The 72089-nt window shown below is 38.4% G+C and overlaps 4 protein-coding genes across 6 annotated transcripts; 3 read left to right on the top strand and 1 right to left on the bottom strand.

Annotated features, from left to right (window-relative positions):
* Window positions 1-11459: 11459 nt before the first annotated feature.
* LOC141644813 (putative mitochondrial protein AtMg00310) lies at window positions 11460-11840 on the top strand. The gene has a single exon (XM_074453969.1). The coding sequence runs from the start codon at window positions 11460-11462 to the stop codon at window positions 11838-11840; it is 381 nt and encodes a 126-aa protein (XP_074310070.1).
* A 29662-nt stretch (window positions 11841-41502) lies between these two features.
* On the top strand, window positions 41503-45961 carry LOC141604516 (caffeoylshikimate esterase). Its single transcript, XM_074422972.1, has 8 exons — window positions 41503-41835; window positions 42929-42958; window positions 43070-43196; window positions 43295-43441; window positions 43931-44061; window positions 44280-44411; window positions 44634-44732; window positions 45433-45961. The coding sequence occupies exons 1-8, from the start codon at window positions 41689-41691 to the stop codon at window positions 45661-45663; spliced, it is 1044 nt and encodes a 347-aa protein (XP_074279073.1). The 5' UTR covers window positions 41503-41688; the 3' UTR covers window positions 45664-45961.
* Window positions 45962-59896: 13935 nt separating this feature from the next.
* Window positions 59897-62938, top strand: LOC141604479 (protein ABA DEFICIENT 4, chloroplastic-like). 3 transcript variants are annotated; one of them, XM_074422968.1, is made up of 6 exons: window positions 59897-60160; window positions 61225-61450; window positions 61765-61865; window positions 62045-62173; window positions 62357-62445; window positions 62592-62938. In XM_074422968.1, the coding sequence occupies exons 1-6, from the start codon at window positions 60116-60118 to the stop codon at window positions 62746-62748; spliced, it is 747 nt and encodes a 248-aa protein (XP_074279069.1). In that variant the 5' UTR covers window positions 59897-60115; the 3' UTR covers window positions 62749-62938. The 3 variants fall into 3 exon arrangements, with proteins under 3 accessions (XP_074279069.1, XP_074279070.1, XP_074279071.1); XM_074422969.1 differs by having other exon boundaries at window positions 61184-61450; XM_074422970.1 differs by having other exon boundaries at window positions 60081-60160; window positions 61213-61450.
* LOC141604463 (uncharacterized) lies at window positions 62766-68261 on the bottom strand. The gene is made up of 11 exons (XM_074422967.1): window positions 67995-68261; window positions 66540-66732; window positions 66374-66459; window positions 65951-66035; window positions 65437-65515; window positions 65156-65286; window positions 64988-65074; window positions 64719-64831; window positions 64230-64360; window positions 63987-64100; window positions 62766-63264 (listed from the first exon to the last, which is right to left on the bottom strand). Exons 1-10 carry the CDS (start codon window positions 68042-68044, stop codon window positions 63988-63990), a joined length of 1068 nt encoding a protein of 355 aa, XP_074279068.1. The 5' UTR covers window positions 68045-68261; the 3' UTR covers window positions 62766-63264; window position 63987.
* Window positions 68262-72089: the final 3828 nt, after the last annotated feature.

Genomic DNA, 72089 nt, shown 5'->3' with positions numbered 1-72089 from the left:
TGTCATAACCTGCAATTTCTAACAAACTAATTTACATACATAACTAAAGACGCGGGAATATAGTAATACAAACCAAAATAGAAGAGGGAGACATATGTCCATTCAAAATATATACAAAACCAAAAGTCTAAAGGTTTACTATAAAAATAGCCAAAACTAGGTCCAAGGTTCTTTTGCTCACTAGCTCGTCTGTGTACCCATCTAAATCTTCAACCTGTCAATCGCATTTTATACAAACACGAAAGCCACAATTCAGTGGGGAGTAACTTCGAGTCCTCCCAGCCACGAAACGTCATATTTAATGTAACATGTAATAAAACATGTAAACAACATGATAAGTAATCTAATTTCCAAGTATTCTAACATATGAATACTAAACTGACCAATTTAAACTATCATGTGAAACATATAACAAGTAGTAATCCAAACTTTATCAACTGTAACCGGCTTACATCTCACCTATTACAGTTCATAAAGTCACCATACAAGAAAGGGCAATATATCAAAGACAGGCATAAGTTCTTAGCACCGTCAATAGTCACTCAGAATCGAGTCTATACCACGAGGTAGGGAAGGTAATCGAACCGGTATCTTGGCTCAGCGGTTAATATTAATAAAACATGGCCAAGACACAACACAACCCTAGCCTAAAATCTGCGCAGACCTAGACATGCGGATACACACCACCGCACCCAAGACCCACAATTTTTCTAAAACAAAGTGAGTACCCTAAGGAGTCCACCAAAGGGTTGGCTAGTACTTAAGCTGACCACTTACTATCAAAATAAGTAACGAGGTCATGCCCCAACTTGGATATAAATCCACTAGTCAGGAACACAAAGGCTATCAAGCAGTGAACATATACTCGTCAAAGACTATAAAGACCTATCTATGATGAAGGCCGAAATACTCACCTAGGACCTAGTCCCAGCTAGTCCCAGTTTGAATACTTTAGCCCACACCACACAAGACAAGTAAGACACCCACTTAACCATAAGAGAGCAAAGATTCCAACCTACCAACATAAATGCTAACATTCTATCATGTGAAAGGCTATATAAATGTCTATTCAGCAGACAATCCAACAGTATCCTCAATAAGTATTCAATACCAATTTCCAATTCTAACAATATTAACTGATGCGTGTCTAAAATATGATGTTTCACACTTTATTCTACACGCATTTCAGAGCTCAAATGTGCAATATATGCCATTATTTCTCTATTTTCCTCTACTTTCGTGTTTTTGTCTATTATTGCAGAAATATGAAGAATTGAGCGGAAATCGAGCCGAATCCGTCCCTAAGTAATTAACATTGCATTTGACATGAAGTATTGACTCGAGGGACGAGCTTGGTGCGCGTTTCAAGGCCTAAAGATAGCAAAAGCACGGGTGCGTACGAGTTTGACATGCAAAGAAGCACTTCACATTATTGCAGCCTGCTTCAGATGGCAATATCTCGAGGTCTAGAGCTGATAATCGAGTGATTCCAATTGGAGGTGAAATCTTATCCTCTTAGCTTTCCAACGCCGCGTAGAACGCCTGATTTGACCAAGGAACGAAGAAATGGCAGCTGTTTTAAGATCGGTGCGCGCTGCAGAATTCGTCAGAATGCACTACTGTACAGCAACTTTGGTCGATCGACTGATGCTTCTGGTCGATCGACCAGAGCACGAGATCAGAAGCTACTGTTCAGTATAGGTTGGTCGATCGACTGATGATTATGTTCGATCGACTGAACAACGGGTCTGACGCAAAACAATAGATCGAGAAACTTGAAGCCCAAAGCTATGTTAGGTTTAGGAATAATGTTACGTACACTTTCTATATAACGTAACCTAGAACATTAAGTTGGATATGCAGTTTTTACTAGTTCTTTAGTCAGTTTAGTTTATCGAATAATTAGGGTTTAGAATATTGGTGTGCATCAGATTTTCGTTCGTTCTTCTAATCATTCCTTTACAATCCCTCTGCAATTTCGGTATTCTTTTGTTTCTATTTAGTTTATCTTTATCGCATTCATAGATATAGAATTGCTAGTTAGTACCCAAAGCCAATTATCGTTTCTCGCTAATTGTTATTTGATTACTTCAAGCATGAATTCAATAGTTTATTTCGTTATGGTTATTGTTATTTCCACTGTTGTTATGAGTAGCTAAATTAATTGTGCTAGGATGTAGGGGAGTTATAGTGTAGGCGGCAAAATAATGAACACGGCCTGATTCACGTGTCAGTCGATCGACTGACATTCTTGGTCGATCGACTGACCACGTGAGGTTTTCCTTTCGTTTTAATTGTTTTAATTCTTTATTCGACGAATCGAGTGCACACGACTAGTTGGATGTTTAGGATATGACTGACCCATTAGATCGAGAGATAGGGACAGTTGTTAGATCACCAATTAAAATGACTAAACTATGTTGAGATCGAAAGATAGGTATAGTTTAGACCGTTAGTCACTTCTCAGGACGAAAGTTAGTATTAGTGACATTAGGGACCTATAGCGAGATCGAGAGATGCTATTTGTTAAGAGTGGACCGAGAGGACCTCTTTATTTCCCGCCTCATGTGTTTTGATTTAGACCTGTTTAGTATCTTTGCCCTTGAAACTATAACAAACCGATCATCCTTGCACCCCTTCTTTTATCTGCCTTATTCACGTATTTAGTTTTTTTTATCTTTGTTTGCCTTTAGCTATAGATTAAAAATCAAATCAAACCCCACTTTCGTTACCATAGACTAAATTAGACAATTAGAAATTACATTCGCCTCCTTGTGGTTCGACCCTGTTACCACTAGCCTAGGTTAGTTTTAATAGGAATTATAAATTTATTTTTGGTACTCACAACGACGGGTATCAAATTTTGGCGCCGTTGCCGGGGAGGCAATTGTTCTAATTTTTAGTTGTTTTTATTTTAGTCTGTTTTTCGCCTCAAGGGAAGACTGAGTACCTTGAGGCAATTCTCATCTCCTTCTTTAGTGTTGTCTGTTTGCAGTACTTCAGGAGAGTCCACTCATGTTCCATTCTTGGGAGCAGCAGGTGGAGATTTGTGGGAGATGTGGCGCTGAGGGGCATGATTCTGTTATGTGCCGAGCAGATATGGACCAAGTCTATGCTTACTGGCATTATAAACAAGGTCATTATGTGCCACCACATCCGTACTATCAGCAAGGCTTCCAAGAGCCTTCATATTCCTTTGCACCGCCTCAGCAAGACCCTCTTCCTTCTGAAGAGAGTGCGGAATTGAAGTCTATGGTGGATATGCTTAAACTCCAATTGCAAGAAGAGGCTGAACAGAGAGAAGCTTCTTTCAAAAGACTTGAGCTTCTCTTGGCTCATGTAGCTGCCGAGCAAGATATGTATGACTCGGAGGATGATGATTTGGAGGAAGATGAAGCGTCAATTGAAGATTTCAATGCTGTGCCACATGGAGAATTCGATCAAGCAAATTTGAGTGGTCGAACGATTGACATTACAGAAGGGAGAACGGTCGATCGACTGGAACCGGTGGTCGATCCACCAGTTATGCTGGAGGAGGAAACTACTCGATCGAGTAGTGATGCTGTTCGATCAAACCCTGCAGCCTTGGGAATTGTTAAATCGTCACCAACGCCTATTCCGGATGACGATGAGAAGGTAAATGAGGATCACTCCTATCCGATTAGAGGTAATTCAACTCCTTTAGTCGATTATGTATACCTTCCTACTCCTTCTGTTGAACCATTTGCTGCTGTAGAATTGACGCCTCCGTCCCAGTTTGGGAACAAATTGGAGGAACATCGCTTTGTTTCTCTTTCTACAGGTCTTGGCAAGTTAAAAGACCCCGGAGGTGAGTTGGGTGTTCCTAGCTTGAAGTCTGGCACTGCCCGGATATATGATCCAGGAGGAGGTCCTGATGAGGATATGCCGTCTAAGAAGAAGCTATGCGCTGAGGTGAAAAATTGGGATCCGGATGCTGCGAGACGTTTTTGTTCTCCCGTTGCCATGTTCTGGAGGCCGAGGGTAGATTTGACAGTTTCTGAAGCCACTGCGTTCAGTCAGAAGCCTAGTAGTGGGCCATTCCGTGGCCGTTCTTGATCAACTATTAGTTGATCAATTGCTTCCTCATAAAACTTTGTTTTTGTTGCTTTTTGTTAGACTTCCTTTTTAGTATTTTGTGTGCGCGAGACTTCGCATTTTATTTCGTTTGCTTGAGATTTTAAATACTTTAGTCGGATACTTTGGGTTTTGCGCAATTTTGGGCGCGTATTATTGTGCACTTGCAGGTTTTAAGACCTCATTAGCTCAAGTAATTGAGTAAATACGAAGAAATAAGGAGTACAGCAGTATTTTCAGTCGATCGACTGGCTACATTGGTCGATCGACTGAGTTGCACTTTCCAGGAGCTACTATTCCTGACACATTGGTCGATCGACTGCCATCCTTAGTCGATCGACCAATGATGCTGCTGTACCTATTCACGACCTCTCCCCTGCTGTGTTTGGTCGATATGCGGACTTAAGGGAGTTTTCTACTCCGCTTTATTTTCCGTCCAATTATTTATTTCTTCTAATTTTCTCATTTGTGCACAAATTTACCGCTTCAAAATTGTTTTCTCAGTCTTATGCGTGGTAATTTCTGTCTTTCAGGTACTTATTAGTAGCAGCTTTGCTCGCTCTTTGAAACCTCCTAGCTCATTTGGTTTGGGAGGTTTCCTTTCTTTGCGCTTAAAGTCTTGTGAGTTCCTGATTTTTACTTCATGTCATATTTATTTGTTTATTTTCTCGCAAATTCCCATTTCTCTTTTCTTCATTACATGATTTTGCATAATGGGGACATTGTGCGATTTGGTTTGGGGAAGGGTTTTGCGTCGCATATCATTTGTTTGCATTCACGTTTAATTCTGTTTTGCATTGTTTTATTCCATTTCATCCATTCATACAAAATTTCAAAAAAATTGAAAATTTCAAAAATTTTCCATAAAATGCACGTTTATTTTAGCATATAGGTTGAGTCGGAACGGTAGTATTTCAATGATGACATTGCATTTGCATCTGTTTTGCCTAAGCCCTGCTAATTGACATGTTATTAGTAGAATTTATTGCATATCTACGAGTTTTCGTTAAATTATTTGCTGAACTTGAGACTTGACTTAGATTTTTGGCAAACTACATCATATTTCTGAGGATTAGAGCCTATAACTGGTGACATTCATGACCGGTTTATCTAGGAATGTGAGTAGTACTCCTTATGAGACGTGTTTCCTTAATTTGCATAATTATGAACTTGATCTGCTTAATACCTGTATGCATTCGGTTTGTGGTTTGTTGACACATGTGGTAGAGGTTTTCCTTTTATTCATTATGCCCATAAGCTCCACACTGCCAAAAATATCCTTTTTGTCCCATTTACTACATCCTACATTTAGCCTGTCCTTTGTCAAGCTAGTAGCCTGTGTTCTTGGGATTGTTACATAGTCTTTGGTAGCATATGCTCATGCTTGAAATATTGTTGGGAAGATGAAGAGGAAGGAAAGAAAGAAAGAAATAGAAAAGAAAAAATAAGAAAGAAAAAAAAATGATTCGAAAAAAAAAGAGATGAAAAATGATTAGAAGAAAAAAAAAAAAAAAAAAAAAAAAAAAAAAGAGGTTCTGTACTGTTCAAGTTGGTCGATCGACTGCCAATCCAGGTCGATCGACTGAAGATTCGAGGAAGAAGTCAATTCGCATACTTTAATCCCTACCTTTTGGCGATTTTTGCTCCCATGTTTTATTCATATTTTATGGGGAGTTAATTGATTACCTTTATACCTGAAGATTGTGAGATTTGTGCTTATATAGCACCGTTTCAGTTGTTTATGAGAAAGAAGTTGGATGTTGCCATATGGTTCCGTTTTGGTACTAGCTTGATCACCTGTACCTCCACTTTTCCATAAAATGTTTTGCCTCTTCTTACCCATACCTCACATATCTCATATATACCTCGGCATGTGTCATGGTCATTTTGTTGGTTGGAATGCGTATGTACGGTTATAGAGATCATTTTCATATTTTATTGTTGGCATGTCTTCATAGGTCGTAGTTAGGTGAGAGTCTTTACAAAATTAATTCTTTCTATCTTTCACATATTCACCTGTTCTTATGAGAGATTTGAGCGACCCGCGAGAGTCCAATTTGATAAGTCTCTGATTGACGGTTCAGTGATTTTTAACGACTTTATAATTCGTTTGCATGATTCATACACTAGTTGATTGTTGGCTATGCATTAAATTGGTTTAGGCTTTACAGTTGTCAATTCGCTCTGAGATTGAACTCGTTCCATTAGGTCATTAGATCGAGTCTAGTTCTTGCTTGGGGACAAGCAAGGTTTGGTTTGGAGAGATTTGATGCGTGTCTAAAATATGATGTTTCACACTTTATTCTACACGCATTTCAGAGCTCAAATGTGCAATATATGCCATTATTTCTCTATTTTCCTCTACTTTCGTGTTTTTGTCTATTATTGCAGAAATATGAATAATTGGACGGAAATCGAGCCGAATCCATCCCTAAGTAATTAACATTGCATTTGACATGAAGTATTGACTCGAGGGACGAGCTTGGTGTGCGTTTCAAGGCCTAAAGATAGCAAAAGCACGGGTGCGTACGAGTTTGACATGCAAAGAAGCACTTCACATTATTGCAGCCTGCTTCAGATGGCAATATCTCGAGGTCTAGAGCTGATAATCGAGTGATTCCAATTGGAGGTGAAATCTTATCCTCTTAGCTTTCCAACGCCGCGTAGAACGCCTGATTTGACCAAGGAACGAAGAAATGGCAGCTGTTTTAAGATCGGTGCGCGCTGCAGAATTCGTCAGAATGCACTACTGTACAGCAACTTTGGTCGATCGACTGATGCTTCTGGTCGATCGACCAGAGCACGAGATCAGAAGCTACTGTTCAGTATAGGTTGGTCGATCGACTGATGATTATGTTCGATCGACTGAACAACGGGTCTGACGCAAAACAATAGATCGAGAAACTTGAAGCCCAAAGCTATGTTAGGTTTAGGAATAATGTTACGTACACTTTCTATATAACGTAACCTAGAACATTAAGTTGGATATGCAGTTTTTACTAGTTCTTTAGTCAGTTTAGTTTATCGAATAATTAGGGTTTAGAATATTGGTGTGCATCAGATTTTCGTTCGTTCTTCTAATCATTCCTTTACAATCCCTCTGCAATTTCGGTATTCTTTCTGTTCTATTTCAGTTTATCTTTATCGCATTCATAGATATAGAATTGCTAGTTAGTACCCAAAGCCAATTATCGTTTCTCGCTAATTGTTATTTGATTACTTCAAGCATGAATTCAATAGTTTATTTCGTTATGGTTATTGTTATTTCCACTGTTGTTATGAGTAGCTAAATTAATTGTGCTAGGATGTAGGGGAGTTATAGTGTAGGCGGCAAAATAATGAACACGGCCTGATTCACGTGTCAGTCGATCGACTGACATTCTTGGTCGATCGACTGACCACGTGAGGTTTTCCTTTCGTTTTAATTGTTTTAATTCTTTATTCGACGAATCGAGTGCACACGACTAGTTGGATGTTTAGGATATGACTGACCCATTAGATCGAGAGATAGGGACAGTTGTTAGATCACCAATTAAAATGACTAAACTATGTTGAGATCGAAAGATAGGTATAGTTTAGACCGTTAGTCACTTCTCAGGACGAAAGTTAGTATTAGTGACATTAGGGACCTATAGCGAGATCGAGAGATGCTATTTGTTAAGAGTGGACCGAGAGGACCTCTTTATTTCCCGCCTCATGTGTTTTGATTTAGACCTGTTTAGTATGCTGCCGCCAAAACTATAACAAACCGATCATCCTTGCACCCCTTCTTTTATCTGCCTTATTCACGTATTTAGTTTTTTTTATCTTTGTTTGCCTTTAGCTATAGATTAAAAATCAAATCAAACCCCACTTTCGTTACCATAGACTAAATTAGACAATTAGAAATTACATTCGCCTCCTTGTGGTTCGACCCTGTTACCACTAGCCTAGGTTAGTTTTAATAGGAATTATAAATTTATTTTTGGTACTCACAACGACGGGTATCATTAACCATATTAAAGGTTTCGGGAATCTAGGGCCGTTTCTACAATATAAGAAGCTACTTAAATCAACTAACTACACATGTGAAATAAAAATATAATAAATGGCCTAAAACAAGAAAAAGGCCGATTATCTAATTCATTCAAAATTTCATCCAACCGAATTTTTACCCGCAACCCCAGTCCTGCGACAGTGCACGGGTTAAATTGCGGTGACCAATCACTCAATTAATCGACATCGAATCGATCAAAGGGACTAAGGCTCAGTTTTCGGCACAATCATCAAAACATTACAATTATAGCTATATAATTCCTTTTGAGCCTAATCGTTACAATTTCATTTTATAATTTACCCTAACATGTGCAACTACCAATATAAACCTAATTTTTACCCTTAACATAACTTTTACTACTAATACGATTTAATTCAAAAGTGTATTCATATGTAATTTATTCTAACTATAACAATAATGATCCCGAAATGACAAATATTGTATGAAAAACCGCGAAACAAGCAACGGGCTGACCCGGCCAGGCCGTGGGCCTCGAAATTTCTTCTTCGAACTCCGCCGCCACCCCCACACCTCCATTTTTCCATTTTTGTTCAGTATAAGACCGTCTGAAACATAATTAATCGTTCCCAATACTAACATGTTAACTAAAACTAACAAAAATACATGGATTAAACATGCATGCAATCATTTTAACATATGAATTTAACTACTTAATTAAAAATAACAAAAACATACAAAAATCAAAGCATGTGACGATTTTTCGTCGAGTAACTCGAAATATGTTACCTTAAGCTAGAAAATGAGCAATTAGCACCTTAAAACCCAAACCCTAACAAGCACTAGCCGCTATCCTCGACAATATACGAATCCCTAAACTCGTCCTCCAATTCTTCACCTAATTAAACAATAAAAACACAATATATAAGTATAAATACCGAAATTTACCAAAAATTCGTCTTAAAACAACTTCAAGAAAACTGAAATTAAAACATACTAGGTTGTAGATCTCGACGAGAGGATTCCGGAAATATAAATTATGCGAAAAACCGATAAGAAATGAGAAAGTTATGGTGATTTTTAGCTTGAAATGTAGAAAAATGGTGTTTTGGGAAATGTTAGAAGGTTGAAGAAGATAAGGAAAATCAGAAAAATGAAGGGGAAGGGGGAGGTGCCGCGTGAAAGGGAGAGGAAAGGAGGAAAGGTGCGGGTTTAGTCGGGATTTTACGAGTCGGTTTTGGCTCGTTTCGATAATAATTAAAACCGTTGGTCAAATGCAAATTCCGACAAGACCAAAGTTCTTAAACACGAGATTACAAGAAAATTGAGTATTCATACGACCCATTTCCAAAATCGTTTACCCAATTTTCAAAAGAGTTGTAATTTTTCCCGATATGCCCATTTTTCGAAATAAAAAGTTTTTACACGGTTTAAACTATTTTTAAACATTTCGAAACTATCAAAATAAATACTTTTCTTCAAAATATAATAAAATTATATTTCTTTGAATTATTTTTACTTCAAATACATTAATATTAAATTCAACTTGATTAATAAATTACTTTCGCAAAATAATAACGGTCCAAAATTACGGGGTGTTACAATCACATTTCGAAACTTGTGGATGATGATGGTATAGTGAGGGCTTGAGATGAAGCAGTTTCGCGAGTAGCAATGAGTTATTTTACTGATCTTTTTAGGGCTTCTCCAACACGGGATTTTGGGGATATCTTCGAAGGTATGGAGGGGAGAGTGCTCGGGTGGATGAACAATATGCTAAGGTGCGAGTACAGAGAAGAAGAGGTTATTGAAGCTCTGAATCAAATACACCCGCTCAAAGCTCCGGGACCGGATGGGATGAATGGATTGTTTTACCAGACGTATTGGCATATTGTAGGCCCAATGGTGACGAGTACTGTGCTGGGTGTCCTACGTGGGGACCCAATGCCGGTAGGTATGAATCACACGCACACCGTTCTTATTCCAAAAAAGAAGTGTAACACCCCACGGTAATTGAAAAGGTCCAGTGATAGGCTTAAATAACTAGTGCTTAAAGGGATTGGAAGTACTACTCATATCAACAAAGTGCACTTTCTTTTATGGTCATCCATGCGAAAGAACTCCAAAGTTAAGCGTGCTTGGCTAGGAGTAGTCTTAGGATGGGTGACCTCCTGGGAAGGTTTCCGGGATGCGCATGAGTGAGGACAAAATGCGCTATAAAGGACCCGTGTTGATCTGTGGGTCATGTACACAGCCTAGTGAGCTATCATAAGTAACCGTTCCCGACCCGGTTTGGGCCGGGGTGTTACAGAAGGCCCCGGATAAAATTCGGGATTTTAGGCCGATTAGCCTCTGTAATGTGGTCTATGAACTGGTCTCAAAAGTGATAGCGAACTGCTTGAAACTTTTTCTTAATGAAATTGTATCCGAGAATCAAAGTGGTTTTACCCCGGGCCGTCTCATCTCGGATAATGTTCTCATTGCGTTCGAGTTATTTCATTACATGAAAAACTCGAGGCATGGGGAGGGGTTCATGGCAATAAAGCTCGATATGGCCAAAGCCTACGATAGAGTGGAATGGGATTTTTTGGAGGCAGTGCTTCGATGTATGGGTTTTGATAGGGGATGGGTGGACAGAGTTATGTTATGTGTTTCATCGGTCTCGTCCGCTGTTTTGGTTAATGGGAATGCGAAGGAGGTGTTTCGGCCAGAGAGGGGTTTGTGCTAGGGGGGGCCGTTATCAGCTTATCTTTTTATTCTATGTGTCGAGGTTCTTTCTAATTTGATGAGGAGAGCAGCGCTGAGTAACTCGCTTCATGGAATTCGAATTTCTCCTAATGCCCCGATTATTTCTCATTTGCTCTTCGCCGACGACAGTATTTTCTTCCTTAAAGCCAGTGAAGAGGAAGCGGTTAGGGTGCGTAGTATTCTTCGAAGATATGAGGGTGCATTGGGTCAGTCAGTTAATATGGAGAAGACAACGGTTTCCTTTAGTCGAGGTGTTGAGGAGGGGAGGAGGAACAACATTGCAGGCCGATTAGGGGTGGAAGTCGTAAAAGAGCAGGCGAGATACTTGGGGTTGTCAATGGTCGTGGGACTGTCAAAGAAACCAATCACGGATATTATCAGGGATAAGCTCAATAAACGGTTGCAAGGATGGCGAGGGAAGATATTGTCTAGGGTTGGTAGGGAGGTTCTGATAAAGGCGGTTGTCAATTCTCTCCCTACCTATGTTATGAGTATCTTTTAACTTCCGACTAATTTTTGCGACGAGCTGAGATCGCTGGTATCCAGGTTTTGGTGGGGTCATGAGGAAGGAAGGAGGAAAATTTCTTGGGTGGCTTGGAAACGGCTTTGCAAACCGAAGGACATGGGAGGTTTGGGTTTTAGAGACTTTCATAAGATGAATCAAGCTCTCCTGGGGAAACAAGCATGGAGGCTGCTTACGTCTCAAAATTGTTTATGGGCCCGATTGATGCAGAGTAAATATTACCAAGGGAAGTCGTTTCTTGAGGCAGAGATGGGTGGTAACCCAAGCTACACATGGCGCGGGATTTTAGGGGCGAGAGAGGTGATATTGAAGGGTTTGAGGCGACGAATAGGTTACGGGGGTGACACCTATGTCTGGCGTGATGCGTGGATGCCAGATACACAAACGGGGATGGTGGTGTCACCGTGTGTGGGAGGTAATCCTATGATGTGTGTGGCTGATTTGATGACAAATGAAGGACGGGCTTGGGATGAAAAGTAGTTGAACGCGATTTTAATGCCTTTTGAGCATGAACGGGTTCGTAATATTAGACTAAGTACCGCGCCACAAGCTGATGCATGGTACTGGAGCTTTGATCGAGATGGAAATTATAGTGTTAAATCCGCATATAGGCTGCTTGAAGGGGTCGACTTGAGTATTGAGGAACCGTCGAGCTGGGCACGTGAGAAATGGATTTGGAACAAGTTGTGGAAGACGCGGGTATGGCCTCGGATTAAACTCTTTTTTTTTTTGCAGTTGTGCAACAATGCGTTAGCATCAAATGTAATACCCGTCGTTTTAGGGACCTGTTGACCGACGTTGACTGACCTTAGACATTGATCTTGACCTTGGAAAACCTTACGGGCAATCTCTTGTGACATTATGAGCTGTGATTTGCGTGGGACACGATCTACCTGAGGCTACTCGATCGAGTAGCTTGGGAGCTCGATCGAGTAGGGGTCACTCGATCGAGTAAGTTAGTTACTCGATCGAGTAACGAGTTTGCAGCGGTGATTTATAAATCGATAATCGTGAAACCCCAAATCATTTACGCACCTTCCTCCTAAACCTAAATGACGTCAACTCTTTTCTCCTTTACCATAATCCTTTCCTTGAGGTCTTTGAGGATGCTTACACCATAGGGATGGGTTGCTTGAGTCGGGTAGCGGTCTTGACGCCGGATTACTATGTATAGGTATGTTATCGTCATAATCATCGTCATCATTGTTTTCAGTTAGGGTTGTAGTGGTAGTGATAGATGGTTGTACTGTTTGTATAGGTGTATTATTTGGTTTGTTGGTATCATGTGATCGGACGCGGAATCACTGCGGTTGGCTGAAGGTAGGTTCGCCTATTTAGTACTGTTGGTTGTCTATAGTGTCTGTTGGTGTGGTCTGGATGATATAGTGTCAGTGTTGTTGATTGATTGTGGTAGTTGGTTTGTTTTGTTATCGTTTTGATTATCGTTGTGGTGGTACAGCTGATTGTCATTGTTTGTGTATGGTTCTCGAGGTGCGTCCTCAGCTGAGTGGAGTCACTTGCGGGAGTGGCTTCATGCCCGTAGTTCGTCCTCCGTGGAACCCGCCACGGGAGGAGATGTGCACATTAATGGACATGGGTTTATCGCTCAGTTTGATGAGCGGGGCTTAGGTGGGAACGGCTGCAGTCCCCCACTGACAGGGCTGGTCCAGTGGACAGTCGGTGATGGTGGTTGGTTGGAGGAGATGTGGTGTGTGTGTTGTTGTGCTTGTGTGTGTCTGTTTTATATGTTCAGTACTTTATTTCTTGACCTTGTGTGGTGTTGTTTTGTTGTTTGTTTCTGTTGTGTCTGCCGTGATCCACTATGGTGAGCAGTCAGTCTTAGCAGGTATTTGTTGGATCATAGTTGGGTGCTTGGAGGGACGAGTCTATCACGAGTTACGACAGATATAGTTCACATAGTAGTCAATGGTGTTGAGTTGTACCTTTTATATGTCATTAGTTTCGTTAATCACTTGTAATATAACTTAAACGTTCTTTTATCGACATTTGATTATTACTGTCCTCGAGCAACCGAGATGGTAACGCCCTTATATGCTAGGGAAGGTCTTTTTAAGGCTCCTTAGTATATGGGGGTGTTACAAAGTGGTATCAGAGAGACGATTTTGGAACCTGTAACAAATGAGCCTAACGAACGTAGAGAGTCTTATAAAATGAACCTGGTGTATGTATATTGGGATCCCCAGCTGATGCTAGATTTTGGGTGAGTAGGCGCCCTCGTTTCAAAATCATGGCCCCATTATGTTTAAGCCAGTCACCGGTTATGGGGATATCGAGTCGGGAATTATGTGCCTAAGTGTGTATAATGGTTATGCTAGAAATGTCTGTGATAGTGTCTCTATGAATGTTAGTATGTGTAACTGTGATGAGGAACTATGTACGTCTGTGGTTGAGTAGAAGTGTGTATGAAATTAATGGAAGTGGTAAAATGTTTATAGTACGTGACAGTATGGTGTGATGTGGTGATAATAGCGTTTTCTAAACTTTTCTATGCGTGTTAGCTTATAAAAGAAAATTGCAAGTCTTGAATGTGTGATACTGAGGAGTTGTATGTCTTCATATGCATGTGAGTACATCAAGGGATGGTAAGTTTATGCCGGGTGGTAGAGCTTGTCAAGTAATAATTAGAATTGCAAAAGATGATTTGTTGAGTACTCTTATTATATGGCATAGTTAAGTTGAGTAGTTTAGTTGGTAATTTGTTGTGACATGGTTAAATTGTTCGCAAACTTGGATGACAAATGATGGTCTAATATTAGATGAATGACTACGATAGTATAACTATAAGTTGTATTGTTGAAGGTTGCAAATGTGTGACTAGAAGTAAAATAATGTGTTGAATGTATGCATGAATAAGCTAGTAGTGTGGTCAATCGTCTCGCGTAATGTTCGTTATAAGATGAAGTAATATGTCTCTTGGTTGAATGAAACTATGGCATTTCATTTGAGTAGTAATAGTGCGTCGTGAATGAATATAATAATCTGTGACGATTTCCGAATTTATTTTGGAATCGACACGAGTTGTTATTTTGCAAGAACCGTTAACCAAACTCGTAACTGTTGACCTTATTCTTAACCTTGCCCGACCGAGTAAGAGTATTTACTCAATCGAGTAGACCTCATTCGATCTAGTTAGGAAGCTATAACATCGAAAAAGTTGGATCTGCCAGCGGAAACTCGACCGAGTAGCTCCAACTCGATCGAGTAGAGGCCACTCGATCGAGTAACCCACTTACTCAATCGAGTAAGTGAATAGTACCCGGGGATTTGCGGGATTCTTATACCCTTTCCCATATTCTTTTCTTCTTATTTCCTACTTCGTCTAAACCCTAAGTTCCCACATCTCTCTCTATTTGCTTTCAATCTTGTGCTTTGGGTGCTTAAATTTCTTGGTGTTCTTCTTGTTAATCCATCATTTTTCTTGCTAATCATTCAAGGTAAGAATGTTCATCCTATTTCTATGTTTTTAATTGATTAGAAGCATGTAGTTTGTTTCTCATTTTCCCTTTTCTATACGCTTTTTGAGGTGTGCATTCACCTATGGATGGTTCTAAAGGATGATTCATGTCAGCCGACCCCAAATCATTTTGGGATTAAGGCTCTGATGTTGTTGTTGTTGTTGTAGAAGCATGTAGTTTGTTTGTATATGCTGAAAATTCTATTAATATGTGCCAAATCTTGCTTATAATTGTTGTCACGTGATTTACTTGCTTTAATTTCTTGAGAATTGATGCTAGATATACAAAAAATCGATCAATTTGGGGGTTTTGTATGTGGCGAATTTTCTAGGGTTTGGAATTTAAATTGATTTTTGGTTGTCTTTTGCATATGAAAGGAGGAAAATTGGGTGATGTATGTTATGGGTACCATGTTTAGTGTTGATTTTGATGGTTTTTACTCAAAATCTTGCCTTAAAACTCCGACTTAAAAGTGCCCCAAACTGAAATTCGTCCCACATTCTTGTGAAATTTGTCTATTTGTCAAGCTATTTTGAAAGTTTAATCTTTAAAATTTATAGTTGGGTTGTTAATTGATGCCATACTTGGCATAATTTGACAGCTGTAGAGACCATCTGATGATAGTTTGAGAGTTTATACTTATGATTTCTGGATTGTTTGGTGAAAGTGTGTAGATAGTAACTCTTTTCCGTGATCATACTGTTGGGAAAAGTGTCCTCAACAATAGTGCGATCATATGATTTAAATATCATTATTAAATCTCATTTCAAGAATACGGAAGGGATGATACATTACATATATATATAGTCAACTGGTCCACACATATCGGTAATGATTGGCTGGCTAGAGTTTGACATTCTTGTCGTCGACGGTGGTGATCGATTGATCCTTGAGGTCACACCTAAAGGACGATTCCCTTAATTGAAAAGGTTAATTAGTTGTATACCGATACAGATTAATTAATTCCTTAAAATTGAACAATTCAATTTGTGAGAGAGAATATTGACATCTTATTGTAATGTGATTAAATAAGATTTATTTTAGTAATAAAATGCTTTGTTGCTAAAATTATTTATTGTTTGAGAAACAATAAAGATAAGAATGAATGGTTAATTATAATTACAAGAAGTTGTGAATTATAACTATATGACCCATTTTATTTATGTGATCAAGTATCACTAGTCAATTTGTTGTATGAAATTTAATTAATTCATGAAATGATATTTATGTGATAAATATGCATTAAATTAATTAATAACATGTATCATACTACATGTGACATATTGTGTGACAAATGACAAATTGACAAAATAAAATGGTAGTCCATTTTATGTACATGGACCGAAAAATGGAGGGTGTGTTAGTGGGTTTTGGTTGTTTTATTTTAATTGATAAAATAAACATAATGATGCCTACCTACTACTAGTCTTACACATCTACTATTTTGAGAAGAGAAAAAGAAAAGTAATGATGCCATTTTGGCTCCTAAAAACCGTGACACTCCATCTATATTGATGTGAGTTGGTTGCTTTATTTTTCTCTTACACTATCATTCATTCTAATAAATCACATGCAAGTTGTTCATGGATTTTTCCTCTCTTCTCTCTCCTTAATATTCATTAAAAAGATGAGTATTTGATTAAAATTGTTCATATAAATTACTAAGATTACTAGAAGTAGTATATGAGTATTAGTAATAGATTTTAAGGTAAACTACAATACAAACATCTAGTACATGTTTATTTGTGGGATTAAGGGATAGTTTTGGGTGCTACTAATTGGAGAATCTCTACTTTGGGATTTTTGTATGTTCATCCATTATTGGAAAGCTCAAGAACAAGAGAGAAAGGTGATCTCTCTTGTGCCCATTAAATCGAAATATCCAATGTAAGAATATGATTTCTTCTCCTTTTGTTTATTTGTTTGCATGCATAAAATCCGTATTTAATTTTATGACAAATTATTTTAGACATATATGAGTATGTTAGTTTGTATATGAATCTACATTTCCTTCAATCGGTATCAAGAGCCACGGTTGTTTGCATGCAAATTGGTTAAAAGTTTTTCCGAGTTATATGAATAACAAATAAAACTTATAAAATTTGTGTTATTATGATATATCACGAAATTATTACATGCATGTTAATATTTCTGGTCCTAAAATGTTTTAGGATATTTTGGTTAATTTTTCGGATTTTTATTGTTCATAATTTACAATAATGGCATTTAAATGTGATTTTATGAGTAAAAATGTCATTTTTGGTCTAAAAATAACTATACTTCGAATTTTAACTTGGTTTTTGGATATGTTGTCACATATATTATTTTGAGATAACCTGAAAATTTTCATAATTTTTGGACTTGTTATGCTCGAAAAATGAATTTTTCATTATTAAATTCGGATTTAAGAGAAAAATAGGTTAATATGAGTTAAATTTCGAATCTGGTCATAGAAAATTTATATGTTGTCACATGCAATTTTACAAGATGTGTGTAAAATAATTGGCTATAAAGAAGTCTTTTAGCATGATTTATGAATTTTTGAAGAAAAATGGCATAAATAGTGACATTATTAGTTGAAAATTAATAAAACATAATCTATGACTTAGGAAAAACGTGTAATGTTGCATTTTATTATATTTTTCAGATCTAAAATTGAAAAGTTAATGAAAATAATTTTTCCATGTTTTTTATGATTATTTTATTAAAAATCGATAAACCGCAACATTGTTTTTCCGGAAAAATTTCGAAATTTTTAACCTAAGATTTTGAACATTATGAGTGTCATGGACTTTTCCAGAATGTTCATGAATTTAAATTTCAAATTTTGAATTTATTTGAAATTTTTCGATTTATTTGAAGTTTAATGGCTTAATTTTGTTTTTTGGTCCATTTATGAACAATTTTATAAATAAGGGTTAATTATGGTCAAATTATTAGTGAAGACTATATTTTGAGTCCTAAGAGGTTAGGGTAATTAACTTATGCATAAATATGAGTTTATGTATTTTTGTGATTATAAAATGTTGAAATCACGCAAATCCGTAAAAACCGAGTAATATACGATATTGGCTAATTAAAAGGCGATTTAGCATAAAATTGAGCATGTTCATACATATTATAATGCTGCATTTTCTTTATGATTGTCATAATTTTAATTTATGTAATTTTTGAATTATGTATTTTTACTTAGTATGGCCTTAGATTTTAATTGGTATTTCCCGAAATGTATGGGAATACCGATTCGGTTGTAATTTTTATTGTGATCTCGTATCACCGTTTTGTAATTTAATAGATTTATTTTATTTTATTTACAAATGTATAATAGGAAATTATGTAATTTATTATGTAATTTTATTCATTCCGGAGTTCCCAAAGACGGTTTTCTTCAAGAATGACGATACATAAAGACGGTGTTACCTCGAGATGCGTGCCACAACTGAAGTTCAAGGGACCAATGGAGTTGGTTTCCGAAATGTAATAGTTAAATAGTTTTTCTATTTTAGGAAAGGCCATACTAGGATTTATTTATTTTATGCTTGCATTTTATTTTATGTCACATGCATTGCTAAATCGCCATAACTAAACATGCATTGTCTTATCGAGTTTATCGACCGTGTCAATTATAATTATCGTAGTTCACCGCTTTAGTTCACTTAAAACGTGATAGATAATAAATTGACATGACCTCTCGCTAAAATAAACAATTGAGACTTAGCCTTACCAAATAGTAGAAACCATGAAAACCTATTTCGTGAGGGAGTGCACTCGGCCACACCGGGGTACAAACCTTGTTACGTAGGGGAAGTGGGTGATAAATGTCTATCCACCGAATTCATGTTGATGAGGGTTTCATCGGCCACACCGTGCCCAAGTTAATGTGGGTTTGGATAATGGACACATTTATTCGAAATTTGGATTGAACTCAACAAAAGTAATTGATAAGGGTTTCATCGGCTACCCCGTGCCCTTGTTGATGTGTTTTGGGCTATAGATAAATATTAGAGTAATTTTATCGACCGAGAGTTCTAAAAGTAGAATCGATTAAAGAGTTAATCCACCGAGTTATATTGATAAGGGTTTCATCGGCTACCCCGTGCCCCAGTTAATATGAATTTGGATCTTGGAATCATTTATCATAGTTGGGTAGAGGTCACTATGTAAATGCTATACTTGTTTACAAGTATTGATATAACGATGAATGTTTTGTTTTCACTATTCCGTTATCATATTGTTCTATTTCTTTACCACAATTCATATACGATATCATTTCGATTTTGATTCAAATCTCCATTAAAACATCGTAACCAAAGACAAAATTTGATTTTTCTTCTTAAGACCTCAAATTAACCATTGCTAAGGATCTCTTGTAAAGAGTATAGATTAAAGTTATTCATTATCAAACAGGTTTTTGATTCTTGACTAACACATCTACTTACAATGGATTGTTTTTCATACACTTAATTGAATTAAGTACCTTGAAGCGATAAATTATTTTGGTAATTAGTTTTGTCAAGAATTCGTAATTGACCAAAATAACGCAACCACCTCAATGAAAGTTTTTAAGACTAAAACGAACAAATGAAGAGTAATCTTCATGAATTCAATTTTTGCTTCTCAAAGCAAAGACTCATTGAAATGAGTGGGAGCATTCTCTTAAACCGTTAAGATGAGAACGAGGTTCAAGAAGTAAGGATTATAATGGAATTGATACAAGGTAATGTTAAAAGTAAAGTTGTTGAGAATAGCGATACTAAACCTATCAATCCCGACCGATAAAGTTTCCATTGTCTTAAATGTTGGACACAAGAAAGGAAACTACCCCAAATTATTGAAGAATCAACAAATTAGTTGTGGGACATCTAATAGGATCTTCTTCTTTAAATGTTTATATGATTGACATAAATTTTGCTAGTACCACTTCGTCAATATTTGAAACCGGTGGTGGTTTACATCGTTGTACTTGATACATAGAATGATTAGAATATGACGACTAGCATCAATGATGTCGAGAGATAGAGTCATTGTGTACTAAATCTAGTTTTCGGGTTTGGAGTTGTACTTAATTGTGACTATTAAGTACATAAACTCTAAATAAGAATACAAATTTGTTAAGATACAAAAGAGGTTTCACTTTTGTGACCCTATACACCATAATTTGATGTATGGCTAGCCCATCATCAAGGTGATTATATTCTAAACCAAACTAGAATGATATATCATAAAGATGATGCAAGACTCAAATTGGTAACCCAAGATTAAACCTTAAATTTTGGAATGATGAACGCAGAGAGTTATCGAGTACTCTTGAAACCATTAGATTGTTAATGGTATATGCGTATCTTGTATTCAAAGCAAGATGTCTCGTGCCTTTTGGTTGAAAAGGAGATCGAGTTTCTAAATCATCGATCCAAAATAGGTTGATCATTTTCTTTTACCAACAATTTAAGTTGACGCTAATATGTTCACTTAATAAGGTAAATAGAGAAATCTTTGAAGAATTTCAAAGAGTTCAAGGAATCACGATTTAAGTCGTGATGGGATTATCAAAGTGAAGACTTTGATATAAGCCAAAGGAAATGTGATATAGTATCACAACTTAATCTCTCTTATCACGCATTATGAAATAATGTGTGGTTGGATAAGAAATCAAACGCTATTCGATATGGTTTGGACTTCGATCAAGTTACTTTGAGTTACTTGATCCCTTGGGGATTTTATCATTTTGTCTAAATTATTTTTCCACTAAATCATATGAGATATGAAATGGTAAGGGTACCATATTTGTAAGTTTTCACAAGAAACAAATGCTCATTTTTCCCTTTCTTTTCTCACGAGTACGACGGGTTTGCGGCTCGTGAAGCTGTCTTTCTAAAATACAAGTTTGTTTTAGAAGACAGAGTGGGAGAAATTATTCAAGAGCCACAAAGAATGCCACAGAGAATGTCATGTCGCAAGAAACTGGTCTTTCTTGGCTACATGAGACGTTTTGTGTAAAATATTGTTTCTTTAAAACCTAGGAGGTTAAATTCGTCACTTGTTAAAAATGATGAATTCATGCTACTTTTAAGAAAGTAAAGAGCTTATAACTTACAAAAGAAATTGGTTGATTCAAGTTGATTACTTCTAGAAAGTAATGAACATATGACTTACATAAGAGTGTTTAAGTCACAACTCAATACAAGGCTTAGAGCCATGAAAATCCGAAACAAAAGGGCTTGATTAGTGACAAAGAGTTTTGCACTAATAAAGAGATATTTCAAAGCAAGATTGGTTGCAAAGGGTTTTGCACTAATTGAAATGATTAAGTCTATTTGGATCTTCTTAGGGATTGTGTTTCATTATGAAGTTATGAAATACATAGCAAGCGAATCTAAAACCCACTTCTTCAAAAGAAGGAATGTATTCAATACATGTCATGAGTTTTGTAGATTCTTGCAATCCTAAGATTATGTGAAACTTAAGAGAGAATCTTAAGTAGGACATCAATGAGTTGGAATCAATGATTTGATCATGTTATAAAACGTTTCTCGATAAGTCGAGAAGTTGTGTTTATACATGGATTTTAGTGGGAGTTACGGAAGTTTTAATTAGTCCGATATGTGGATGACATATTGATCATTGAGAATGATTTAAGACTTTTGGCGTATTATAATACATCTTGAATATCCGGATTTATGAAGACAAATCCACATGATATTAGCGTCAGTAAGAAGTCTTATGTTGATAAGATTCATGACTAGTTCAATTAAAATTGAACATATTTGATTGATTTCATTTGCTTCCGCTGCCGAATCAATTAAAAAGAAATGATGTATAACACTTCATATGCTTTGAGTATGATGAACTGTTTTTCAAAATCGAATTTAAGTAATCTTTACCAAGTAAGCTATAAAGATTACCCTTAAGTGCTTGCAGAAGCATTAAGGCTATAATGCAAAGTGTTTATGATGCAATTTGTGTAAGGGTGTTACACAAGTGACAATTGACAATTGAGATTGCGCATGGTTTCCGACAAAACCATAATCAAAACACATTAGGATGGTTAAGATACCATTGTGGCAATATTAATTAAGAAGTAGATTTTCTAGAATCGTTCTAGGCAATAAAGAACAATGAGAGTTATTTATAACGGAAATTGAGTACACTTGCAATCATGGGATGTGCAAGAAGGAAGAGTCCCGCACACTGCGAAAACAGTGGGAGTTGTTCTAAGGATAGAAGGCCTATGTCTTGATTGGATCTCGACACGTACTCAGAAAGTTTTGTGATGCAAATGTATACATTACAAAGGAAAACGAGTATGTAGTGAGGTTGAGTAAGGTACAAGAAATTGATAAAACCTACTAACCAAAGCCTTCTCAAAGGCTAAACATGATGAGTCATGTCATTTCAATTGAATTGAAATGAACAACTACGTACAAGATCAAATTAGATTATAGAACATGAAATAGTAATCAGGTATTGACTATTCATATGTGATAATCGCATTTGTCGTTCGAGTTTTACTTTAAAACTCTTCTATTATACTTTGTTACATCCAAACGGGTTGTAGAGACAATTGAACCCCGTTAAAGTGAACACGGATTAGCATTGTATTCGCCCATAGTCACTTACATGAGGTGACATCTCGAAGTGACTAGAGTGTGATGCGATTGATGGCAAGTTCAAGTGCCATACAGTCATGTGAGATGACTAGTCGATCACATAGGCAGACTGTTAGGAACACTTTGTCGGGCAGTGACCGCTTATAGAGTTCTGGCAAATTTATAAAGCCTGGTCGTGGCGAGAGCTACTATACTATTCTAATGAGTCGATTCTTTTGACTAAAGACTATTCGCCTAAGATGGCACAGTTTCAGATTAACTTTGATTTGTGTTACTACGACCTTCGTAAATGGGGTCAAATGGGCATATTTTGGGTTATGATGGCTGTGGCTAGTCGAAGGGAATAAGTGCGATAGGAATTGTCCACCCCCTTGTCAGGGTTAAAACAATATCTCAGGGCCACTCGAGGAGTAATAAACTGGAAATGCGTGGCCACGCTCAGAAGGTATCCATGGTGGATAAATTCCGGTCAATCAGTTATTCTCCAGATCGAGGAAACCACTCTCGATGTGATCACTTGCAAGTACGACCCGAAAGACACCTTGCATTGAGTGGGAGATAGTAATAGGACAAGAGAATTGGTGACGCACACTTGTCGAGGACAAGTGGGAGATTGTTGGGAAAAGTGTCCTCAACAATAGTGCGATCATATGATTTAAATATCATTATTAAATCTCATTTCAAGAATACGGAAGGGATGATACATTACATATATATATAGTCAACTGGTCCACACATATCGGTAATGATTGGTTGGCTAGAGTTTGACATTCTGTCGTCGTGCGACGGTGGTGATCGTTGATCCTTGAGGTCACACCTAAAGGACGATTCCCTTAATTGAAAAGGTTAATTAGTTGTATACCGTCTGATTAATTAATTCCTTAAAATTGAACAATTCAATTTGTGAGAGAGAATATTGACATCTTATTGTAATGTGATTAAATAAGATTTATTTTAGTAATAAAATGCTTTGTTGCTAAAATTATTTATTGTTTGAGAAACAATAAAGATAAGAATGAATGGTTAATTATAATTACAAGAAGTTGTGAATTATAACTATATGACCCATTTTATTTATGTGATCAAGTATCACTAGTCAATTTGTTGTATGAAATTTAATTAATTCATGAAATGATATTTATGTGATAAATATGCATTAAATTAATTAATAACATGTATCATACTACATGTGACATATTGTGTGACAAATGACAAATTGACAAAATAAAATGGTAGTCCATTTTATGTACATGGACCGAAAAATGGAGGGTGTGTTAGTGGGTTTTGGTTGTTTTATTTTAATTGATAAAATAAACATAATGATGCCTACCTACTACTAGTCTTACACATCTACTATTTTGAGAAGAGAAAAAGAAAAGTAATGATGCCATTTTGGCTCCTAAAAACCGTGACACTCCATCTATATTGATGTGAGTTGGTTGCTTTATTTTTCTCTTACACTATCATTCATTCTAATAAATCACATGCAAGTTGTTCATGGATTTTTCCTCTCTTCTCTCTCCTTAATATTCATTAAAAAGATGAGTATTTGATTAAAATTGTTCATATAAATTACTAAGATTACTAGAAGTAGTATATGAGTATTAGTAATAGATTTTAAGGTAAACTACAATACAAACATCTAGTACATGTTTATTTGTGGGATTAAGGGATAGTTTTGGGTGCTACTAATTGGAGAATCTCTACTTTGGGATTTTTGTATGTTCATCCATTATTGGAAAGCTCAAGAACAAGAGAGAAAGGTGATCTCTCTTGTGCCCATTAAATCGAAATATCCAATGTAAGAATATGATTTCTTCTCTTTTATTATATTGTTTGCATGCATAAAATCCACATTTAATTTTATGACAAATTAATTTCGACATATATGAGTATGTTAGTTTGTATATGAATCTACATTTCCTTCACATACATGAATGTTTATGTGTTTTCAAGTATATGTGGTTTGTGTATCTAAGATGTGTGTTACAAAACAGATGCCGAGACCAACTGTGGGAACCAGATAAAGTAAGAGGGGGAGACCTTCTGAGCCAGAGGTAGGTGAGGGGAGTGGGGGACCTACGGTCCCAGCGGTACCCGAGTACCCTTCTGTTGTCTTTGCGGACTTTACGCAAAGAAATGCTTTTGTTGCTCTACAGAGACGTCGTATGAGACCCACCCATTTTATCGACACCACTCTCTTGACTTACCTGGGGATTGAGACTGATGTTAGGCACATCTTCGAGACCTTGGGTATGACTGGGTTGTACTGTCTCCGGAAACACTCTTATGCCTTTCTGACCTTAGAGTTTATGAGTTCTTTCAAGTATGAGGCGGTGGAACAGACCGTTGAGTTCCGCCTCATGAACACCAATTTCTTTCTGACTATGGACATGTTTACCACCCACCTTAGCCTTGCTAGACCTGCGAAGGGAGCTCTTAGGAACATTCCGACTGAGTGTGGAGCTAGTAGCCTTATGCCTTGCTTTACCGGCAAACCTGCCCCCACCTCCAACAACATGTTGATTAATGATGTTCAACATGTCACCTTAAAGATCTTTCTCCGTGCTTTAACCTGTTTGCTTTATGAGAAGAAAGATGTGAGTAAGCTTAACTCACATGAGGTGATGTTGCTTGCGGCGTACCTTAACCCCACCCGATCTCAGAGAGTCACCTTCAGTGCCCCGGACATAGTGTGTGCCAGCTTAGCCTTGATGGCCACTTCTGTTGCTCGTTTTCTGAGTTGTGGTGCCGTTGCCACTCGGTTGGCAGAGAGGCTTACCACCTTTGAGGCCTCCTCGTCCTATACACCCTTGACCCTAGCGGTGCTTATCTTAGACCGTGAGTACTTTCTTGACATCAAGTGGTTGAGGACTTTGGAGGGTGGTGGGTTAGCATGGAGGGTTTGAGGAATGAGTTGGATGCGGATACCTGCTCCCGAGCATCTTCCCGCGACCGAGCCTTTACCGGCGGCAGTAGTGGCTGCCGATTCTGAGGATGAGGAGGAGGAGGGTCCTCAGAGGCAGCTTTACCTCATCGACCCGGATATCTTGGAGGTGATGCCTGAGCCGACAAAAGAGGATCGTGCTAGACCTGAGGATGCCCAGCCTAGGGTAGGGAGAGGACCACGACGAGTGAGGGAGAGGGTGGCTGAGACTCAGCCAGAGCAGCCTGTGCCTCCACAATACCAGTTTCCCGGTTACTCTTCCTACTTCAGCCCCGAGATGAGAGTGAGCGATCTCACGGAGAGGGTGTCTGCTACCTTGACACTCCGGAACCTCCATGAGATGGCATATGTGCAGGGCATCGTGACCGGAGTAGCTCAGCCCGTGTGGTAGAGGGGCGTTGGGGACGACAGTGGAGTTTTCCACTCTTTTGGCGTAGAGAGGTCTACTTTGGGAGAGCCTCAGTCATATCCCTACGGTTGCTTGGCCCCATGGCGTGTGGGCACAGATGCTGGCATTGGTGGAGTCGTAGGTCAGGATGCAGCTGGAGCAGGCACGTCGGGAGGTGATGGTGGAGACGAGGTGATGGACAAGCAGGCTATGGAGTGATGATACTCCTTTGTTTTTATATCGTTTCATGGCTTTGTAGTTGATAGTACTTGTTTTGGTTGGTACTTTATTTGACTTTGGTTTGTACCTTGGCCATAAGGCCGTAATTTAGATACTTTTTAGACTGTTAGTGCAGGATTTTGGGTCGGGAAAGCGTTCCGACTAGTGTATATATATTGCTTTGGACTTGAAGTGGGTTCTAGGGGATTTTTGACCTATGGCTACTCGATCGAGTGCCCCTCACTCGATCGAGTAACTACAGGGGTGACAGCTGGGGTGTATTCTGATCTCAGCCAACTCGATCGAGTAGCTGATGAACTCGATCGAGTAAGGCCAGCTCAATCGAATACCTTACAAACTCGATCGAATAACACTGCTACAGCCTCTTTTCATTTAAAAACTTGTTTGCATCATCGTGTCGTTGGTTGTTGTTATAGTACCTCTTGTTGTGGGTGTCTTATATTATTGTTCAGTCTCAACGATGGATATATTGTTGCAAATAGTCGTGCGCTTTCTACAGTTTATGATACCATGTATATAAATTAAAATGCTAAATCAAATTGCTTCAGGTAACGTAATGTCAAACGATTGTAATTCTTGTTGCATTTTGGTATGATCATATAAAGGAATAATTCATGACATGTCTGATAGTTGATGATGAAATGTTCGGATGTGTTAGTTGATGATGAAATGTTCGGATGTGTTGTCCACTTTCTCAATAGTTAGTTATATATATATATATATATATATATATATATATATATATATATATATATATATATATATATATATATATATATATATATATATATATATATATATATATATATATATATATATATATATATATATATATATATATATATATATATATATATATATATATATATATATATATATATGAGTCAAGTTTGGGTAATGTCAAGAACGTATATTGGTCAACATGAGTCAAGGTTTGCATTGTGGTTTGTAAGTAATGTCAATGTGGTATTATGTGTATCGGTTTGTGGGACAGGAAAGTTGTATACTGGTGAACTTCGGGGACGAAGTTCCTTTTAAGAGGGGAAGAGTAATGTCGCGTGGAAAAATGACGTATTTGTAACAATTTTATAGTGTTTTATAGTGTTTCCATGACATTTTAAAGTATTATAAATGGTTGCTTGGATGATTTTGCAGTAGTTATCGTGTAATCAAGTTGTTATTGTGTGATCGAGTAGTAGTTTATAATTGTTGAATAGAATAGCATGTTGTTATACTTTATTTTCAATTACATGTTCATTATGTTGTCATGGGAATTGAATGTTTTAGCAGTAGTGGAGTTGCTATTAGTAGAATTGTGTTGTGTTGAATAATGTGTTGTCATGAATCGGTATTAGGACCGTTGTTTTGGGTGCTTTGTATCTGATAATGGTTGGCAAGTAATTGATGAAGGAATACTCCGATAGTTGTGTTGGTTACGTTTGAGCAATATTATGTAGTAAGTGCAGGTGATAGTCGAATTAGTCGTTCCGGTGGACAATGTGTGTTCGGTGATTCAAAAGGAAGTTGGTGATTCGCTGAGAGTCGTGTTGTGTATTGTGTGCTAAGGTGGATGATGATGATGTCTGATGAACATACATAGTGGGATGGTATTTCTAAACGATTATGTTGACCTGTGTCGGGTAAACGGTGGTGTTGACCTTGGTTCCTTTGTCTGAGTGCCGCGGGGGAGGATGAGTCGAACTTCGGGGACGAAGTTCTTTTAAGGGGGGAAGACTGTAATACCCGTCCTTTTAGGGACCCGTTGACCGACGTTGACTGACCTTAAACACTGATCTTGACCTCGGGAAACCTTACGGGCATTATCTTGTGACATTGTGAGCTGTGATTTGCGTGGGACTCAATCTAGTTGAGGCTACTCGATCGAGTAGCTTGGGAGCTTGATCGAGTAATTTAGTTACTCGATCGAGTAACGAGTTTGCAGCGGGGATTTATAAATCGATAATCGTGAAACCCCAAATCATTTTCGCACCTTCCTCCTAAACCTAAATGCCGTCAACTCCTTTATCCTTCACCATAATCCTTTCCTTGAGGTCTTTGAGGATGCTTACACCATGGGGATGGGTTGCTTGAGTCAGGTAGCGGTCTTGACGCCGGATTGATATGTATAGGTATATTATCGTCATCATTGTTTTCAGTTAGGGTTGTAGTGGTAGTGATAGATAGTTGTACTATTTGTATAGGTGTGTTGCTTGGTTGGTTGGTATCATATGATCGGACGCAGAATCGATGCAGTTAGCTAAAGGTTAGTTCGCCTACTCAGTACTGTTGGTTGTCTAGAGTGTCTGTTGGTGTGGTATAGATGATATAGTGTCGGTGTTGTTGATTGATTGTGGTAGTTGGTTTGTTTTGTTGTTGTTTTTATTATCGTTGTGGTGGTACAGCTGATTGTGATTGTTTGAGTATGGTTTTCGAGGTGCGTCCTCGGCTGAGTGGAGTCACTTGCGGGAGTGGCTTCACGCCCGTAGTTCGCCCTTCGTGGAACCTGCCACGGGAGGGGATGTGCACATTAATAGACATGGGTTTATCGCTCAGTTTGATGAGCATGGCTTAGGTGGGAACGGTTGCGGTCCCCCACTGGCAGGGCTGGTCTAGTGGACAGTCGGTGATGGTGGTTGGTTAGAGGAGATGTGGTGTGTGTGTTGTTGTGCTTGTGTGTGTCTGTTTTATATCTTCATTACTTCACTTACTGACCTTGTGTGGTGTTGCTTTGTTGTTTGTTTCTGTTGTGTCTGTCGTGATCCACTATGGTGAGCAGTCAGTCTTAGCAGGTGTTTGTTGGATCATAGCTGGGTGCTTGGAGAGACGAGTCTATTACGAGTCACAACAGATATAGTTCACATAGTAGTCAATGGTGTTGAGTTGTACCTGATACCCGTCGTTGTGAGTACCAAAGATAAAATTTATAATCTCCTATTAAGACTAACCTAGGCTAGTGGTAACAGGGTCGAACCACAAGAAGGCAGTTGTAAACTTTAGTTGATTTATGTTCAGTCCGAGGTAACTATTGTGGGGGTTGATTTGAATTGGTCTATAGCTAATAACAATAAAAAGAAAATAAACTAAAAATACGATTTAAACAGATAAAAGAAGGGTACTAGGATGGTCGGGTCATTATAGCTCGGCGGCAGCAAACTAAATCGGTCCAAATCAAACACAGGTAAGGCGGGAAATAAGAGGTCCTCTCGGTCCACTCCTAACAAATAGCGTCTTTCGATCTCGCTATAGGTCCCTAATGTCACTAATACTAACTTTCGTCCTGAAAAGTGACTAATGGTCTAAACTATACCTATCTTTCGATCTTAGCACAGTTTAGTCGATTTAATTGACGGTCAAATAACCTTCCCTATCTTTCGATCTAATGGGTCGGTCACAAAATAGGTATCTAACTGGTCGCATGCATTCGATTTGTTAAATACAAGATTAAAAACAATTAAAACGAAGGATAACCTTACAAGGTCAGTCGATCGACCAACAATGTCAGTCGATCGACTGACACGCGGGTTCAGTCCGTGTAAAATCTAATGCCGCCTATGCTACAACTCGCCTACATCCTAGCACGAACTATTTAGCTACTCATGGCGATGATGAAAACTATAACAACATTAAAGATTAAGACTAAGGAATTCATGCTAGAATTAACGGTATAAAGAAATTGCATAAGATGATAATTACGGCTTTCGGGAAACTAACTAGCAAATCTATCTCTACGAATGCAATAAAGACGAACTGAATTAAGAACAAGGAAATACCGAAATTGCAGCGGAACGATTAAGAACAAGAACAAAATTCCGATGTTCACAATGTCTCCGAACCCTAATTATTGATAAACTAAATTGAATGTGAAACTAGGTAAAACTCAGATGTAATTCGATAAAAGCTAGATCCCTATTCTGATGTTTTTAGGTTACGTTATATAGCAAACTAACGTAACAATTATTTCCTAAACCTAAACTTCACGGGCTTCAGGTTTCTCAATCTTTTAATTCCCGTCTGGAATAGAAACCTGGTCGATCGACTGATAATGCTGGTCGATCGACTACTCCTCAGCAAACAGTGGCTTCTGGAACCCGAGCATTGGTCGATCGACTGAAGGTGGTAGTCGATCGACTGATTGAGCTGCTAATTGACTTCTTAAAACTCGTGGACTCGTCTTTTGGGCCTTGGATTGCGCACCAAGCTCGTTCCTTAAGCAGTTCCTTTACGTCATTTGCAATGCAGATTACTCGGGGGCGGATTTGGCTCGATTTCCCGTTGAATTCTTCACATTTCTGCAATAATGTACAAAATACGGAAGTAGACGGAAATAGGGAGAAATGTAGCATAAACCACACAAATGAGCTCTGAAATGCGTGTAAAAAGAGATGTAAAACATCATATAAATGACACGCATCAAACTTCCCCAAACCAAACCCTTGCTTGTCCCCAAGCAAGAACTAGACTCGATCTAATGACCTAATGGAACGAGTCAAATCTCAGAGCGAATTGTCAACTGTAAAGCCTAAACCAGTTTAATGCATAGCCAACAATCAACTAGTGTGTGAATCATGCAAACGAATTATAAAGTCGTTAAAAACTGCTGAACCGTCAACTGTAGAGACTTATCAAATTGGACTCTCACGGGTCGCTCAAATCTCTCATAAGAACAGGTGAATATGTGAAAGATAGAAAGAATTAATTTTATAGTGACTCTCACCTAACTGCGACCTATGAAAACATGCCAGCAATAAATTATGAAGATGACCTCTATGACCGTACATATGCATTCCAACCAAACAGATGACCATTGACACATGCCGAGGTATAATTATGGAAATGTGAGGTATGGGTAAGAAGAGGCAAAACATTTTATGGTAAAGTGGAGGTACAGGTGATCAAGCTAGTACCAGAACGGAACCAAAGGACAACATCCAACTTCCTTCCCATAAACAAATAAAATGGTGCTATAGCAAGCACAAATCTCACAAACTCCAAAATAGAAGTAATCAACTAACTCCCCATAAGATATAAATGAAATATGGGAGCAAAAATCGCCAAAAGATAAGGTATAAGGTATGCGAATTGATTTTCTCTTCTTTCACGGACTTCAGTCGATCGACCTAAAGGAGCAGTCGATCGACTGCTCTAAACAGTACAGAAACTTTTCTTTTCTTCTTTTTCTTTTTTTTTCGAATTTCAATTTTTTTCTATTTTTTTCTATTTCTTTCTTTTGTTTCTTCCTTTCCTTTTTTCAGTTTCCCAACAACATCTCAAACAAGCAAACACCACCAAAAACGAGTAACAACCCCAAGAACACAGACTACTAGCTTGACAAAGGACAGGCTAAATGTAGGATGTAGTAAATGGGACAAAAAGGGATATTTTTGGCAGTGTGGAGCTTATGGGTAAAACGAGAAAAGGAAACCTCTACCACATGTGTCAGCAAACCACAAACCGAATGCATACAGGTATTAAGTAGATCAAATTCATAATTATGAAAATTAAGGAAACATGTCTCATAAGGAGTACTACCCATATTCCTAGATAAACTGGTCATGAATGTCACCAGTTCTAGGCTCTAAACCTCAGAAATATGATGTAGCTTGCCAATTTTCAAAGTCAAGTCTCAAGATCCAGCGAGTAAATTAAAGAAAACTCGTAGATATGCACATACGATTCTACTAATAACATGTTAATCTAGCAAGGCTCAGGCAAAACAGATGCAAATGCTAAATCATCCTTGAAATACTACCGTTCCGACTCAACCTATATGCTAAAATAAACGTGCATTTTATGAAACTTTTGAAATTTTACAAAAATTTTTTGGATTTTTGTATATATGAAAAATGAAATAAACAATGCAAAACAGAATTAAACGTGAATGCAAGCAAATGATATGCGACGCAAAACCCTTCCCCAAACCAAATCGCACAATGTCCCCATTGTGCAAAATCATGTAATGAAGAAAAGAGAAAAGGGAGTTTGCGAGAAAAGAAATAAAACATAATGACATGAAGTAAAGACATGGAACTCACAAGACTTTGAGCGCAGAAAAGGAAACCTCCCCAAACCAGCGTTAGCTAGGAGGTTTCAGTAGCCAGCAGTGCTACCAATAAGGACCTGAAAAGACAATTAAAAACCACGCATAAGACTGAGAAAACAATTTTGAAGCATAAAAACAGTGCACAAATGAGGCAAATAGAAGAAATAGATTATTCGACGGAAAATAAAGTGGAGTAGAAGACTCCCTTAGGTCCGCATATCGACCAAACACAGCAGGGGAGAGGTCGTGAATGAATATAGCAGCAGAAGTGGTCGATCGACCACTTAGGTCAGTCGATCGACTAGGTGGACGTGAACAGTAGCTCCTGTAAACCTGCAATTCAGTCGATCGACCAATGGTGCCAGTCGATCGACTGAATACACTGCTGCAGCGTCTTATTTCTTCGTAATTGCTCAATGATTTGAGCTAACAAGCTCTAAATACCTGCAAATGCACAATAGTACGCGCCCAAAATTTCGCAAAACCCAGAACGAAGTCTAAAGTACTTAAAAATCCTAAGCAAATAAAATAAAAGCGAAGTTCTCGCGCACACAAAAGCAATAAAATGTCTTAACAAAATTAAAATGAAGTTTATAACGCACTTGATCAACTTAATAGTTGATCAAGAAGGACCACGGTATGGCCCACTTCGTCGGCTTTTGGCTACTAGAGGTAGCCTAAATGGTGCTCATCTTGTCAGTTGCACCCTTCTTAGCATCGACAGTCGGAGAACTCAGCTGATCAACTTCGTCATCTCCCCAATAAGGATTTCCTTGGAATCGTCGGAATCCAAATCAGACCATCTCACCTTGGCTGGCTCATCTTCCACGTCCTCATCGGTCCCATAACTTAGGCACCCAAGACCGCCTCTTGAAACGATCTGCTCTGTCGCAGCTGGAGCATCCAGCTGCTCTTCCTTCCCCAAACCAGCTCCTGCGATGTCTAAAACAACAAGTTTTTCCCTCTTTTTGCTCCCCAGTCTGGGGCGGAGGGGTTAATACAGGAGTAGTAATAGAGACAGGTAATTCAGGGAGCACAAAGTACGATTTCTTTTCAGAAACCGTATTACAAGTGACAGGCCACATGGGATCCTTTTTCTTAGCCGGGTGGGCAAAGACAATAGAGTGCTTTCCCACTTTGAAAGTCAAGGTACCTAGACCGACATCGATGACTGCACCAGCAGTGTGCAGAAATGGCCTACCCAAAATGATGGGAATATGGTCATCCTCAGGCATATCAAGGACAACAAAGTCAACAGGGAAGAAAAACTTCCCTATCTGGACGGGTATGTCCTCTAGGACTCCTATGGGCTCGACCGCAGATCGATCAGCCATCTGGACTGTCATTTCAGTAATAGCAAACCTGGTCAGTTTAAGCTTCCTAGCTAGACTCAAGGGCATGACACTTATGCTAGCTCCTAAATCACATAAAGCCTTTTCGATAGAAAAGGTACCTATGCTATAAGGGACGGAAAAACTGCCCGGGTCTTCTAACTTATGGGGCGCAGTGTGAGAGAAGTAGGAGCAAGACTCTTTAGTTAGTGCAACAGTATGAACATGTTCATGCGATTTTTTCTTTGACAATAACTGTTTCATAAACTTAGTATATGCTGGCACTTGGTTAACTAACTCAAGGAAGGGTACCTGAACATTCAAGCTACGAATAACTTTCTCAAATTTACTGAAAGATACCTGTTCCTTTGTCGGCACGAGTCTCTCCGGATATGGGGCTGTAAGGAGAACCTTAGCCCTCTCCTCTAATTCGCGCGCGCCGGCGTCCTTGGACTTTGGCTGGAAGTCCGTCACCTTTTCTTTGTTGAAGTTAGACCCCTCCTCAGACCATCTCAGATGAGAGCCATTAACCGTCATTGGATCGAACTTCGGTCGGGGATCGACCCATCGGCACTGGGTCGCCTCCAAAATTTTCGGGATCGTGGTACCCGAAACAAGTGGTCTCGTAGATTAGTTGGCATTAAAGGACGAAATTCTTCAACATCGCGATGATATTGGTCGATCGACCACCCTCCTCGATCGATCGACTAGGTTGCACAGATTCGAAGCTCAGTAACCCGTGTTTGATCGATCGACTAGGTACGCGTCGATCGATCGAAATACCCAGCGAGACTGTTTTTTTTATTTATTCGTTCTGACTTTGTTTGGACTCGGATCCGCCTCATTCTTTTCAATGACTTTCTCGACCATGGCGGGACCCTCAAGGGTGGACCCGCTCCTCAAGGTGATGGCATGTAGGGTCTCCTTTTGTTCGGGTTGAGTGGGTAAGTGTCCGGGAGCTCGAGTGTTACTTTTGCTAGCCAACTGAGCTATTTGGCTCTCTAGCAACTTCATCCCGACCTCTCTTGCTTGGGACTCCTTCAAAGAACAGATTCTTTAGCTCGGAAAATTCAGAATTTTGTGTTTGTTCTTCTTTGTGGCACATAAGGAGGCTTTTGATATTGCTGTTGCTTTTGATGCGGAGGCACATATGGCTGCTGTTGTGGCGGAGGTTGAGTTGGATTCAAAACATTCTGGCTTCTCCAACTCAAGTTTGGATGTTGTGGCTCGTAGTAGGTATTGGTCTGCCTATAGTGTTGAAAGGCAGCACATGATTCAAAGGGGCTAGGGCAGTTTTTCGAGACATGGCCCTCAACTCCACACCTTTCACAGACGAAGGGACCGTCTGACACGGCATTGACTTGGTACATCCCACCTTTAGAAGCTCCTTCTAGCTCATACTTGTCAAATCTCGCGGTGAGAGCCTCAAGTGCAGCAACAGAGGAAGATTCAGCAGCTCTCCTCTGGTTCCCTCTTGAATTCCCATACTCAGCCTTGTGGGTAGCTAGATCATCGATGATCTTCCACCCCTTGGTTGCTCCCAAATTTTCAAAGCCGAATCTTCCATTGGTGCAAAGATCCAAAATGGCCCTCGATCGTCGTACAACCCATTGTAGAAATGATTGCACAAACTCCATTTCGCAAACCCGTGGTGCGGTATGGTTCGCACCAACTTCTTGAATCGGACCCATGCCTCGTGGAAATTCTCATCTGGCCCTTGTTTAAAGCCCGTGATTTGAGCTCTAATAGCGATCGTCCTTGAAGCAGAAAAGTACTTCTTGTAGAACGCCAATGCCAATGTATTCCAATCGGTGATCTCCGAGCGGCTCGGTCCGGATCTCTATACCATTCCCTTGCAAAGATCGCGAAGGGAGAAGATGAACATAGTCTCCTTGATCGGTCCCGGGTCACGCCCGGTGGTGGGGGTATGGAAAATGATGAGTCAATGAAGGTCTCCATATGTTTAGCCGCATCTTCATTTGCAGCTCCCCCGAACTGGTTTCTCTCTACCATAGTAATGTAAGCGGGCTTTGGTTCGAATTTCCTGGCATCTCCCGGTAACTCGAACCCCTTGTATAAATTGTCGGCTGTCGGCTCAGAAAAAACTAGCTATAAATTGTCGGCTGGAATTTCGGCTGGAATTTCCGGAGAAGTAACTGTCTCGGCTGAAGAAGTGGAAACGGGTGAAGACTGTGGGTCTTCTTCGAACAGTTCGTTCTCGTGATAGCTTGACAGAGTACTCAGCTCTTCCTCCGTCGGTAATACTCTTTGTGTTCGCCTCAACTCGCGCAAGGATCTCTCAAGCTCAGGGTTCAATGGTACTAATTCTCCACCCCGTGACTGCGCATAAGAAGAAACTACGAAAAGAATATAAGAAGAGTTTAAGGAAATGAAGTCCCTTAAACCGAGAAAAACTAAAAATAAAAACAACTAAAATTAGGACTATTGCCTCCCCGGCAACGGCGCCAAAATTTGATACCCGTCGTTGTGAGTACCAAAGATAAAATTTATAATCTCCTATTAAGACTAACCTAGGCTAGTGGTAACAGGGTCGAACCACAAGGAGGCAGTTGTAAACTTTAGTTGATTTATGTTCAGTCCGAGGTAACTATTGTGGGGGTTGATTTGAATTGGTCTATAGCTAATAACAATAAAAAAGAAAATAAACTAAAAATACGATTTAAACAGATAAAAGAAGGGTACTAGGATGGTCGGGTCATTATAGCTCGGCGGCAGCAAACTAAATCGGTCCGAATCAAACACATGTAAGGCGGGAAATAAGAGGTCCTCTCGGTCCACTCCTAACAAATAGCGTCTTTCGATCTCGCTATAGGTCCCTAATGTCACTAATACTAACTTTCGTCCTGAAAAGTGACTAATGGTGTAAACTATACCTATCTTTCGATCTTAGCACAGTTTAGTCGATTTAATTGACGGTCAAATAACCTTCCCTATCTTTCGATCTAATGGGTCGGTCACAAAATAGGTATCTAACTGGTCGCATGCATTCGATTTGTTAAATACAAGATTAAAAACAATTAAAACGAAGGATAACCTTACAAGGTCAGTCGATCGACCAACAATGTCAGTCGATCGACTGACACGCGGGTTCAGTCTGTGTAAAATCTAATGCCGCCTATGCTACAACTCGCCTACATCCTAGCACGAACTATTTAGCTACTCATGGCGATGATGAAAACTATAACAACATTAAAGATTAAGACTAAGGAATTCATGCTAGAATTAACGGTATAAAGAAATTGCATAAGATGATAATTACGGCTTTCGGGAAACTAACTAGCAAATCTATCTCTACGAATGCAATAAAGATGAACTGAATTAAGAACAAGGAAATACCGAAATTGCAGCGGAACGATTAAGAACAAGAACAAAATTCCGATGTTCACAATGTCTCCGAACCCTAATTATTGATAAACTAAATTGAATGTGAAACTAGGTAAAACTCAGATGTAATTCGATAAAAGCTAGATCCCTATTCTGATGTTTTTAGGTTACGTTATATAGCAAACTAACGTAACAATTATTTCCTAAACCTAAACTTCACGGGCTTCAGGTTTCTCAATCTTTTAATTCCCGTCTGGAATAGAAACCTGGTCGATCGACTGATAATGCTGGTCGATCGACTACTCCTCAGCAAACAGTGGCTTCTGGAACCCGAGCATTGGTCGATCGACTGAAGGTGGTAGTCGATCGACTGATTGAGCTGCTAATTGACTTCTTAAAACTCGTGGACTCGTCTTTTGGGCCTTGGATTGCGCACCAAGCTCGTTCCTTAAGCAGTTCCTTTACGTCATTTGCAATGCAGATTACTCGGGGGCGGATTTGGCTCGATTTTCCGTTGAATTCTTCACATTTCTGCAATAATGTACAAAATACGGAAGTAGACGGAAATAGGGAGAAATGTAGCATAAACCACACAAATGAGCTCTGAAATGCGTGTAAAAAGAGATGTAAAACATCATATAAATGACACGCATCAGTACCTTTTATATGTCATTAGTTTCGTTAATCACTTGTAATATAACTTAAACGTTCTTTTATCGACATTTGATTATTACTGTCCTCGGGCAACCGAGATGGTGACACCCTTATATGCTAGGGAAGGTCTTGTTAAGGCTCCTTAGTATATGGGAGTGTTACAACAAAGGTAAATGTGTCGTCTCGTGTCAATAGTGAAGATGTCATGTGTCTGTTGTGTCGTTGTCAAGTCGAGTCGTGTCGTGTCTTCATTTGTTTCGTGATTCTGGGTTGGTTGGGAAGGTATGGGAAGGGCTAAATATAGGGATAGATGAAGAGGGAGGGGGTGCGGGGTACCAGGGGGAGGTTCGAGAATGGGTGGAAGGGTGGTGGAGGACGATGGGAGAGGTGGACTATGAGAGGATGGTGGTGGTTTGTTGGGCTATATGGGAGGTGCGTAATAGGGTGGTCTTCGAATGAGGGAGTGCTGAAGTAGGGGGGTGCTTAAGAGGGTGTGGGATGTGCTAGAGAGATAGAGAGTAGGCATGTGGTGAGTAAGAAGTCGGATGAAGAAGTAAGGAATGGCCGAATGGAGGGGGTGGAGGAAGGATAGCGAGCTCCGAGTCCAGGATGGGTTAAACTAAATGTTGATGCGGGGGTCAAGGAAGGTGTTGGTGTGGGTGCGGTGTGTCGGGACGATGTAGGCAGGGTGTTGTGGGGGATGGCACGGCATAGGAAGGAAGTGTGGGAACCGAGAGTGGCGGAGGCGATTGCTGTTCTTAATGGCATGGAAGAAGCGGCGAAGGCAGGTTATGAAGCTTTGGTGGTGGAAAGCGATTGCTTGCAAGTGATCGAAGCTCTCAAGGCGCACAAGACGGGACGGGGCTTATTTTATTTAGTTTTAGATGATAATCATAGTTTATGTTCTTCTTTTACTTCTATTAGGTGGTCGCATACAAGTAGAAAGAATAATGAGGTAGCACATGCTCTTGCGCATGTTTTACCGAGTGTAGTAGGCAAAACTGTTTGGATTGGTAAGCTGCATGAGGTAGCTGATCGGTTTATTGGTTGAGTAATATTTTTACCATGTTGGGTTTCAAAAAAAAAAATTAAACTCAGATGTTGACATTTGATGTTGATTTTAAGCATTTCAAAATGTGTTTACTTTGTAATATAGCTATTACACGTGGCGAATTCATTCTAGTTTTGACACGTAAGCAATCAACTTATGTTTTAAAATGAGATATGATGATATATCACTGTAGATCCCGTCAAATGAATGAATTTTAGAATGTGATGTATAGACAAATTAGCGTTAAAGTTTATAATTATTAATGTGTAGCATTAATTACAAAAAAATAGAAATGTGAAAATTTAACATTTTTTGGTAGTATATATTTCTCTACAACTTTTGATAAATAAGAATTTTATTTAAGAAGCCAACATTTGTATGAAATAACTAAAAGAGTTAAAACAGTAAAACCCAATATTTGAGAATAACCTAACATGTTAAGGCCTAATTTGTAGGTTAGAGTGATTTTGAGCGGAAACATTTTTAGTTTCACCTAATTTGATGCTAGTTTTATAACGGCTAGCTAAAATTATACTTCCTTCGCTCTTTAGAAATTCCCATATTCTAATTCTGGCCTACTCATTAAAATTGCCCCTTTTCCATCTTTAGTACTATATACGAAGTATTTGTTAGTAAAAACACATTACTTTATTGGTGAAACCCACAAACATTATTCAAAACATTAATCCTTGTGCAAAAATTAAATAAGACATTTTTAAAGACTGTTTTTCTAACTTATGCTCATTAGCCACATGTTAATAAAATAAAAAAGGAAAAAAATTAAATGATGTTTCTTGTAAGGAAAAGTAAAAGGAATAAAAAGGAATTAAATAATGTTTTTTTATGGGAAATTGCAATATGCTACGTATTACGTTTACTTTTCTTTACAGAAAATATTATTTAATTCTTTCCTTTTTGGTTTTCTTAACACGTGAGTACTCTGTCCATTTTATATTTTCTTCCCATTTGCTTTTTGGAGGTTAACGTTTTCGAAGTTTGACTGTAAATAAGTTGGAGTATAAAAACTATTTATTTATAAAATTAAAACATTAACGATTAATATCAATACATCTTTTAAGAGAAAAAAATCATAAAAAGTTAACATATAAATGTCGAAAAATACGGTCAATAATACGCTTTGAAAAGCGCAATGAAACGAGAAGAAAATAGGAAAAGGAAAGGAGTAAATCATAAATGTTAATTAAAAGCAAAATACTATCCAAGCTGCGAGTTTATGGAGGCTGAGATGGGTGGGAACCCGAGTTATACTTGGCGAGGAATGATGGAAGCCAGGACGGTTTTGGAACAAGGGCTTAGGAGGCGGATAGGGGATGGACAGTCGACCCTCGCGTGGAAGCACGCTTGGATCCCAAAAACTCAGACGGGAAGGATTATCTCACCATGTACTCACGGCAATGAAGATATGCGGGTGTCGGAGCTGCTCAATGATAGCGAGGACGGATGGGATGTGGCGAAGCTTGAGCAGGTTATGCTGCCTTTTGAGTGTGAGCGAATCACTAATATTCGAATTAGTCCGAATAGACCGCGGGACATGTGGTACTGGGCTTGGGAGAGAGATGGAGTTTATACGGTTAAGTCCGCTTACAAGATGCTTGCGGGGGATGGGTTGGACATGGCGGAGCAGTCGGATGGGGAGCGTGAAAAGTGGTTATGGAATAGGTTGTGGAAGGTTCCGGTTTGGCCCCGTGTAAAACTCTTCTTCTGGCAGCTGTGTGGCGAAGCTCTAGCAACGAAAGCAAACATAGCCGCTCGAATTGGAGGTGAGTCTTCTCTCTGTCCTTTTTGTCATGCTTTTAATGAATCGAGTTTGCATTTGTTTCGAGATTGTAATTTGGCTCAATGGATTTGGGAAGGGTTGGGAATGGCTTGTGAGGAGGTTCGGGGAGGGTGTGAGGTGAGGGGATGGGTGGAATCTAGATGGAAGGAGCTGGGGGGCGAGGAGTATAACAAGTTCATGGTTGGTTGTTGGGCTATATGGGAGCATCGAAACAAAGTAGTGTTTGAAGGCGCGGAGGTTGCACCGGACTCGGTTATAAGGAGAGTGATGGATGTGTTGAGTGAGTCTATGAATATGGAAGTGACGGGCAGAGAAGTGAGGAGACGAGGGGGACGGATGGTTGGGACTGATGAGTGTGACGGATGGAAAGCGGCTCCGGCGGGATATGTGAAGCTAAATGTTGATGCAGGGGTGGTTGATGGGGAGGGGGTAGACACGGGTGTAGTTTGCAGGGATGAGCATGGTTTGGTGGTGTGGGGAGCTGCTAGAGGACGTAGGCAAGGGTGGGAGCCGGTGGTAGCGGAAGCGGTAGCTATGTTAGATGGTCTGCAAGAGGCGTTGGAGAGGGGTCATCGAAATGTGGTGGTTGAGAGCGACTATCTTCAAGCTGTGGATGCGGTCAAGGGAAAGCGCAATGGGGGGAGTACTTTTTCGTTAATTATAGACAATATTAATTCTCTTTATAATAGTTTTAGTTCGGTTATTTTCTTACATACTAGTAGAGTTAATAATTGTGTGGCGCACGCTTTAGCACATATTAGGCCTAGAGTTTTTGGTAAAACGACTTGGTCGGATAACCTCCCACCGATCGCGAACCATGCTGTTAAGTTTGATCTTTCGTTAATAAAGTAACACCCTTGGGTGTTTTTCAAAAAAAAAAAAAAAAAAAAAAAAAAAAAAAAAACAAAAAACTAAAAATGTCGACAATTAAGAAAGATCTCCGATAGTTACACTATAAAAAGGACTTTGCAAATAAAAAGATTTCAATTTACTTGTTTAACCATCGGAAAGACTCTACATAAACCAAACTTAAATTAATTTAGTAGTACAATTCAGTGGGTAGTAGGCTCAAATGGTCTCTACAAGAAGAATGTAACCAATAGAAAAATAGAGGGTGTGTTAAGTGGGTTCAATTAATTTCTTAGTAAATTAACTTAACCATTGGAAAGAAATTGAAAGGCTTGAAATTGTTGTGGGCTTAAAAAGTTGATGTAAGCGAAAGGTAATTTAATAGCAAAGAAACTGCAATTTACCATGGATCTTTCTAAGATAGAAATCAAACAATTCAAAATATGTTTGCTTTGTAATATACTCCGTGTGATATACTTATGACATTCCAACTCAGTAATTCCAATTCCAATTTACGTGGACACCCTTACTTTGAAATCTGGGGCGAAGTTTCGTGAGATATAGGAAAACTTAACGACGCTTGATCCAATCCAATCCAATCCATGGCGCCACCATCGTCCAAACTCCGCGACATTCCAAACGATGTCAAGAAACTTATCGACGCTAATTTGGACGACGCCGTCTCCCGTCGCCGCGCTCGCGACGCTTTTAAGGATATTCAGCTTTCCATTGATCATTACTTGTTTAAGGTCTAATCTCTTTTTAATTCGCTTTATTTTTCTCGATTTCATTTTTTATTTGTTATATGTGATGTGATGTGATGCTCAAAGCATGTGATTTCTTTTAGGAATAGTATTTTTCGTGTAAATGTCTTTAATATTTATGGCTGCGACGACATTCAAATATATGAACACGTTGGATAATATAAAATCGTCACTATTTCGCGTATAATATAGTACGGTGAAATAGTTGTACGTAGCCAATTTAATCAAGAAGGTTTTACAAGAGACCGACTGTTTTAGCCATGGGGTAATTACGGCTTTATCGGATGTAGGGTAGATGTCGTTGAACAGGTATCGGCACTTATCATTCGTTGACACAGGTCAAATAGGAAATCAACATATGCAAGCTGTGGCTCTTATAATTTGTGTCTTTTTTTTCCATAAGGTTAAAAATCAACCTATTTCATTCTTCTGGATACGAGAGGTGAGTTGAAGCCACTGACTTTCAAACCACCTCGACTTAGTTATAATTTGTTGAAACAAGTCAAATAGAACTACGGAGTAGACGAGTAGTAGACTCTCTAGGTAATAACATTTCATTTATTGCTCTGCGGAGACAGTTGACATATTGATTGGTCTACTGCTTTTTGAATCTCAATCATTTAGTGTGTGATTGCCATGATTTGTTTCCAAAGTTGTTGCTAGCATATTATTTGATTCAACGGTTTCCTGATTTGAAGGATTTGTATCTATTTTTATGAAATAAAGAGAATCATGTTTCTGCAAATACTCAGATAGCAGACTCTTGATTTTTTTTTTTTTGATGTTTTAAGTCCTTAGAAAACTATGTTTACCAGTGATGGATATTCTCTCTGTTTTCCTACTCAGGATCAGTAGATCCATGTCCACGCACGTGACATTGATATTGGATTATGTTTATTGCATTTTTGTCCACTTATCTACATAGTTGAGAATTGACATATTCAGCTAATGACCTGTTCCAAGACAATTGTGTGATTTCAATTCCATTTCCCAGTTCCCTAATATATAATGGCGACTACATATAAATGAACAAATTTACAGCAAAAGTTGATATGCTTGCGTTTCCTTCCTGCTACAGGTGCCAACAGAGGGCTTACTGATGGAGGAGGTACTGAGTATTCTACAAACAAAGCTCTTTATACAAAATTACTAGATTAACTTGAATAATTTACGGTTGATTGATCACTTATGTTAAACTAACTGGTTTTTTTTAAACCAGACGTATGAAAAGAACTCAAGAGGTTTGGAAATATTCTCCAAAACGTGGCTTCCTGGGTCATCTCCGCCTAAAGCATTAATTTGCTTTTGCCATGGTTATGGTGACACTTGCACTTTTTTTGGCGAAGGCATGTAACCAATTTCAATATATGGGAGTGGGACTGAATTTTTTTTAGTTCTGTTGCAAAGATCAAAATTCAACATTTGCAATGGTGTTAGTATGCAGGAATTGCTCGAAAGTTGGCATCAACAGGGTTTGCAGTTTGTGCCATGGATTTTCCAGGGTTTGGCCTTTCAGATGGTCTTCATGGATACATTCCTAGTTTTGACAGGCTTGTCGATGATGTTATCGAGCACTACTCAAAAGTCAAAGGTAAAGGATGTTATCATATTTGCTAGAAACTCCATGGACAAGATTCTGTCCTATTCTTAATAAACTGCATGGGACTTTTGCTGCTTGTTTGCTACTTGTTACAAACAAAGGAATGTTAATGAGATTGTAGGTACTACTATTTGAAATATCCCTAGTAGATGATCTTGATATCAGAACTCTAACACCCGTGGTTTTACTGTTTCATTACTGCTATTACCACCCTCTTAGTTGGTATTGTATGGTAATGAAAAAAGAAGAGGAAAACCCATTGAAGAATAATGGACATTGTTGACCATTCAGACAAATAAAGGATAGGTTTCTTTGTCGCTTCTACATTTTATGATCTTATACCAATTGGATCATTAGTATAAACATGTCTGATGTTTTCATGCAGCAAAATCAGAGTTACACATTTGACCCATTTGCTTATTAATTTTATCTACGAAGAACTATTTTAGAAGTAAATGTGTCCCTGCTGTTTCCTTGCAGAAAAACCCGAGTTCCAAAATCTTTCTAGTTTTTTGTTTGGACAGTCAATGGGTGGAGCTATAGCTCTAAAGGTGCATCTGAAGCAACCCAACGCTTGGAATGGTGCAGTTCTTGTGGCTCCCATGTGCAAAGTATTGATTTGTATTACAATTCAGTGAGTCTGCTACGAGACGGTCTCATGTGTAAGACTAATCCAAATCATTCTGATTCCTCATTTAACCATTGGTTAATGAGTTGGTTTTACATGTAAGACAGTCTCTTATAAGTTGTTTTACCTCTTTTTTTTTTAGCACATGGCCAAAACTTCACATATCTATTAAGACAACTGATGATTTCTGGCTGGTTGTAGATTGCAGATGATATGTACCCTCCATTCTTATTGACCAAAGTTTTGATTACATTAGCTAAAGCTCTTCCCAAATCAAAGTTGGTTCCAGAATTAAATTTGGGAGATAAGGCATTCCGTGAGAAGAAAGAGCTGGTAAGCATCCTTTTTGGATCTATGAAATACATCCCCCTTACAGTTGCTATCATGCTGCAATGGAAACATTTGAGAGTTAAAATGTCACTCTTAAGTTTGTTCCATTCATACGCTTTGAAACCTATCGTTGAGGCTTTCTCTCATTCTTATCATGATATGATCATCTCTTATGTCCCTAATTCTTGGCGTGTGTTCTGAAGTTCATTGCATTTTTTTTCTCAGACAGCTTACAATGTCATTGCCTACAAGGACAAACCACGTCTAAAAACAGCTCTTGAGCTACTTAATACAACAAAGGAGATAGAGAGTAGACTGCAGGAGGTATGTAAATTCTGCTTATGTGATTATATTTTGATACGGAGTATATCAAAGCAATGAACAGGTGTTGCCAAACACATGCTTTTTAACAGCCTGGAGAATTAGAAATGGCATTCAACTCTCTTCTGATTCCTCGGCATCTATGTTTCCTTAGCTTTTGTTAATGCTACACATAGGAACTTATTAGCTTAGACATGCATGTGCTCTATCTTACTTGACTTGGTTAGAAACATGAACACCCAAGTATATGAACATAGGCTCGGTAAAAGCATGAACATTCAAGTGTCAGATGCTCAGGCTCAGCTATTATCTGAAAATCTTCATGTGTTTGGTTTAAAATGAAGTATCTAAGACTCTTGGTGCCATTCCTAGTGTCGAGTGTTGGTCATAGATACTAGAGGTAATATATGGTATCAAAGCGACATAGCATGTAGTACTATATAGAGCAAGTTGCCTTGAAAGATCATAGATTGGCGATTGGCTCATGATTATCAGTCTTGGTCCATTTTACGGTTTTTTATACCGTTTGCACACCTTTCTAATGATCTATATCAGAATTTTAGATGTGCAGTTTGTCAACTAGAGTAGTTTGTTTTTGCTCAATACAAAGGGGAAAAAAACACTAGCTTGTTTTTGATGTGGCCCAAAATTATACAGCATTGCAGCAACCTAATGACATTCTTTCCTTGGAATAATTTGAAAGGTTTCTTTTCCGTTGTTGATCCTACATGGGGAAGCGGATATTGTGACTGACCCATCAGTTAGTAAGGCATTGTACGAGAAAGCTAGTAGCAAGGACAAGAAGTTTAATCTCTACAAAGACTCTTATCATGCACTTCTTGAAGGAGAGCCAGATGAGGTTATTTCTCGTGTTTTTGACGATATCATAACTTGGTTGGATGACCATAGTTCTAAAGAGGGCGCCGACAAGTGAACATTTCCAAATAGAAAATAAGAAATCAGTGATATTTGATTATTCTTTTGAATAGATGAATAAAGACTTACTCCTGACTTTGATTAAAATACCCCTCACAAAGAATAAAAAAGGCAAATAAATGATTGAGACAGAAGGAGTATGTTCCTTTAGCTTTCTGTGTGGAATGTGGATCCTTATTTGGAATGTATATATGATATAAACTCTTTGATGGAGATATACACTGTAAAATGAAGTTGATTATTTCTGTTATTTACATGAGAGGTATACTGGGTTTCAACTTTCAATTGAGAGGCAACCATCGGAAAGTCTGCACTGATATTAACTTGCGAGGTCTTGACCTAATGGTTGAGGCAGTGTATAGGAAAGGTAAATTTGGCCATAAATGATTAGATATGAGCTAAATTAATTGTGTGCATTACTCAACATTTGCAGAGGTTGATTCTGCCATTAAGATTCATACCAATATTTTACTAATGTGTTATACCAATGAATAGAAGAAAATAAGTTAGAAAGCCAAGTATGCTCTTAATTTAGTACAGTAATAAACTAATAATACTCAAGTTTCCTAGAAAGAAACTAAACCACAATACTCTTGATTAACAAGTTTCTAATTTAGTAAGCTCCTGTTCCCTTGCTCTTCACTTCTTGAACTCGCTAATTTCTTGGCGAAATCACCAGGCTCCATAGTCTTTAAGTACATCGAACTCTGGGAGTTCCTCAAAAGCATCGTCGTTGAATAATAATTGTGTGGAAGCTGTTGGAAAATTGTTATATGATGTCCAACAACAGTCGTTGGTTGTTACTTGTTGAATATCCTCAAGCTCCAAGAAGAAGTCGTCTTCGTTGTTATCGCTTTGAATACTTGCTCTATCATTCAATTTATCATTGCTCGGAAGAACATTAGTATTCGTTGTAGATGGTAACACATATTGGTTTACTCCTTGATTAGTAGTATCATCATCATCATCATGCTTCTTGATTAAGTTACAATTGTTCATACTCTCCGCTCTCATGCAAGATCGTCCATCGTAATCAAGCCCGCTCTTATCTTGTAAAAGCGGCATAGCAATCGAATAACTTTGTGATCCTTTAATTATATTCCGATTTGATTTGTCCAACCTATTAATACGACACAGTACCATGTTCTTGTTTTTCTTATTAGGACACACAAAATCCTCCGGTAGAGACCATTCATACATGCTCCATTCGACACCATCACCAACTTCCATGCTATCCTTAGTCGCAAACTTGTAATACTTACAATAACCAATCAAAACATCGATCCCTTGTTGATTCTTAATGTACTTTTCATTCACGATATCTCCTCCCCAAGTCCCATACTCCCCTACTTTTCGCTTTATCTTTTTCCCGTTAACACTAACTTTCTCTAAATAGGTGAAGAAATACCTTTCTTTATCTTCTTCCTTACAATGTGACACTCCTAGAGACCAAAATACATCTGATGGACGATAACTGTACAAATTTTTCTCCGTAATTCGAGGATATGGCGACGGTAAAGTTTGGCCAAGAACCTTTCTTGTAAGGTAGAAGCTTAAAAGTTCTTCATCGGTAGGCTTAAACTTGTACCCTATTGGTGGAATTGCCATTTTTGTTTGTGTATTATGTTCTGAACACATACTTACAAGAAAGCAATATGATCATATGTCTATATATATACATGGGGACGAAAGAAAGTCATTGTTGTTGGTGATTTAATTAGCTTCTTACTTAAATTTGATAACGATGAATACGAATAGGATTAGGGAGTGCTCCTCAGAGTTTACAATTTCCATTCTTAATTCCTACTCTTTAACGAATTGTATTTTTTTTTTGGAAAAATTGATAAGAATAATCCGAGATTTTCCCTATCTTCCCAGAATAATTCCATCTTTTAATAATCTCAAAATGATCTCACCTTTATATCCTCTCTTCTCTAAATGAACCATGTGACTGGTAACTTGGTTAACCAGTTTTTTTTCTTTTTATTTCTTTAATTAAATCATCCCGTTTAATCCTTTGCATTATGCTCCTCTTAACATTTATATCACTTACCAGCCATCACTATTTTTATTTTCTGATTTTAACCCTTCCTCACCATTCCCGACCTTTTAGTTCTTACCACTACTTATCCCTCTTTGCGCCGTTCTCCGTCCACCACCGTCATTCCTCCCTTTTCACCTCTTATTTCCTCTTCCTCTCATACTCTCATCTATCTTTCGAGTATAAAATTGAAAGTGCCTAAAAAATAAAATAAATTTTTTGAGCTTTTTTATAGAAGAGGACAGTAACAATTAGAAGAAAAGATCATCAAATTCAAGAGGGAGTAATGAAAAGGAATATTATCATTCATTTCCGAGTAATAACCCGTCATTGTTGTTGAAAAATAGTTGCTCAAGGATTTCAAAGTGGAAAGACAATTTGGTTTGAGAGGTGGCGGAGTTGAAGAAGGAATTATCAGGGAAAAGAGGGTTCGGTACACAATCGGAGCATTACTCTAATAAATAACGGATCAGAAATCCGGTTCTTGAACCGGTTTCTCCAATCCGTTTTCTTATCTCGTTTTTGAAGCTATTACACATGGCTGATGCTTTTTCTAGTTTTATTCATAATTATTATTACAGATTAAAAGGCTTGTCTTAGCAGTTAGCACTCATCAGCATTATGTGAGACAAAAACGGAGAATTAAAACAAATTAGAAGAAAGATACCATTTTTAAGAAATGACAGGCACATGGTTTTGATGAGTAATGAACAATCAGCAAGTGAAAGAATAGACCAACGATTGTGGATAGTTGTAATTTCATAATTTAATAGAAGAGATGTAGGCAGAGTGTTAGTGAAGAAGTGCGCATCACATAGAAAGAAATTAGGTTGAGCGTTAATTTTCCTAAACAGGTACCGACCCGGTTTCGTGACAGAAAAAAGGGGCTCAGGTACCCCGTACCCGAACCAGAAAAATATCGGGTTTTTGAAACAGGGTTTTGGTTCGGGTTCGGTTTACAAATTTAGTTCGGTTATTTTTGCTCAACTTTAACTACAGTACTCTATACTCTATACTCTATAAGGTTTAATGGTGTTGAACTGATGATGGAGGTGTGAAAAATGGTGGGTCTGTTGTAGGGTAGGATGATTAGTACAAGGAGGAGGGAAATAGAGTCAAGTTATAAGATGACTTGATAATTTTTATACAACATTTTCGGAAGATGGGGTATAAATGTGTGATTATTTTGAGATTAATAAAAGGTGGGACTATTTTTGGAAGACAGGGGAAAAGGTGGGATTATTCTTGTCAATTTTTCCTTTTTTTTTAGGAAACTTTAACGAAATGTATTGAAGAAGCCAGAATGTATTTTCTTTGGTGACAATTTAGACGGGTCGGGTTAGAACACGGGTTACGGGACAAAATACGGGTAAAAAATAGTATCCAACGCTTTCGTTCTCCTGTTTTAAATCGAAAAAATATCCTTTTTTTAAAAAAAAATTATAACATATTTAATATTAATATTTTAATTATATTAAATGGTTACGTTAATTATATTGTCACAATTATAAGAATTAAGTTATTTTAATAATTATTTAATTATTAAAGGTTACAAAAATTATATAATACTAGTTTTTTAATTATTATTGTAATTAAATATACAAAAACTAATTATTTTTTAATTATTATTTTAAATAAAATATATATAATATTAATTAAACAAAATTCTTAATATATCTTTGATACAACAGGTCGACCTGGTCGGGTCGGGTTTCGACCCTAAATTAAAGGATTATTTCGGATTCGGGTTGAATAGGACGAGATTTTCCGGGCTTGACCCTGAACAAAAAGGGCCGAACAGGCCGGGTTTGGAGCTGCTCAGAATTTGACAGGTCAATTTGGTGTAAATTGTCTTTTGCAACCAGACCTTATTGTTTCAATATGGTCATATTTATTTATTTATTTATTTTGGGATTTCTACGAGGTATCCCTATTGTAACACCCCGATATTCAGAGGAGCCTTAACTAGGCCTTCCTTAGCATATAAGGGCGTTACCATCTCGGTTGCCCGAGGTAAGTAATTATCAAACGTCAATAAAAGAACTATTAAGCTTTATTACAAGTGAATTAAACCCAAAATACAATACAATACAATGTTACAACTCAAGACTACTCGCTATGACCATCGTATATCGTGAAGACTCATTCCTGCCCGGACTCCAGCTATCATCAACACCAACACCTGCTAAGACCGACTGCTCACCATAGGGGATCACGGCAGACACATAACAAACAAACAGCCACACAAGGTCAGTACTGAGACAAGGCAAGACAATAGCATCCACAAACAAGAATACAAACAATGATACTAATCTCAACCACAACCACAACAATCCAACCGAACCTGTCACTGACTGTCCACTGGACCAGCCCTGCCAGTGGGGGACCGCAGCCGTTCCCACCTAAGCCCCGCTCATCGTACGAGCGATAACCCTGCTCATTAATGTGCACATCCCCTTCCGTGGCGGGTTCCACGAAGGGCGAAACTAGGGCGTGAAGTCACTCCCGCAAGCGACTCCACTCAGCCGAGGACGCACCTCGAGAACCATCAACAACGATCACAACCACAATCACAATACAATTACAATCATCATATCAATCAACACAACACTAGCATAACGACCGACACACTAGACGATCTACAGCCAACTGAGTAGGCGAACCTACCTTTAAGCAACTGCAACCACTTCACGCTGATAGACAACATAGCCAGCGACCAAGCAAAGCCTATAACCACCATACAAATATCTATTACTACAAGCAAACCCTAACTACAGAGACAAGGCACGGATGATGATTATGACATACCTATTAGGGAGAGACAAGGCAAAAGACCGCTACCCGACTCAAGAGGCGCTCACCTAGGCACAAGGATCTTCCAAAAGGCATCCATGGAGGTTTTGAGGTGAAGGGAAGGGAAAGAGGCGGCTGAAGGATGGGAGGAAAGTGGCGAAAGTGATTTGCGGATTTAACAAAACGCGATATATAACCCTCGGCTGAAAGGCGGGCACTCGATCGAGTACCCAACCTACTCGATCGAGTAACCCCCTACTCGATCGAGTGCCCTAGCTACTCGATCGAGTAGCCTCTACTCTATCGAGTACCACTCTTAAAACGCACCCCAAGATGGTTGGCATACTTCCCTAAAGCTACTCCCGCCCCCAAAGGACAGTCAACGCTGGTCAAAGGGATCCCTAAAAGGACGGGTATTACAGTCTTCCCCCCTTAAAAAGAACTTCGTCCCCGAAGTTCAACTCACCTCTCCCGCTCACGACACGGAACCAACACAACCTTACCTAACTTCCCGGCCGAACCAGTACCTCTTGAAAATACCATCCCCCCCCATGTCATCATCATCACCGACCACATTTATACCTACCGACTCTTGACACTATCATGCAACTTTATCACAGTCAACCGTTATTTTTCATATATACATAAAACGTCCAACTTGCAATGCGAAACGTCACTCGTGATCTCCCAACATACCATAACAATTATCAAATTGTCGATCTAGAACATGTCTCATATCAACGTTTCATGTGGTGTAACTACTACCGCCTTGTTATTTGGCAACGTGATTCCATCATAATGAAACATACAACCATACTCCCTTTCATATTAAAGGACTAAGATAACTCGTTAATGAAACCTACAACCACATTTTAAACAACTAGACATTTTAAACAACTACCGACAACGTTATAAACGCAAAACATTTATTCAAAACAACCTTTTTACTCCGCGACATTACTCTTCCCCTCTAAAAAGGAACTTCGTCCCCGAAGTTCACCACCCCAAACTATCACGTATATAATTTACTACTTGTATCCGAATCATTAAAGATAACCATATTATTTATTATGGACATTACTCGCTAATTATACACTCGTGAAGATAAAATCATACACATGCCACCGGAATAACAAGCCACCGATTGATAACATGTATTAATATGGTAAGCACAGAAGTACAAGAAGCTACAACTCCGATAAATAGATCGTAAAAAGGCGCATACGAAATAAGAGCAACAATAAATTGTTACCGCCTCACTAATTGTGACAGATACGCTTATAAAACTTCAATCATAACTTGTAACATATGAAATTAACGGTTCAAATGTGTTTCTACGCACTCACAACTACTTTAAACATTAAAATCGTGATTATAAAGCAATCGGACATATTGAATTTTCAAAAACCCCCTGTAACAGTGACACTCGATCGAGTAAGTATCGGTACTCGATCGAGTGCCATGCTACTCGATCGAGTGTGTTGGCTACTCGATCGAGTAGCCCTAGATCAGAATGCTTTTTCTTATGTCCTCCTGCAGCTACTCGATAGAGTACGGGGTACTCTATCGAGTACCTACAGGCCAACTCCTCATAAATCTGTCACAAGCTAACACCAATGCGCATACATGACTTATAAAATCGAGTCGGGACGACTCCCCGACTTCTAATACCCTGCAAACAGTTAGAATATGAAATCCGGCCTTATGGCCAACCATACAAATCCAACTAAGTCTTAATAACAAAAGGAAACATCTACTAACGTCTAACAACAATACCATCATCTAACATCAACTACTATCAACAAGGGTAAGAACAAGGAGCATCACTCCTCCTGCTGCTGCTGCTCCAACATCACCTCATCATCACCACCACCCGAAGTACCAGCTCCTGATGTCCCAATCCCCGCATCCACTCCCGCTCCCCGCTCCTCCGCTCCCGGGCTGCGTACCATGGAGTCAAGCCGCCGTAAGGGAAGGACTGGGGTGTCCCCACGTCGACCGATCCACCCCGTAGGCATGGAAAACCCCGAGTAGCTCCCAACTCCACTCCACCAAACGGATGCGGTCCCTCGTCCCTATCCCCTGAGTGTACGCCATCTCATGCATGTTCCGGAGTGTCAAAGTAGATGACACTCTCTCCGACAAGTAGCTGGACCGCGTCTCCGGTGTATCAAGATAGGGGTAGAACGGGAAAGGCTGCTGCTGCTTCTTCTTTGTGCCTCCATTTGCGTCCTAGCCTCCGGGGCCCTCTCTCTCACTCGACGGGGTCCCCTCACCACCCTAGGCCTCTCCGCCACCTGAACTCCCGCGTTCTCACCCTTCGTCGGCTCTGGCATCTCCGTGAGGATGGTGCCGTCGATGAGATAGGTCTGAAGCTGGCGGGGTGTGTCCTCATCCTCCTCCTCCTCATCGTCGGAGTCCACTGCTACTACAATCGGCTCCAAGGGCTCCGTGGGTGGGAGGTGCTCGGGAGCTAGGATCTTCATCCAACTCATCCCATGCACCCTCCATGCTAGGCTACCATCTGTCAAGGTTCTCAACCATTTCAGGTCGAGATAGTACTCACGATCCATGGTAGGCACAGGGGTAACTAGAGGCACGTACTCTGAAGAAGCCTCAAAGGAGGTTAGCTTTTCAGCTAACCGAGTGGCAATGGCACCACAGCTCAGGTATCGAGAATTAGAAGAAGCCATCAAGGCGAGAGCAGCACAAACTATGGAAGGAGCATTGAAGACCACTTTCTTGGCCCGCTCCGGATTGAGGTACGACATCAAAAGTAAAACCTCATGGTTGTTCAACTTACTAATATCTTTTCGGTCATAGAGAAGGTTTGAAAGGGAACGGAGAAAGATTCTCAAGGTGATGTGCTGAACGTCATTAATTAGCATGTTGCTCGCGGTGGGAGCTTGCTTCCCGGTCACGCAAGGCATTAGGCGGCAGACGCCGCACTCAGCTGGAATGTCGGTGATGGAGTCCTTGGGAGGCTTGGCCAACCCAAGGTGAGAGGCAAACAAATCCATGGTCAGAAGGAAGCTGGTATTCATCAGTCTGAACTCCACGGTCTGACCCGCTGGGTCATAGTTAAAGGAACTCATGAATTCTAGGGTAAGAAAAGGGTAAGTGTGCTTCCTCAACCGGTACAAACCCGTAAACCCCAAGGTCTCGAATATATGACGGACATCCGTCTCTATTTCCAACTCCTCTAGCACTCCGGTGTCTATACACTTTGTGGGTCTCATCTTGCGTTTTTGTAATGCTACAAAACGCTCTCTTTGCTTAAAGTCAACGAAAACGATGAAGGGTACTCGGACACACTGCGGGTACTACCGGTCCACTAGCCTCCCCCCTCTCAAGTGGATCAACCCTTCCCCGTTTACTCTGACGGGTCCCAAGGTTTAGTCTCGGCATCTGCTTTAGGCATAAGTTCAAACAATTTATATAAACATACAAGCACATACTTCATGTAATTTGAATGCACATGCCCAGCTAAGCACACGATTTCTCGACAATTTTGACATGTGAAGCACATAATTCATGTTATTAAACTTGAACATTAAGGTAAGTGCACATGTTTATCAACAGTTTCCAATTTTGACATACAAGTTCAAGCAATTTGTATAAAATATGTAGGCCTACGCTTCATACAATTCGAGTTTTATATAATTGGCAACTTCACTAATCTCATTAATCAATTCCATATTCGAGGCACATAGTTCATATTATTAAACTTAGATGTTCCGCTAGGTACTCATATTCCATCAGTAGTTTCCTCAATTTTTAACATATAATCTCAGTTTGTAGCCACTTATAAACCGCAATTACGAAAACTTGGCATGTGGACACATATACTCAGCAATTCGAATACCCTAGCATGCTTCTAAAGGTCGTTCCATTTACATTGTTAATTACATGTTACTAATTCAAGAGAATGAATAATTCATGACAAATTGACATCATCCTTCACTTATTATGTATATACAACTCAATTAAAATTCTTCAGACGGTCTTTACAGCTGTGAAAATTTCGGTATATATTCCTCAATCATTGTTCCTATTAGCATATTGAAGTTCAATTCATACTTATACTGTCAATTACAACATAAATTTTCAGTTATAAATCACGAATTTCCATTTAAGGCACTTTTAAGACGGAGTTTTAAGGCAACTTTCTAAGGTGATAATCATCAAAATTCATTCTTCCACATGATATAAACAGTGTATAGTACTTAATTCCATCATCTAATCAATGTAAAATAATCAAAAATCAATTTCAAATTTGTAACCCTAGAATTTTCGATTTCATCCTTGCAACTTTCTAATCTAATTTACAGCATATAATCTCCAACAAACATGTAAAGAAGGCATGTGAATCAAGTTTCAATCATCAAAACAACAACTTACTCATGTGAATCGAAATTTTCAGATTATGTCACTATTTTAACACATTCAAAGTAATAAGTCACATAGATTGAGAAGAATAACTTACCTTGATTGGTTAGCAAGATAAAGAAACGAATTAACAAGAAAAATCAACCCCCAAGACTCACTACCAACCCAAGAGAAAGAGAGGATTTGAGAGAGATTAAGGGATTTGAGAGAGATTAAGGTGGTTGTGTCGAAATAAGGAGGAAATAGAAGGAGAAATAGAAAGGTAAAGGGTTTTAAGAAAACCCGTAGGAATGCTGCACAGTAACCTACTCGATCGAGTGTCTGGGGTACTCGATCGAGTACCACCCTACTCGATCGAGTAGGAGCTAAATCATCGAGTAACTGGGGGATTTTCCCTCATTCCGACGTTATAGCCTCCTAACTGGATCGAGTGAGGTCTACTCGGTCTAGTACGCACTCGCACTCGGTCAAGTATAGCTAAGTGCTCGATCAAAAGAACGAAGTCACTTGAAGATTCCTGCAAAAACAGCACCGCGTGTCGATTCCAACTAAGTTCGGAATTCGGCACTCATTATCAAATTCATTCACGTATTACCATCATTAACAAAATCTACCGTATTGCCAAACAAATGAAGCTTATCCCACGTACACTACAACCTTTCCCCTACTCGGGTTACCTGCTACCGACTTTCCGTAACCATAATCACACCATCATACTACATTTAAGCTCACTTTATGTATATTACTATTAAATTGAGACATTTAAATCAATATTAGTTCATTCTTTCACGTATTACATAAACGCGTACTTTTCAAAACAAACTAATCTACCATGTTTCACATTCTATCACAAGCAATTTATTTTGCCTAAATTAAATATTACGCAGCGGAAAATTTCAACTAAATAGCGAAGCATATATATACATTACCATATCCCGTGATTCGAATTATCACTCATTCATACTATCATTATCATAAATTTTATGACAAACACTTACATGTTCGCTACTCATACTACACATTCAAACGCACACTTTCACGCATCTCCATGACGTATAATTTCGTCACATAACTCCTAGCTATCATATAAGCTCACTAATCATCCAACGAGCTTCAATAATCTCGTCAATAATTACCACACTCGGCCCAAACATTACTATCACACTTCTATTAATTCTAACAAACTTAACCGGAGGTAGCTCCGGTGCAATTAACATACATAACACGCATAGACACACGGACTCCACATTCCCATCCCATGTAACTGGCTTAAGTGCCATGGGGCCAAGATTTTGAAATGAGGGCGCCTACTCACCCAAAATCTAGCATCAGCCGGGGCTCCCATTACACATACACCAGGTTCATTTTATTAGACTCTCTACATTCATTATGTTCATTTGTTACAGGTTCCAAAATCGTCGCTCTGATACCACTTTGTAACACCCCGATATTCAGAGGAGCCTTAACTAGGCCTTCCTTAGCATATAAGGGCGTTACCATCTCGGTTGCCCGAGGTAAGTAATTATCAAACGTCAATAAAAGAACTATTAAGCTTTATTACAAGTGAATTAAACCCAAAATACAATACAATACAATGTTACAACTCAAGACTACTCGCTATGACCATCGTATATCGTGAAGACTCATTCCTGCCCGGACTCCAGCTATCATCAACACCAACACCTGCTAAGACCGACTGCTCACCATAGGGGATCACGGCAGACACATAACAAACAAACAGCCACACAAGGTCAGTACTGAGACAAGGCAAGACAATAGCATCCACAAACAAGAATACAAACAATGATACTAATCTCAACCACAACCACAACAATCCAACCGAACCTGTCACTGACTGTCCACTGGACCAGCCCTGCCAGTGGGGGACCGCAGCCGTTCCCACCTAAGCCCCGCTCATCGTACGAGCGATAACCCTGCTCATTAATGTGCACATCCCCTTCCGTGGCGGGTTCCACGAAGGGCGAAACTAGGGCGTGAAGTCACTCCCGCAAGCGACTCCACTCAGCCGAGGACGCACCTCGAGAACCATCAACAACGATCACAACCACAATCACAATACAATTACAATCATCATATCAATCAACACAACACTAGCATAACGACCGACACACTAGACGATCTACAGCAACTGAGTAGGCGAACCTACCTTTAAGCAACTGCAACCACTTCACGCTGATAGACAACATAGCCAGCGACCAAGCAAAGCCTATAACCACCATACAAATATCTATTACTACAAGCAAACCCTAACTACAGAGACAAGGCACGGATGATGATTATGACATACCTATTAGGGAGAGACAAGGCAAAAGACCGCTACCCGACTCAAGAGGCGCTCACCTAGGCACAAGGATCTTCCAAAAGGCATCCATGGAGGTTTTGAGGTGAAGGGAAGGGAAAGAGGCGGCTGAAGGATGGGAGGAAAGTGGCGAAAGTGATTTGCGGATTTAACAAAACGCGATATATAACCCTCGCTGGAAACTGGGCACTCGATCGAGTACCCAACCTACTCGATCGAGTAACCCCCTACTCGATCGAGTGCCCTAGCTACTCGATCGAGTAGCCTCTACTCTATCGAGTACCACTCTTAAAACGCACCCCAAGATGGTTGGCATACTTCCCTAAAGCTACTCCCGCCCCCAAAGGACAGTCAACGCTGGTCAAAGGGATCCCTAAAAGGACGGGTATTACACCTATGTTATTTCCAATTCTACCATTAACCAACGGTTTTCATTTTTTATACTCCCTCTTATATCATTTGTTATTCTCATTTCTCTAATATATGTGAGGAGTATTTTATTGAAAATGAAACAACAAATGAAATAAGAGGGAGTACTATTTTAGCACAAAGTGTAAGATGTGTCTTACTAAATTAGTAAGAGATCATTTTTAAGAAAAACTACTATTAAATAAACGGTGTTGCTCTTTCACATACGCATTTTACTCTTTCACATACTTTTTTTCATAAATTTTCCATATTTTGCCCTTCCTCTCAAAATCTCCGCCAAAACACACCCAAATTGTGTCTCTTTTCCTTCCTCAAAATCTGACAAATTACTCCTTGAATTTGCAATCATTATCAATTTATCATACATTATTCATCCGTATCCCTTATTCCACTCCCATAGAATACCTCTCCACCAAAAGAAATTGATTTGCAAACCCTTACTTAGAAAAACAAAAAATACGTACTAACTCTCTATCACTACTAAAGCTCTAAAAGCAATAAAATTGAACATATTTTTCATTATGAATTACAATTATATAATAGAATATTAAGTATTTGTAATCATCATTAATAATATGAACAAATTTTCTCTCTTTTTTTTTTTATACTGTAGTGTTGTTTAACAAATTTTCGTTAATTTGCATTAAAGGTGATACACGCCCTCTGACGGAAACAAGGGTATTCGCCAGCGAGAAGTAGGTGACGGAGTTTACTTGTTGTGCGCAGGTGACAAGGATTGTGCGTGCGTGAAAGGGGCGGTAAGACGATCTGTGACTACTTTGTGATAGACGAAGTTGAGGGTGGCTGGGGTAGAGGTGGTTTGGTAATTGGTAGGGTTTGCTGGTGGGGGTGGGTGTGAGAGATGGTAAATCGTGGTGGTAGGTGTTTTTGTTCATGTATGGTAAGGAAATTGATTGTAAAAATGAGAGGGGTAACAAAGTAAAATGCGTATGTGAAAGAGTAAAATGCGTATGTGAAAGAGCAATACCCTAAATAAACTTCCTTATCAATCCGTTATGGGTTTTTCTAACTATGCTTACAACAATCTTATCCCATAATTCGATTATATCACATCAAATTTGTAAAATCAATTTTAAAAAAACTTTTCGAAACAAAAACCAGCTAAGACCTAAAAAAAAACATTAGGTAGATGAGCACAAAATTAGCAAGACAACAAAACAAAGTAAAAGTCACATACTCACATGGGAAGGTAAGTCGGGCTTAAAACAGATTATCCGTTTTATTTGTAAAACGAATTTAAATACTACTTCCTTCATTCAACTCCACTCTACCACTTTGTTTTTTCATGTTTGCCAACGCGTGTTTTACGCACTAAATATCGTTAGCTACGTATTTGCAAAAATTATAAAACTTAGATATTTTTAATGTACTCGTATAGACGTATCAAATAAGTTCCCACATGAATATATTTTCACTTATGTATTGAGAAAAAATCGAAACTAAACATTCATTTGTGAATAATGTAGAAAATGAAAAGTGGTAGGGTAAAATTGAATAGAAAAAGTAGTATATAATGTTAATAAGACAAAAAATTCAACATTTTTAATACGACTTATTATATGATTTACTCTCTCCATTCAACTCCACACTACACATATACCCTTTTCATCAATTCAACTCAACACTACACCTTTCCTAAAAAGGAAATAAAAAAGATCATTTTATCCTAATTCCAACAACTTATTTACATCAAATGCCATTGTTGGCTCACTCTAATCCACCATAAAACTCAACCTTTATACAGTATTTTTTTAACATTTTTAACCCCACCATTCTTTTCCCTATGTACTTTTAAACATTTTTTTAATCCGCCCCTTAATACCCGTGCAAAAAGCATATGTGTAGTGCGGAGTTAAATGGAGAGAGTAGTATTTATTTAACATGTCTTAAAACTTACAATTAGTCTCCCTTGTGTCGGGTTACCATTTGTGGCGGATATTTTGTGAGTTAAAATGGTAACAAAATGGGTTAGTAAAGAAAGGGGACCACATAAATAGTGTTACAGAGAGAAAAAAAAATGTGTATTTTATGAGGTAAAATGGTATCCGTCACTCAAGAGTGACAGATATATGCCGTCTCAAACAAGAATTTGTGTAAAACTTAAAACAAATAATTCCATCTTAAACAAAAATGTGTGCACATGGATACTGTCCTAGTGCTGAGTTGGTGAGACAGGAAATGAGTAGTGAATAACGTCCCTACTTTAAAATGTGGAATGCGCGCAACATCTGGACCAACTAACACATCCCTTTTATTATTTTCTTTTCTTTTCCTTTCCTTGAATGGAAGGTAGAGACATACACCATTTCCTAACATTGAATATGATTCATCATTTTAATTGATTGATTATTATGATGATGTCAATCCAATATTATAAAGTGGGCATTCTTCATTTTTATTGCCCATATAATTCAATTCACTTTACTTGTCATTTTTCATTATATTATTGTCTCCTCTATGGCTTTATCTTCTTCTTTTGCTTCTCCCATGATCATCCCTAAGGTACTACTAACTTTTCATTATTCATGCTTAATTTCATATGATTCATTTTATCAACTCAATTTTATTTCAGAATTCGGGTTTTGTTGCTATAATTTTGATGTTGCTTGTCATTTTTTTGGTAGATCTCACCTGGGTATTGTTCATAATTTTATAATTATAATGTTGAAAATTTTGAGTTAAAGTCTACAGAAATACTTTATGGTATATTATTATTTGACACTGCTAGGATTTTTCGGCCCCTAACTTCAAACCTTAATTATGCATCATGCATGTGTCTTTCGCGTCCCGGAGTTTTCATTTTACATAACATCACTCCATGTTATCGTCTCAATCATTTGTTTAGCTTTCATTTTGGCGCAAAGAACAAGGAAAGAGGAAGGAGTCAATTATTTGATAACAAGTGAACGAAATTGAGTGTGGATGATCAAATTATCCATCAAAGGCATTTTCAAAATAGAAAGGTAAATAATTGACTAAGTCACCCAAAAACGGAATAGGTAAACAAATAACCGAGACTGAGCAAGTACTATGTTTTGATGGTAGTTGCAAATAATTTCAGTCAAGTGAACTGCAGAGTGCAGACTACTAAATTACTGTTGATCCTAATGAACATTTTTTTGTACTCCAAAAAGTTTTGTTTTAATATGAGACTGTCTCACATGAGATCAACTTTTTTTGTAAATATGCGAATGAAAGATGCGAAAAACTCCCAAGTTCTGTAATTTATACTCCCTCCATTCAACTCCACTTTGCAACTTTGGTTTTTACACGGATATTAAGGAGCGGATTAAAAAAGTATTAAAAGTACATGAAGAAAGAGAAAGAAGAGGTTAAAAATATTAAAAAAACATAAAGGTGGGGTTTATGGTGGGTTTGGGTGACATTTTTTGTAAATAAAGATTTTCAATAAGGATAGAATTGTCATTTTGTTAGCCAAATAAGGAAACCTGTAAAGTGGAGTTGAATGGACGGAAATGGAATACATGTAAAGTGGAGTTGAATGGAGGGAGTACTATTTTATAGGAAGTTCGAAAAAAAATACTATACAATAGAGGTTTCCGTAGGTTCATTGCCGCAGAATAATGCATAAACATCATGAGTATAAAAGCGGAGTAGACACAAGGTTATCTGTCAGTCCTCGAAGATTCATCACTAAATTGTACGGCCAACGTATGCTGGGAACTGAAGTAACGCACGAATGGTCTTGCCCAAGAGGCCTTAGAATTACTATGAGACCGGAAGTGGAGAAATGTATTCTTTCACGGAAGAGTTCAGGAGTATGTCATTCATGTAAGCCATCTCCATCCCATATGACAATTTTTATATTATACAGGTCATCTCATGTTATACTGATTAAAGCTCAATCTCTTCTCATTATGTTCATTGTGTGAGTCAGTTTGTTTTATTCCACCATTTTTCGAAGCTATGAATAACAACAAGTCTTTGCCCCATTGGAATTGGCCATGTGAGATCAAAAGACATAGCACACAGCACACTGCTTTGCATTAAAACACTCCACTCCTGAAACGCTACTCTTGCATTTGCTGCTATATCTTTGGAGTTCAGTAATGGTAACACGAGTTTCGGATTTGGTGTTATTTCAGGTTTGTCAAATTCTGAAATTGCAACTAGTATATTTACCTTAGGAACTGCAGCTGTCCTCCCATTTTATACTCTCATGGTCGCTGCTCCAAAAGCTGAACTAGTAAATTTTCTGCCCTCAGCTTTTTTTTGTCATTGACTATCTTTTTTCTCTTATGTTCCGGTTTTTCGGACTTGGTACGAGTTACTGTCATTGACCATCCTTTTTTCTTTGCCCTCGGCTGGGTTTGTTGGAATTGATTACCGGATTTAATTGCTGATGATTTCCCTGACATTCTGCAGACTAAGAAAACTATGACAAGCAGTTTGCCATATGTTGGTCTTGGACTTGTATATGCATACCTTCTTTGGCTTTCATGGACACCCGACACTCTAGGCTTGATGTTTGCGAGTAAATACTGGCTGCCCGAGGTTAGTTTTATTAGCAAACTCTTGGACTACGTTACTTCGATCCTTCACTGTAGCAGCGTGCGACACTTCGACACGCCCTGACACTTCATTTTAGACAACAAAAGTTGAATATTTTCGTTAATCTCACACAAAACTAACTATTTCTCATCCAATGGTGCTTTGCATCTCATGGTCGGTTTCCAGCTTCAAGGTATGGCGAAAATGTTCTCCAGTGAGATAACTTTAGCATCAGCGTGGATTCATTTGTTAGTGGTGGATCTCTTTGCAGCAAGGTCAATCTCCTTATGTTCAACTTTCTCCTTTTTTTTTTAATTTTTTCTTCGTGTGAAGGCAGTCACAGCACTTTTGATGCTAACAAGCTAACCAAAGATTTGGAAACATTAGTTACAAACTTACAACTTTGTACTCGTGTTGACAGGCAAGTTTATCAGGATGGTCTAGAGAATGAAGTCGAGACCCGACATTCAGTATCACTGTGCTTGCTTTTCTGCCCCATTGGAATCATCAGCCATGAAATTACCAAGCGATTAGCTAACAATCCCAAAAATACTAAGCATAATGACAGACTTACCTGATAGATAATGTAACTGAATTGACTGAAGATGCCGAGGAAGTTTGTATAAAGTTGTCATGTTCCCATTCATAGTTACATACATTAATGGTGTCTTGGATTTTATTATTCTGATGCTACTCAATCTTCTTTCTCCACAAAAGAACTGGAAAAATCAACATACTATTGATCCAACAATAGCAATTTTAAATCCGCACAGAAAATGTGAAACCTTTCATCTAAAATTCTCTATTATGACTTGTGGGTCAATAGTTGAAGAACACAAGATTGGCTGGCATACAAAAAAATTGGGAGACAACATAAAACAAAAACGAAATATGAAGTCTTCATGGGAATCGATCACGAAGGATTTTTCAGTCAGTCATTATGTGCTGCATCTGTCATTATAGGGTGGTTCCTGGCAGTTTTGTGCATCATGATCTATATTTCTAGTTCTAGGCTTTCAAGCTTTTGAGGGAATTCCTCTGTAAAAACATCTATCTTTGAAACTCGGCTGGGCAAAACCAAACTCAGCTGCACCCTGCACATGCACAAGACTGATCAGAGCTATATGGCATCCACGTAATACCCTGTCTTGTACTAGTATATTTATTCCCTCTGCCTCTACTGATTCTTTACGTATTCCCTACTACGGTGTTCTGTCGGATTTACGTTTCATTTTTGGCTGACTTCATACAACTCAAAAACTAAACTACCCTCACACACACACACACTTTCAATCCTAACCCTCCCCACCTCCACATCAATCGATCCAGCCAACACACCCCACCGCTGACTACCTGTGGCAGAACCCCCCACCCTAAAAAAAGCCTACCAGCTGAAATCGCCCCATGCACAAGACACATTGTGTTTATAGCTGATGTGGTGTGGCACTCGTGGCCTCAAATTTTCATTCAATACGCACTACTGAGAATTAAAAACAGGTTTACGGCTCTCTTGAGCGCAAACATGAGCCGCTATAGTTACTGAGCGGAAATACTCATAGCCTGGGTGTGAAGTGTGACCCTGTTGGCATCAAAACTACCTCTGGCTCACAGCCTCACCATGTACATAATAAAAAATAAAATAACCCGCAACTCCTGATCATTATCCCTATGCAAAAGAAAGATTTCACATTGTTCGCTATAATAATTTAATAATGAAGAAACTCAACCACATGTAATCCAGAGTTCATAAACAACCTACCAAACCGCATTCCTCAATCAACATATGTACATAAAAAAACATCAACTGTAAACATACTTTAAGTTGGCAGCGATGACATCTGAATTTGGTCTTCAAAAGGTTCCTCTGAAAGATCAGGAGCTTGATGGGTATCTCGCTTGGTACGTTCTAACGAAGTTGCCTCATAAATTCCTGTCATTATGCACTCATATTTGTAAAAGGGGAAGAAAATTAAAAGATTGTGACCCTTGAATTTATATGGTCTAAGCATAATACCGTATAAATGTCAAATTCAACTTTCGAGGAGGAGATATTTCATACCAAAGCCCAAAATTGCACAGCAAATAATGAATCCTGCTAAAGAGAAGTCCATTTTGTAGAAAATCTCCAGCACAACGATACATCCTCCAGCTACCATAAGATGTCTGGGAGATGAGAACACCATGTGCAATCTAGACAAACCAAGAGGTTTAATTAGTCCTATTTATTCCTCCAAACATATGCAAGAGACATGATCAGGCATCTACTATCAAGATAGGGAAAAAAAAAACAAATTGGAAGATTGTGAATGCGACTTATGATACCCAAGAACAAAATGCAAAACAAACTCTATTATTATGATGGTCGTTGGGAAGGGAACTGGAATTTTACAAGTTATCAAATCATCGGCAAATAAATGCATTTGCAAAAAATTAAACTCTAAGGTCCAATTGATGAATATGAATGCTCTTACTTTTTTCTCCTCTCCATAGGAGATAAAAAATAGAGCTACCAGACCAAATGTCAACTTCTTAACAATTAAGTAGGTACCTTTCTTCTGCGATATTCTCGATATAGAAGATCAATATAACTCCAAATATGATGGTGCTGATGTAAGGCCACAAGGAAATAGGGTATTCTTTGCTGCTATCAGGTGTTGTCCCCTGAATTAAAATGAACACGGTAAACATAATCCTGAGAAAGCAAATATGTAATAAAACTCAAAATAATGTTTTTGAGGCAATCCAATGCCTCATTTAAAAATGGATTAAGAAGAGAACATAATAAAAAAAATGTGCAACCGCAGGGTTTTGACTTACCAATATTATGTCCCACATTGCAACCGGAAACATGAAGCATGTAGCAGAAGCAATTGTAATAGCATGAAGCCGCCTCTTAAGTTGATTCTATGACACTTGCAAGTTCATAGTAAGAAACAATGAAGGTTATCACAGGGTTATAAAAACAAAATGAAAATAGAATGACACCTTAATCGAAACACGACGTGTAATCACTCTTCTGAAAGCAGATAAGATTCCTGCGAGCATAGGTACCGCCATTTCCTTCATTCCTAACACCTTTTCCTTCTGATCATCAGATTCCAGGTTATCTCTGAATGGTAATTCGTGGTCAAGCTTAAACTTAAAAGTGCAACAGTTTTCTGATAAATAGAAACTACCAAGCAGTCAAGCACTAAGCTTCAAGACAAAAAAAAATGGTATCCCTCCTCCCCAGCCCCAAGGAAAACTCATAAGAAAATAAAGGATATAAAAAGGAGAATATGTAGCCATGGCCCATCCTTGAGATAGGAAGTAGAGTGATGCCAGCATCGCAACAAGTCCACCAACCTGATAAGAAGGCAATTTGTTTTTCCACTATCAGCTAGCACACACAGAAAGACTTTAATCAATTAAAAATTAACTTAAATAAAGAAAAAAAAAAATTGTTATAATTGTATTCAAGCCAATGAATAGAGATGTACTTGATGCGTTGCTTTTTCCTACAGAAACAAATAACATTACCCCAGTATTGCTAAGTAAATATTATACGGAGTATCTATTTATTACAAAAAAATACAAAAAAATTTACCCCAGTATTTCAAAAGCCAACCTATGGTGGGGAAAAGGGAGTAGGGATATGCTGGTGCATAGAGAGACACTGCTAAAAGAGAATTTGTATTCAGGGTTCCAATTTCCAAATGCTTGGAAAGTCGATGCAACCATTTGATTTACGACTGACAGAATAAAATAACTGATAAAAGACAAATGGAGGGTTGGAGCTACCTTCTTCCAAATATGACCTCTACGCCCATACAAAACTCCAGACAGCACCCCAAGAACAGCACCAGAATACTCAGCAAGAATTGCACTAAAATTGAACAATAGCAATAGTTAGTCATCTTGGTCATAGTGCAAAGGTGATGCAAACAATGGCCTAGAGACAAAACTGCAAGAAGAAGCAGAACGATGCAGACTCTTTCACTAGTACTGTTTATAATTGCTAAGAGTAACATATATCTATCGTCGACAGTTTACAACCGGAAAGCTCTAACTTGATATCCAGACATTATTGAGACCGAGAGAACCCAACAACTGACAATCAAAACATCTTCAGATACAAAATTTTAACATAGGATTATAGTTCAATAACGTCTTTTTAATCAAAAACAAAAAAGTGAATAGAATGCTGAGTATATGATAGCATACCGAAGAGGGCCACATGACTTGACTCCTTTTACCCACAGGATGAAGTAAAGAGCTGTTATGGCTCCATTTATCATGGCGGGTACCACCTAGAAACAAATAGAAATCAAAGGTTATATCTGTCATCCAAAGGAAGCAAAGTTAAATCTTCTTTTTCTCATTTCCTAACCTGAGTATTGGAAAGTGGTCTTCCTCTCCATGGTGTTTGCACAGATAAAAAGATGATAGATGATGGAACCAGACAAGTGAAGATAAATAAAACAACTGATGCTTCTGACTGAGAAAGATAATTGTACATGGAATAGATTGACCATATTCGCATGAAGTTGCCTACAATATGAATGATGCGAAGAGGGTTTTGCCTGTTTGAAAGCAAACCATCAGATCTTATCCGAACCGATTGCAATGACAACAAGGTAACTCAAATTCATTAAATACAAAAAACACCACAACTAACTCGCAATTTAATAAAGCTTAGATTGTTGCATATAATTACAGATGTTTTTAGTTACTCATGTCCACCTACCGTTAACTTTTCCCTCTTAAGAAACAGCAGACCATCGAAATGCAATGAAGATACATTTCCCAAATGCCTCAAGGGCTCGCACAAACGGCAAGGAACAGGAGTCAGATTTACACAACCTTAGCCCAAGGTTGACTTCTCACAATACCAAAGAATTCCTCAATTTGCAAGCCATAATTCCAAGATAGCACTAAAGAAGATCACCATATTGCCACCTCCCATTCATATCCACGCCATCAATCATAAATAAGGAGTAGTTCATAGGAGCAACCTCGAAACAATGTCTAGACTAGTTTCCCAAGCCAGTTCTTAAAGAGGGAAAATGTCGAGGTTCAGCAACAACTTGCAACTTTTAGCTTTTCAAACAGTGGCTCCAATCTCACTTCCTAAGTTCCTATAGTTGGGAATTGGACTGCAGGCTTACTATTTTCATGAACAGAAAAATCAATTGACTGATAAACTAAAACAACCCAAGGAACCCCTCCTACTAACTACTCTAACTACACCATGGCAACACGATATATAGCAACATGTATCATATAACAGCCCATCTCAACTAGGTTCCTACGTAAGCAACTCTTTTTTCTTTCAAAGAGTGACATAAGAAAACTGTGCAGCGATTTTCTCTGATATTAGGCTTGATCTAAAGCAATCTGAACAGAAAAACATAATTTAGAACACATTCCCACAATGACTACACAGGTAATAGTCTCTCAATGATAGATGAACCAACTCAACCAAAACCTTAAGGTGATGGTTGAGGCCCAACTATTATAAATATTCCTATTAGTAACTTAACTAATGCCGACTTCAAGCGCGCACACACACAGCAACATGATTACATTACTAAGAGTCAAGCTCAAGAACACTCGGTGATTTATCGACACGATTTCAGCTGAAAATACAATTCCAGAATGTGGAATTTCAAAGTTCAATACTACCCAAATCTTGAAACAATGTAACAACATCAAACAAACAACAACTAGAAAATATTACAAGTACCCACATACTATTAACAGAAATTTAACATTCAGAGATTAGGGTTTATGAAATCAATGCAAAAAAAACTAATCAAAGGGACTGCAGAAATGTAGGGGTTACCTGGAGTAAATTGGGTGACGATCCTCGGAAACTGGCCGAGGAGACATCATTTTGACGAAGCCAGACAATTGCAAAGTTGAAAATGTAGTATCAAATTCAAAGTTTGGGGATAAATTGACGTAAAGTTATGTGATTACTTGGAGGAATTCTTTGCCATTTTCGCGTTCTCAGTTTGCAATTCAGGTGATGTTTCCGACCAAATTTAATAGAACCAAACCCGGTTTCGTGATTTTCCCCCAAATCAATTACTAATTGGCAATTGTAAACAAACAGTTGGCTTATGGTCAAAGTCTCGGAGAGTTTAGTTGGCTTGTCCACGACTCCACGGTAGACCTCGAAACAAATCGATTCGGTCGGATCAGTTCCGCTCGGGTTATTTCGCATTTGCGTGAATTCGGTGGGTTTTTTTTCAAGCTGCTATAAAATGATAAATGTGCAATGATAAACTTTCGGGTCGAGTCATATTGAGTCGCGTTAATTCTAGTTACTAGTCAACCTTGGGTCTTCAGTTCGGATGCCAAGTCAAATTTTATTGAAATCCGGTCATTGGACCAGGTCAATTTCGACAAGTCTGCTAGTCTGCTACCCCAAGATAATTGTCAAACTCTTCTTTACCGAACACAATTGTTATTATCTTTACGTAGTACAATTTTTTTCATCTAAACTTATTACCCAAAATGTGTCAATGTCATCACCGAAGCTAAGCTCGGATTCAAGTCGCTCTCCCGCTAAGCGACCATAACTAGGGCAACAAGTAAATAGAGTTGATATTAGAGCTATGTGGTTTTTGAATCAAGTCGATAAGCGGATGAACGACTTGGGACGAAGTCGTTTTAGGGGTGAGCGTCCATACTTCAAAAGAGTTGATATTAGAGCTATGTGGTTTTGACTCAAGTCGTTTAGCGGGTGAGCGACTTGGGACGAAGTCGTTTTGGGGGTGAGCGACTAAACTTCAAAATAATTTTGAAAAATAAAATAAAAATAAAAATAAAAATCCTAATAATGTAGTTGGGGAAGTCGAACCCATCACCTACGCGTTATATGCTTGCACTTTAACCACTAGACTAAGCAATATTCTATCAATAAGATTGGCGCTTAAATCAATACGAATCATTTAAAAAGCTTTTGAGACTCGCTTCCTAAGTAATGATACGGCGCCACCGGGTGGCGCCCAATTTTGGCGCCACCCTCTCATATGCACCCCTTATTATTGGGGTCCCCACTTATTCTATAAGATGTATCCATTATTTTGTGGGTCCCCATTTATTGCATGTGAGAGGGTGGCGCCGAGATTGGGCGCCACCGGGTGACGCTCACTCATTTTCCAAATTACTTTAGTTATTAGATATTAATTTGTGTAAATAATTAACAAGCATTAAATTATCAAGGTGGTTAGTGCATGGTAATTACATTTCGCCCGGTGACTATAATTCGGGAAAAAAATTCCTACTTTATAATAAAACTAGTATAACACCCGTGAAAACTCACGGGATTGTTTTTTTCTTTATAAATAGAATTTATTTAATAAATTAGCAAAATGAATACTCTTAGACAATATATCTAATTATTATTAATATTAATCAAATTTAACAAAAAAATAAGTCAACTTACATCCATTCTTATCAAAAATAACTCAAACTTTGACTATTAACACTTAACACTGATAATCCTCTCTTGAAAATGAATCTTAAATAAAAAAAATCGTATAACTGATGTATGATTCTATGGAGGACAAAGACTAACGGACTACAAAAAGATATTATACTTTACAATTTTTTTGCGTAGCAAAGTATAGTATTAATCTAAGGGGTCGTTTGGTTCAACAAGTCGGAATGGAATGGAATGGAGTTTGATAATATGATGGTATGAGGTTCTAAATCCATACTTGTCTAATCTTGTTTGGTTCATCATAAATTATAGAAGGAGAGAATGGAGTTTGAATCCAAGGGAGGAGGGTGGGTATGGGATTCCAAGGGGTTGGGGTGGAGTTAGAATCCATTGGGTATCTAACTCCATTCCAAATCACCCCAACCAAACAATGGAATGGATCAAAACCATTCCATTCCATTCCAATATGTCCAACCAAACACCCCCTAAGTTTCAGGTTTGATACTCAGGGAGTGACTCGTAACTTTTGTGGCTTGTATAAGAGTCGACTTGATTGGAATATTCAATATGCGTACTTAATTGATAGAAATAGATAACCCTTTATTTAGAAGAAAGTGATAGGGCATCCGAAGGAACTTGGTATCACCCTAACCGAGTAGAAAATTAAAATGAATATAAATTAGATAGTTGTCATTTTATAATAATAAAAAATGGTCACTTTTAAAATAAAATAGTTAATTTTCACCTAATCGTACCATAGGACGGAATTTATAATTTGGTTCAAAATACTCCGTATGACATGAAATCATTTTCATACTTCCATTTGTTTAGTGGAGACAAATTTGTCAAGGCACAATTAGCAAAGATTACTGGACATCCCCTTATTAGTTATTACTGCTATTTCGTTTCAATTGGAGCACTCATGGCCCATTACTATTGCTGTTTCATTTGTGTAAGAATAAATGCCATCAATCAATTTTTTTAATTTTAAAAACCACCCATCTACTATCATTTACCCAAAAAACTTACCCACCACTAACCCAAGTAGAACAAACATCATGGCTGACAACCTACTTTACCCACCAACCCCACCCTTTGTCGGCAACCGAGTTAACTCCGACGAACAGCTGGTGAACCTCTGAAACTAAGCAAAGTAAGTTCAACATTGTTCGATCTAATCGGGTAATTTGAATTTTTACCATGTTTCTCTGAATGGAGATGACATTGCCGGTGACGATGGTGGCGGGAAGCAGTGGGGTAATGGCTTAGTCAAGATGAATAGTTATGACTCGTGAGGAGATGTTTAAGAAATTACCATGTTTCTCAAATAATTATTATCATCCAAAACATATTGTTGAACCAAGAATGAATGAGTGATCTGTCTTTCACTTTGATCGATTATTATTTTTCAGAAATTTTAATTCATGGTGAAATGGTGGTTGCCTATTGAAAATTTGTTTTGAGAAGATAGAAATTATTTTACTTAGTACCAAAGGTGATAGTGATACTAGGGGTGCTAACGAGCCGAGCGAGCTTGAAAGCTGCTAGCTGAAGCTTGGCTTGTCTTCAATCAATCTCAAAACTCGAGCTGAAATCGATCGTCTCGAGAAACTTTACCCGAAATTGATAAAAATGTCTTTCGTTATAAAGCTTCATGAAGCTTTTAAAAAATGAGCAAACCTGCCCAAATCGGTTTTATATAAAATTGTTTATTTTTTTATTTTTTTCTTTCGATATTTTCAATAACAAGGCTTGGAGGTTATATGTGAAAAGATTTGGCAAATCAGCGAGACATTTGATATGTGTGATACAAAAATATAATCATGATAAAATATTTTTATAAAATATGAGCAATATCTTAGGTAATCACACAAGTTCGAGCCGCTCGCGAGCTTTTCGAGTCGAGCCAGCCTTTGCTCGGCTTGACTCATTAAGCTTTCGAGCCGAGTCGAGCTTTAACCGAGCTTTGACCGAGCCGATCTCGAGTAACTCGCGAGCTGTCTCGTCTCATTAACACCCCTAGGTGATACTATATAGGAAAAAGCGTTGTTGAGTATGCCAGTACTTTAATTTTAGACATTTTTGCCCTTTTTATCGAAGAGCTCCAAAATGAGAATTCTTGATCCTCATTCTGCCACATCAGCAATTTAAGGGTCTTCTTTAATAATATATAATATTGTTGAACCAAGAATGAAGGATTGATCTGTCTTTCACTTTGATCGATTATTATTTTAATTCATGGTGAAATGGTTGTTGCCTATTGAAAATTTGTTTTGAGAAAATAGAAATTATTTTACTCAGTATTAAAGGTGAAACTATCTAGGAAAAAGCGTTGTTGAGCATGCCAATACTTTAATTTTGGACAATTTTGCCCTTTTTATGGGAGAGCTCCAAAATGAGAATTCTTGATCCTCATTATGCCACAACAGCAATTTAAGGGTCTTCTTTAATAATATATAATGAATAATGACTATTTTACATTAAATT

The sequence above is a fragment of the Silene latifolia genome, chromosome 1 (assembly GCF_048544455.1).
Source record: "Silene latifolia isolate original U9 population chromosome 1, ASM4854445v1, whole genome shotgun sequence".
Lineage (NCBI taxonomy): Eukaryota > Viridiplantae > Streptophyta > Magnoliopsida > Caryophyllales > Caryophyllaceae > Silene > Silene latifolia.
Note: the sequence above shows the minus strand (reverse complement) of the source record. Positions and strands in the feature narration are given on the sequence as shown.

Coding starts and splice junctions, on each gene's coding strand:
- LOC141644813 (XM_074453969.1), top strand. CDS start 11,460: ATGGGAGGTTTGGGTTTTAGAGACTTTCATAAGATGAATCAAGCTCTC.
- LOC141604516 (XM_074422972.1), top strand. CDS start 41,689: ATGGCGCCACCATCGTCCAAACTCCGCGACATTCCAAACGATGTCAAG. Junction 43,197..43,294: donor TTGCACTTTTTTTGGCGAAG/GCATGTAACCAA, acceptor GTTAGTATGCAG/GAATTGCTCGAAAGTTGGCA. Junction 44,412..44,633: donor TCCGTGAGAAGAAAGAGCTG/GTAAGCATCCTT, acceptor TTTTTTTCTCAG/ACAGCTTACAATGTCATTGC.
- LOC141604479 (XM_074422968.1), top strand. CDS start 60,116: ATGGCTTTATCTTCTTCTTTTGCTTCTCCCATGATCATCCCTAAG. Junction 62,174..62,356: donor GTAAATACTGGCTGCCCGAG/GTTAGTTTTATT, acceptor GTCGGTTTCCAG/CTTCAAGGTATGGCGAAAAT. Junction 62,446..62,591: donor GTGGATCTCTTTGCAGCAAG/GTCAATCTCCTT, acceptor TCGTGTTGACAG/GCAAGTTTATCAGGATGGTC.
- LOC141604463 (XM_074422967.1), bottom strand. CDS start 68,044: ATGATGTCTCCTCGGCCAGTTTCCGAGGATCGTCACCCAATTTACTCC. Junction 66,460..66,539: donor GACCACTTTCCAATACTCAG/GTTAGGAAATGA, acceptor ATTTGTTTCTAG/GTGGTACCCGCCATGATAAA. Junction 66,036..66,373: donor AAGTCATGTGGCCCTCTTCG/GTATGCTATCAT, acceptor GTTCAATTTTAG/TGCAATTCTTGCTGAGTATT.